Source organism: Mirounga leonina, unplaced genomic scaffold, assembly GCF_011800145.1.
Source record: "Mirounga leonina isolate KUSES-001 unplaced genomic scaffold, KU_Mleo_1.0 Mir_101609, whole genome shotgun sequence".
In the NCBI taxonomy this organism is placed as follows: Eukaryota; Metazoa; Chordata; class Mammalia; order Carnivora; family Phocidae; genus Mirounga; species Mirounga leonina.
In genome coordinates this window covers 11,324,711-11,394,326 of record NW_023270164.1, presented here as the reverse complement: position 1 = coordinate 11,394,326, position 69,616 = coordinate 11,324,711, and the positions used below count along the sequence as shown (strand labels likewise).

The 69,616-nt window shown below is 49.4% G+C and overlaps 4 protein-coding genes across 13 annotated transcripts in view; 1 reads left to right on the top strand and 3 right to left on the bottom strand.

The window, feature by feature from the left end:
- UBA1 (ubiquitin like modifier activating enzyme 1) overlaps positions 1 to 5,403 on the bottom strand; it is a 22,658-nt gene extending 17,255 nt beyond the window's left edge. The window contains exon 1 of one of the 3 annotated variants that reach the window (XM_035003797.1): positions 5,313 to 5,403. The gene's annotated coding sequence lies outside the window, so the exon portion shown is untranslated. Of the gene's footprint in view, positions 1 to 1,976; positions 2,177 to 5,312 lie in introns of those variants that run through there. The other 2 variants (XM_035003796.1, XM_035003794.1) reach the window with 2 other exon arrangements.
- A 6,111-nt stretch (positions 5,404 to 11,514) lies between these two features.
- Positions 11,515 to 40,672, bottom strand: RBM10 (RNA binding motif protein 10). Of its 7 annotated transcripts, none has more exons than XM_035003749.1 (24): positions 40,356 to 40,672; positions 38,250 to 38,391; positions 26,654 to 26,837; positions 24,988 to 25,218; positions 23,053 to 23,122; positions 21,112 to 21,185; positions 19,652 to 19,738; positions 17,223 to 17,283; positions 16,911 to 17,087; positions 16,371 to 16,531; positions 16,085 to 16,182; positions 15,911 to 15,998; positions 15,107 to 15,293; positions 14,855 to 14,997; positions 14,645 to 14,762; positions 14,464 to 14,555; positions 14,210 to 14,374; positions 13,121 to 13,270; positions 12,944 to 13,009; positions 12,665 to 12,853; positions 12,493 to 12,567; positions 12,156 to 12,262; positions 11,951 to 12,080; positions 11,515 to 11,853 (listed from the first exon to the last, which is right to left on the bottom strand). In XM_035003749.1, exons 1-24 carry the CDS (start codon positions 40,648 to 40,650, stop codon positions 11,728 to 11,730), a joined length of 3,216 nt encoding a protein of 1,071 aa, XP_034859640.1. In that variant the 5' UTR covers positions 40,651 to 40,672; the 3' UTR covers positions 11,515 to 11,727. The 7 variants fall into 7 exon arrangements, with proteins under 7 accessions (XP_034859640.1, XP_034859659.1, XP_034859650.1 ...); XM_035003768.1 differs by having other exon boundaries at positions 11,517 to 11,853; positions 15,107 to 15,221; XM_035003759.1 differs by having other exon boundaries at positions 11,517 to 11,853; positions 16,374 to 16,531.
- A 329-nt stretch (positions 40,673 to 41,001) lies between these two features.
- NDUFB11 (NADH:ubiquinone oxidoreductase subunit B11) lies at positions 41,002 to 43,441 on the top strand. The gene is made up of 3 exons (XM_035003791.1): positions 41,002 to 41,411; positions 42,924 to 43,054; positions 43,217 to 43,441. The coding sequence occupies exons 1-3, from the start codon at positions 41,208 to 41,210 to the stop codon at positions 43,341 to 43,343; spliced, it is 462 nt and encodes a 153-aa protein (XP_034859682.1). The 5' UTR covers positions 41,002 to 41,207; the 3' UTR covers positions 43,344 to 43,441.
- Positions 43,442 to 69,556: 26,115 nt separating this feature from the next.
- The window catches only part of RGN (regucalcin), a 17,280-nt gene continuing 17,220 nt past the window's right edge, over positions 69,557 to 69,616 (bottom strand). For both annotated transcript variants that reach the window (XM_035003726.1, XM_035003736.1), the window contains exon 7: positions 69,557 to 69,616. This exon is cut by the window's right edge and continues 535 nt beyond it. The gene's annotated coding sequence lies outside the window, so the exon portion shown is untranslated.

Below are 69,616 nucleotides of genomic sequence, written 5' to 3'. Positions count from 1 at the left end.
CCTGGGAGGGATTAACTGAGAAGTCCCTGGGAACATAAAAGAGAGGAGTCAGGAGGTAGTTGTTTGAGCCCATGGAGGCTCAGGAGGAGATGGAAAAGGGGGTTAGAAGTCATGGAAGGCGGGCAGGGGAGGGCCAGGCCAGATTGATCCTTTGTAAAGGAACTTTTAGGGAAAGACCAGGAAATTGCACTAGAGGGACCCTGAGGCTGCAAGGAGGTAGGAGGGCAGTAGCTGGGCCCCATGGAAGCTACACAGGGAATGGGTGGGGGAGTCTGGGGACCAAGGAGGCTGCAGGAAGATGCTGGGGTCTGGGGGGAGGTGTGTTCTCCATCAGGAGGATGTTGGGGCCCTAGGGGTCTCTGCAGATGGATGCTGTTGGCACAGAAAAACCTTTGACCAAAAATAACAGGGACTTGTAGGGACAGAGGTGTCTCTGACATTGACGTCAATAGTCCCAGGAGACTATCTATGAAGGTGAATGCTAGGTCCTAGGGTGGGGTTGGGGAGGGATTTCTAATGGAGTACAAGGGCCTTGTGTTGATCTCTGATTGGTACATGCTAGGTACGGCAGCTGCTCTAACAGAGTGGAAAGAGGAGGCTGAGCCCAGACAGTTCTGGCCCTAAAAAGTTCAGTAAGCAGATACTGGCTAGGTCTCCAAGTAGGATTGGGTTTCTCTGACCAATTATGTGGAATCCCATGGAGGCTCTGAGAGTAGATGCTGAGGAGGACGTTTTCTACTCTGACTGAAGACAACTAGGCCTGTTGGGGGAAGTGACATCTGACAATGATGTTGGGGTCCTACGAACCTGAAGGCCTCTAACTGATGCTGGGGACCTTGAAAGACTGAGGACAGATTCTGAGGCCTGATGTGAGGTTAAGGGATCTGTGAGAGAAGCTGCAACCCTGGTTGGCTTTTGAAGGCAGAGGTTGAGTGAAGGGTGGGGTTTGAGGTGAGTCTGACGGAGGGGGCTGGAAGGCAACAGGGTCTGCAAAGGCAGGTGCTGGCCGGGGGATCCGTGATGGAGAATTATGTATCCAAACAGTTCCGCCCTGGTATTTGGTCTTTCGGGAGGCTCTGAGGGAACATCCTGGGAGTTAGGAGTGTATGATCAGGGAGCTGCTGAGGCCCACAAGAGGCAGTCTCCAAAGAGAATACTGAGACCATGAAAAAGAGCATTCCCTTAAAGTAGAGAAAGTCTCTAAAAGCAGATGCTAGAAAGGAAAGGAATCTCTAAAGGTAAATGTTGAGGAGACCCTCTGATTAGAAATGCTGGGCCCAGAGGGCTTTCTGATGGAAGATGCTAGGGCCAGGTTGGGGTTGGAGATGTGGAGAACCGGTCTCTGACATGGAGGCCAGGCCCAAATAGTCTTTCACAGGGTCTAGTTTCCTTGGAGGCTCTACGGGCAGATAATGCCTGTGTGAGTTGGGGGAGGCGGCAGAGCGATCTGAAGGAAGCTGCTAAAGAAGACTTACAGAAATGAAGGCCTTCCCCGGGATCTAGCCCCTCTTGGAAGCTGTGAGAGCAAATACTGAAAGACTAGGAGGGTCTGAAAGTAGACTCTGGGGGTAGAGCTTTAATGGCATACATTGGTGGGGGGCTTCGATCGACCAGGAATGTCAATTCCATAAGTCTCTGTTGGCGACTGAGGGGCGTTCTGACTTGCGATACAAGGTTCAGGACAGGGTCCCGGTCCCTGACTAGGGATACTGGGCCTGAGTCTCTAAAACCAGATCCTGGGGGGGGGGGGGGGATCTGACCCCAAGGTCAGACTTCGGAGCCCGAGGGCTGGTCCAGGATGGGAAATGTCGACCCCGCCCCAAGATCTGTCCCCCTCCCTCCTCCCCACGGATCCCAAGCATCCGAGTCACCACCGCCCATCACGACATCAGCCTGGCCCAGCGCCGACCCAGGTTCATCCAATGCTTCCCGAAACCCCTGCCCCGGCCAAGGCGCTGAGAAAGGCCGTTTGTTACCAATGCCGGTTCCCCGGGTCGCGCCGCCGCCAACTCCTCTAGGAGCCGAAGCCAAGCCCGGCCGCCACCCTCCTCCTTCTCCTCCTCCTCCTCCCTGCCGCCTGGGCCGCCTAGAATCGCCGCCGCCTGGGCCGCCTTCTCCTCCCCCGGCCGTAGCGGTAGTGCTCGTTCCAGCCACCTCCTTCACCTCCGCCGCCGACACAAGATGGCGGCTGCAGAGCCCGAGGCCGGAACAAAACCTTGAGCCCCACCCCCCAGGAACCCGGATGCAGGCAGGCCGCGCCCATTCATGAATCATGTATAATGGTCCCTGCCTGCTGTAACTCATTCGAAGAGGAAGAGCGCCACCTTGTGCCGAAGGTGGCAGCAACTAGGAAAACAAGTTAAAAAAACACAAAAAAACCAAAAAACCATAGAAGCCACGACCCATGGAACGTGAATAATGAATACATTGTTGCAGCCAGGCTGCCAAGGAAACTAAGAAAGGACCTCAAGGCCACATTTCCTGATCATGAATTATGCATGAGGCCGGGTGGTTGGTGGACTAACTCCCTGCAACCAAAAAGCCAATGTTAAAACATGGCAGCCACGCCCCGTTGCTCATGAATAATTAATAATCTTATAGCAGCCCGGAAGCCAAGGAGACCAAGGCCACATCTTATCATGAATAATGCACGAGGCCCGGTGGGCTGGAACAAAAGGTACAGGTCCGCCTATTGCTGCATCTAATACCCTGTAAGCAGGGAAAAAGGGCTACCACAGGGAAAACACACTCCCCCGGCTCATAAATAATGCATGATGATGCTGCAGCAGCTCAACCTGGAAACTCAGAGAGGTCAAGAAAGGTCCCACCTAGTTACTTATGAATTATGTATGAGGCTGGATGGACAGAAACACTCAAGACAGCCCTGCCCAGCTAGTAGGGATTATAGTACTCCAGCCGAGGCAACACAGCCACGCCTTCCTGTTCATGAATAATGAAAGCCGATGCTGCAGAGAGCCACAGGGGAAACCCGGGGGAAGAGTAGCTGCCTTCTCCCCACCCCTGACTAACATCAGGGCTGCCTTGGTCCAACCGAATCCAGACCAATATGCCTTTGGCAGGTGCTTCAGTTTCCACAACCGTAAAATGGGGATAGTAATAGAACCCATTTACCTCATAAAGGCAAAATGTGCTATTATGAAAATCAGAGAATACGGATCAAGGTGTGAGCTAGAAGTGCTGACACCGGGCGATGTTAAATTTAAGTATTATACATTAACATAAAAGAACTATGTAAATATATATTTATATTAATATAAAATTAGTTATGGGTGAGGGTATACTCAACCACTACAGAAACCCCCAACTTGGGGCATTATTTAAAAAACAATGTCTTGACCAGGCAATGAAATCTTATTCAGGACTAAAAAGAAAAACAAACAAACAAACAAAATGCGTTGAGACAACCAACCGCCTAGAAGGACAATGGAAAACAGAATGCTAAGGCCACCGATGTCCACTGAATAGGCAGGATAGAGGACCAGGTCACCAGAGATACAACTGTATACCAAAGCCTCAGGCGCACAATAAGCACCCAATACATTTCTCTCAAATAACAACAGATCATGTTAACAGATCGCATATTATGGTGATGTGTCCTTTCCATGCATTGTGCCACTGATCTCAGGAATGCAGAGCAGGAAATCGGTTCCTTCCTGGCCTTCAGGTCTTAGCTCAAAGGTGACCTCCTTAGAGAGTTCTTGAACCCTCACAAAAATCATTTCCACCCACCGATGACTAGCTGTGTGAACTGGGGCCAGACACTTCACTTCTCTGGGCCACTGTTTCCCCACCCATAAAATGAGAACAATACTAACCTACCTTGTAATGGGGTTTAAATGAGTAAATGGGCAGAAAGGGCTTAGAACAGTACCCCGCACAAGTGCTATATGACTAAAACTAGTAGTAATACAGGCCATTGAAGTGGTGGTGGCGGGCGGGGGGCGGGGGGAGGAGGGGAGACATTATGGCGTTTGATTAAGACTACAGACTCCGGAACTAGATTGACTGGGTTTGAATCCTGGCTCAGCCACTCACTGACCGTGAGTAACTAACTTTAGGCAAATTACTTAGCCTCCCGGTGTCCCAGTTTCCTCATCTATAAAATGGGATAATAACAACCTACCTCCTAGGATTGTTGTGGGGATTAAATGGGCTAATAAAGTGTGAAATGAGTGTAAACTCATCTGATTATCATTATGCCCATACCCATTTTCAGGCTCACGGAAAGATTTGCCAAAGATCACACAGCTGGCAAGGATCGATGGGATTTGAATCTAGAGCCTGTGTTGATAATCTGGAGTTACTGGCCCATAAGGAATGAACAATGTAGGAGGCCTCCTCCCTTCGCTAGATTTAAGGCTTAAATCCTGGAACCTGTAAGGGAAAGCTAACAACGGGTCATGCAGATGAAACCGTAAAAGCTACGCCCCTCATGAATTATGCACAATTACGCCCCTAGAAAAGCCACAGAAAACTCGGGGCGCTACTCACCTTTCCGATTAATCAATGAGTTCTAGTTTGCCCGGCGGACTGCAGGACTCCCCTTCAGCATACCCCTCCAGCACGCTGATCCGCCCCCTCGTGAATAATTCACAAGCCGATACTTCCAGCGGACCAGGTGCGAAAGAGGCAAAAATGGGCGGCCCCACCTCCTCATGAATAATGAAAAAGCCGCGGCCAACGAAGGCCCGGTAGCACGCTGTCCCCTCGGGAAGAGCCTAGCACACTGGGTTCCAGCGTCCCTTCCACAGCCTGGCCTGGGGGTCCCTCGCCCTAAAAACGTGTGGGCTCCGACCTGTCCAGTCGCCTCGCCCCGAGTACCCAAGCGCGGGGGGACCTCATCATAGAACCAGAGGTCACAAAGGCCATAGATACATCCACAATGCCACGTCGGTCCCGAACGTTCCCACTGTCACAGGACCTTTCGTGAAACAAGCTGTCCCAAAATGCCGCCTTGACTTCAGGAACCTCAAACTTCGCCTCTCCCTTTGGGGAGTACCCCCAAATCCTGCCTCATGGACAGAGAACTCATACACGGACCTTAAGGGTCTCCTCAAACATCCCCCTAAACCCTGCCTCCGAGGGGTATATAAATCCTGCCTCCCAGTGATACTCCCTAAAACAGACTCAAAATCCCATCCCGGTGTCCCCAAATGCCACTTCCTAAGGGACTCCTCAAAAACAGCCACCCCGGGCCCAGAGCTCCAAATGCGCCCATTAGGGGATCCCCCAAATTGAGCCCCCTCCCCCAAATGCTGCCTAGGGTTTGGGGGCACCGTGCTCCAGCTCACCCCCTGCGCCGGGCGGAAGCCTCGCCTTCCTGCTGGAGATGAGCCGAAGCCACGGGGCAACGGAAGAGCAAACCAGCTCCGTCGTACAAGACCAGAGTTTGCGCGGAGCTCGGAAGCGCGGGGCCTTGAAGGGCCCCCGGTTTGGGACGTACCACAGATGCTTAGCTAGAGGGGTGCCCGCCCCTGCTCCCGCGCCGTCGGCGGCCGTGTCAGACCCAGACAACCCTACGGGTTGTGGTACTTCCCGAGCGCGCGAGGCATGCTGGGGGTGGTAGTCCTGTCTGGCCAGTGCCCGGTGCACGTGGTGGGCTACAGCGCCCAGAGTATGGGAAAATGTAAACCTGGGCTGTGAAATTCCGGGGGCTGTGCTGGAGGTGGGGGAGGGAATGGGAAAAGGGAGTGGAACGTGGGGTACCTCCAGATGTAAAGGCACACCCATCCTACAGATGGGAAGGCTGAGGCTCAGACGGCCAAAGGAGTTCATTCATTTGACATTTATGGAGTTCAAGCTGTGGGCCAGGCGCTAGGGATTCTTTCCTTGCCCTCACGGAGCAGACATTCTAGCGAGAGGGATAGACCATAAATACAGCAAATGAGTAAAAATTATAGTTTCTCATATAAATATTTATTATGATAGATATATGACTGTATAATATAAATTATATGTAATAAAATATACATATAAATACATAGTTGACATAACGTGATAGCTAGTGTCAATATGTAAATAATTTACATCGGTGTATAATGTCTTAAATATTGTGTGTATTCTATATTCATATGTGAATATATAAAGATATATGTAAATACGTGTTGTATAGATGTATGTGACAACTGCCAAGTGCTGTGGAGAGAAATAGAACAAGATAAGGGGAAATCTGTGGGGTCAGGTTGCATTTTTCGTGTGATCAAAGGCGGCCTTGCTGAGAAGGTGATGTTTGAGCAAAGGTGTTTAACAGAAAATATTTTTATCACCTTATCCCAAATTCTGTATCCTGTATCATGTCAACAACCTCCAAATTTATTCATTTGAAAAGGATTTTTTTTAAAGATTTCATTTATTTATTTGAGACAGAGAGAATGAGAGAGAGAGAGCACATGAGAGGGGGGAGGGTCAGAGGAGAAGCGGGCTCCCTGCCAAGCAGGGAGCCCGATGCGGGACTCGATCCCGGGACTCCAGGATCATGACCTGAGCCGAAAGCAGTCGCTTAACCAACTGAGCCACCCAGGTGCCCTGAAAAGGATTTCTTGAGTGCCTACTAAGTGCAGAGCACTGGGAACACAGCAAAGAACATATAAAGGAGACTGCCCTTGCAATAGTCAAGAACACTCTTACATCAGATCTTTTCCTTCTTATTTATTTGTTGCCTCACCTCGGAGAGACCTCCCCAGATACTCCCTGTAAAGTAGTCAGGGACCGCCTCTCTGAGGAAGTGGCATGTGGAAAGTGAGGAAGCAGGCCATGTGTCACATGGGGGAAAGCATTCCAGACAGAGGGATCATTGGGTGCAAAGCCTTGAGGTTGTAAGTTCCTGTCTGAGGAAGAGTGCAGAGGTCTGTGTAGTCAGAGAGGAGTGTGGAAGGGAGAACACTGGTGATGAGCTCTGAGGTCGTATCAAGGAGGATATTATAAGCCAGGCTGAGATGTTTGGGTTTTGTTCTAAGATCTGTGGGGAGCCGTGAAAGGATTTTAAGTGGAGGAGTCACATTATATAAATTATGTTTCAGTGTAAACAAGCTGGCTGCTCTGGGTGGAGAGAGAACAAACTGTAAGGGGAAAGATGGGAGCAGAGACACCAGCGGAAAGGCCACTGCAAGAGTCCAGAAGCGATGAGAGAGGATCAGACTAAGATGGTAAAAGTGGAAGGGGTGAGGAGAGATTCGGTTTTGGACTGACTTTGAAGGTAAAGATGCCAGGATTTGCCAAGAGATCAGATAGAGGACATGAAAAGTAGAGAGGAGTCCTGGCTGATGCCCCAGGTTATTAGCCTGAGCAGCTGAAGGATGGAGTTGTCATCAACTGACATGGGAAATACTCCATTAGGAACCAGGTGTGGGGCAAGATCCGGTGTTTGTCTTCAGATGTGTTACATTTGAGATGCATGTTGGACGTCCAAGTTCTGGTATGTGTTGGTTGAGTGAACAGTTGGGGACCAGGTGTGAAATTCAGGGGGATCGAGGGAGGTCTGGGGCTGGAGATATGGATTTGGGGACCATCAGGGGAGACAGCTGAAGCCATGGGTGTGGCCGAGTTCTTCTCTGAAGAATTGATTGCCCTCAAATGGATCAGTGGGAGTCACTGAGGCAGGATATGGACTTTCCCAAGTGAGAGGAAAGAGCATTCCAGTTGGAGGGAACAGCTTGAGCAGAAGCCCATGGAGGTAAGAAAGCAGGAAAAAGAGAGGGAGGGGGAGGTGGGGGTGAGAGAGAGAAATGTACCATTTCGCTTTGCCTCCAGCCACGAATGAGTGTGTCTTGTGAACTCTGTGGGAGTGAGCTTGGGCATCTTTTCATAGATTTAAAGATATTTATGGTTCTTGCTTTTGGGGAATTTTCTGTTGGTGTCCTTTGTTCATTTCTATTGGGTTGCTGTACTTCTCATGGATTTTTAGGAACTCTATATATTAGCCTTTTTTTTTTTGTTTTTGTGTCTTTTTTTTTCCTAGCCTTTTTTTTTTAAGTGAGAGTGATTTGAACAGTTGTGGTATGTGTATTTATTCATACTTCCAAGACCTGGTATATGGCAAACCCTGTTTTAGGCATTAGGGACACAGTGGTGAGCAAGGCGAGACGTGGAGCTTTTGTTCTGGTGAAGGAGACAATATAGAAAAGGAAAAAATATATAGAGGATGTTAGAAGTTGAGAAGTGTTATGGAGAAAAGTAATACAAGGAGCGGGGCACAGGAGGATGGTGGGGAAGGGTTTGTAATTTTAAATAGGGTAGACAGGGCAGGCCTCATTAAGGAGGTGACATTTGAACTTTCAAATGGCATGTCTCCTTCAGTCTGGAACAGTTCTTCAGTCTTCCCTTGACCTTCATGACCTTGACACTTTTGAAGATGACAAGCCAGGAATTTTGTAGCATGTCCCTCAGTTTGGTTCTGTCTGATGCTTCCTCATGGTTAGATTCAGGTTCCGCGTTTGGGATGGGAAGATCACAGAAGTGTCATTGACTCCTCATTTCATTCTATCAGATGGTTCATGATTTTAATACTGATAATGTTCGCTGTGTTCCCTTTATTAAGCTGGTATCTACCAGGTTTCTCTACTGTAAAGATACTCTTTTTCCCTTTGGAATTAACTAACATGTATTTCATAGGGAGAGACTTTGAATCTATGTGAATATCCTGTTCATCATCAAAGTGTGACTGACTGCTAGTGTAACCACTAGTTTTAGCATTCATAAAATTTCTAACTCCAACATTGTTGACAATTATTAGTATTATTAGTTGATGTTCTACTGTAAAGAAAATTATTTCCCTTCTTCTCCAATTATTTACTCTTTTACCCATTCATTTATATAGGTATGGATTCATGGTGTCTTGAACTTTATCAAGCGCTTTTTCTGTGTTTCAGATGATTATGTTTTGTTTACTTTGGGTCTATTAAGGTAGAGAACTACATTTATAGCCTTTTGTGATGTTGACCCAATTTTGCGTTCCTGGGATAAATCCTATTTAATCAAAACATGTTTGCTAAATATACTACTGGATTCATTTAGCTAAGATTTTGTTAAGGATTTTTACATCTACAGATAGAAGTGAAATGGGCTTGAAATTTTCTTGTATTATCTTACCTGTTTCAGGGATAGAGATTACACTAGCTTCATAAAATAGACATCTTTTATTCTTTTTCTAGTACCTGGAACCACTTCAGTAAGATAACAATTAACTATTCCTTGGGAGTTGGGTAAATCACACTTATAAAAACCATTTGCTGCCCCCCCCCTTTTTTTTGGTGGGGAGAGGAAATCTTTTGACTACTGTTTCAATTTATTACTTTTTGCTCTATTCAACTAATCTGTTTCTCCATGGAATGGTTTTGGCATTTTATATTATTCTAGGAATGTATTCATTTCATCTAGATTTTCAGACATATGTTCATTATTTTTAAAAGTTCTGTTTCATCTGTAGTAAGTTCCCCTTTTTAATTTTGTATTTGGTGTGTTCGCATTTTCAGTCTTCTTTAATTGATCAGTCTTGCCAGGTCTGTCTTTCCTTTTACTTTTTGTTTTAAAGATTCTGCCTTTGATTTTACTCATCTGTTGTGTTTCCCTTATTTCATCTATTTCTGTTCTCTTATATCCTTGCTTCTTATTGAGGTTTTCTCTGGTGGTCTTTTTCCAGTTTTGTGTTTAACTTACATATGATAAAATGCTCAGATTTTAATTGTACAGCTTGAATTTTTACCTACATATACACCCATGTGGCCAGTACACCCAATCAAGATCTAGAACTTTTTCATTATTCCAGAAAGCTACCTTGCAACCCTTTCTAGTGAAAGACACCCTCCCTACCTCCACTCTGTGCTCTATCACCAAAATGTTGTGTTTTTTTCTTTTTAAAAAGACTTTAATCTCTACAGCCAACTCGGGGCTCAAACTTAGACAACTTTGAGCTCAAGAGTCGCATGCTCTACTGAGCTGCATGCCAGCCAGGTGCCCCACCATGTTTTGATTGAGAACTTCACATAAATGGAACTATATAGTGTGTACTCTTTTGTGTCTTTTTTCACTCATGTTTGTGAGATTCATTCATGTTGATGTTTATATCAGTATTTTGTTCTTTTTTATTGCTGAGTTGTAGTCCATTGTATGAATAGACCGTAATTTATCTATTCTCCTCTTGTTGGATGTTTGGGTTCCTAGTTTTTGGCTACTGTAAGCATAGCTGCTGCTTTCCATGTACATAAAACAGGTCTTTTTGTTGGCGTGTTTGCATTTATTTGGGGGTAAATATCTAAGAATGAAATTGCTGGGTCATGGACTAAGTGTATGTTTCCTTTTATATGAAACAACCAGTTTTCCACAGTGGCTGCACCATTTACTACTTCCAACCATGTATAAGGGTTCCTTGCTGTGGGATTCTGAGAGCCCTGGGGGGTGGGAAGCAGGAAGGGAACATGTGGGCGCCTCCAGGCTAAAACCCACCCATCCTGAGACAGGTTCTTACAGGTGGCCTCCTTCTATTCCTATTTCCTGTCCCTCTCCCCTCTCCCACACCCCTTCCTCTGTCCCTGGGCAACACCCCCACCCCAAATCACCACCATATCACCTCTGGGGGCCCCTTCTTTCTCACCTTGCCTCCTACAGCTGGTGCAGGGAGATGTCATAATGCAGGCCAATAAGTGGGGGAGGGGCTTTGTGCCCATTGCTTTTCCCTTAGCACCTCCCCTTTCACTTTCTCACCTCACAAGCCTCTGTTTGGGGGCGGGGCGGTTCCTGGCCCCATTTCCCGCCCAAACCTTCAGGGCCAGCCGGGAGAGGGCAGCCTCAGCTTCACGTTCCACTGCACCAGACCTGTGCTGAGAGCACACACATACTTGGGAATCACAGGGTGCAGACTGGTCGGCAGTGACCATAAGGGTGGGTCCTGTGCTAACAGTCGTGGAGAGAATGGGAGTAAGTGTGGGCCCAACTGGTCCTGATGGAGCATCTCTGACCTGGGATTGGCAGTCTGAGCTTCTCTAGCTCCACCCCTCTGGGGTCATCTGCCCATTGAGGGCACAGGGGTGACTGGGGCCAGAGTGCCCACTGTTGTCCAATTAGAGATGCCCTTGGGCAGTCCCCAGGCCCAGGGAGGGCCAAGTGTGGTTTAGGTTTAGCCCTGCGATTGTACAACGGGTGCAGCTGCTGGGTGGCAAGGCCAGGGGGTGGGAGGTTCCCAGTGCTGGCTCTGACTCAAGGGGACTTCAAGCCCGATGGTGCCCTGCTGGTGTGGGATTTCCTGGTATATGGAGACCTGCTGGACTTGACAATGGCGAGGGGGCCGTGACCGGGATCTTGTGGGTCGGGGCACAAGCCAGAACTTCCTGTTACAACCCCCACCTTCATCCCAAGCCGGTAGCCCCCATGCACCAGACACCGTGAATGCTACCACTGCCACCTACCTTGGCCTGATGAGGCCCCTCGTCCACCTGTGTTTATGTCCCTGCGTGGGGGCCACAAACCACGCTGGTGCATGAGAAAGAGACATGCAAGCTATGGACTTTTCAGCTTTTATTACAAAAAGAAGAGCATGATCCCAGCCCAGTTTTCCAACAAAAGTCACCAACTCAAAGTCTGACTCGGTCAGGGCCTCTCTGGATGGGGAGTGGGCTGGTAGACAGGTGCAGGGCCCCACTCAGACCACCCACACTTCTCCCTCCCCTACCCCAGGCTGGACCCGACATATGTAGAAGAAGCTCTTGCAGCTGCTCACTGGGCCTCGTTGAAGCGGGTCACCATTGTCTTGTGCAGTGTCTCCTTGTAGGACTCAGTTGAAGTGACCCCATAGGAGCTGCCTCGGGCACCCAAGCCGGAACCCCGCACCCGTGTCTGGGCCTACGTGAGAGAGGCAGGCTGTCAGGTCGGCTGCGGGATGGGGGTGCAGCAGAGAAGAGAATGCTGGAGGATGGGGATGGGATCACAGGAGACTCACCTCAATGGGCGTCACAATGCCTTGCTTCTTGCGGCCCAGGCCACTACCCTCTTTCCAGCCCATGGCCTGGAGCATGCGGCTGCCAATGTTGTCACTGCCCAGCCCATCCCGCGTGGGTTGCTCAAAGTCCCTGCAGGGGCCAGTGGGACAGTGTGAGTGACTGGCCCGCCGGCCCGGGCCCCTCCCCTTGGCCCCAGGCACCTACACAGAAGCTGCGGACATGCCCCCGTACTTCCTCCTCTTGGGCTCTGGTGGCTCAGGGATGCCGTACTTCTCTCTGCGTTCGGCCGCACGGTCCCGGTACTTCATTTGCTGAAAACACGTGTGTGTGTGTGTGTGTGTGTTGTGTATTGTGTGTGTGTGAGAGAGAATGGGGGAGCTGGATTTGGCTAACAGGTCTGACTGAGGTCTCTGTGGGCAGGATATCGGGGGTGTGAGCAGCAGGCTACACCCGCCGAGGGACTTGAGCACCAGCTGCCCGAGGGAATAGGCACTTGGCAAGGGGCAGAGGGGATGGAGTCCAGGAATGGGTCACACCTCACCTCCATGTCGTTCTTCTCCAGTGCTTCGAGCTCGTTTTCTGACAGGTGGGCTCGCCGGTGAATCTCAAGGTTTTGCTGCAAGGGGACAGACAAGAGGAGGCGTGAAGCGGCTGGGCCAGGCCGGGCTGGGCCGAGCCGGGCTGAGGCTCCCTGCCAATCCTCCCTCGGTCACCTTGTGTAGTCCAGAGAGCTGCTGGTGGCGGATGAGCGCCTCCTTGCTGGGGAACTGGCGCCGACAGAGCAGACAGGCCAGCTTCTGCCAGTCTGTGAGCTTCTCCTCCCGTTCAGGACCCCCTCGTTCCTGCTCCTCCTCACTGTCACTCTCCCCGCTGTAGGCTGCCACCAGGCCCCGAGGGGGACTCTAGAGAACAGGAGGGTGTGGAAGGGAGGTCAGGCCTGGCTGGATTGGAGCCCCCACCCCTCCGCGGCTCCTCCTGCCCGGGCCACTCACTGGGCGGTCGTCACTGGCCAGTTTTGGGAGGTCCATGCTGGTGTGCTGTCTCTCGGCTAGTGCTCCCTGGGATGGGGGTGGGGGGGGGGGACACACACACATTCAGGGACTGCACAGACGGACGGCGGAGATGGCGAGGCGGGGGCAGGGGGGGATGGAGGGGTGGCCGCCACACACTTTCTTCTCGAGGATGGCATAGCCAGCGTCTGCGGTGGCTGACTCCCGCCTCTCATCGTCGCGCAGAGCGCTGATGGGCTGGAAGCTGTTTTTGAAGTTTTCTTTTTGCTTGTTGAGGCTGCGGGCCCAGCGTTCCATGTCCTTGGCAATCTAGGGGTAAGGGTGGGGGTGAGGCTCTCAGGGACCCTCCAGGGGCTGGGACCACCAGCTCCGTCCACTGCCCCTTCCTGCCCTGCAGCTTCCAGCAGGGGGTGAGGAGGTGGCGATGGAAGTCCCCATTTCTCGTCATTCTGTCGTCAGTGCCCCTTGCCAAGCCCTCCTGGGCTGTGCCTGTCCTCCTCACAGGCACGCCCACAACTCTGCTCTCTGGGTGCTTCCATCTTATCAGTTTACGGTGCAGATAACGGCTTTCTCAAACCTCTACATGGGATACTATGCTACATTCCATATTCTGTCCCCCCACACCTCCAGGCACAACACCACTTTTAGAATTTACCAGGTTGCCAAGGGAACACTTAGTTCTTGCTTCTAAGTGCTGCACCCAGACTGTCATACCCTTCCTCCACAGAAAGACACCAGAGTTCCCTCCAACTGCCCACTCCCACCAGACGTGGCAATGGCCATTTTCCACACCCTGATGGGCCCATAGTAAGTTCTCTGGGATGGACAGACCTGGACACAAACCCACAAGTGGGGTTCTGGGCCCAAAGGACCCAAACGTGCCCCCTCGTTTCCACAGGCAGGGCTAGCCTGGCTTCGGGCACACAAGCAGCAACAGGAGGGTTCCCGCCGGTGGCGGGGGGGGGGGGGGGGGGGGGGGGGACAGGAAAAGCTGACTGGGCTCACTTGGATGGATGGCACTGGCCACTCAGGGAGGTGGGCACCCTACCACGTACTGCTGCGGAGACTGGCCCTGGCTCAATGTCCTGCATCAAGGAGCAGAGCCGGGCCGGAGCCCGGTCTCTCTGGAGCAGTCACTGCCCTGCGCACATCTGCCCCCCTCCCTCAGCAGCAGAAGCTTAGAGAGTAATGCATTCATCGGAAGCCACCAAACAGCCAGCCAGCGACTGCTGGACCCCCAGTGTTCACCTGTTGGGCTGTCTTGGTCTTGTGCTTCTCCTTCTTCTCTTTACCCTCCTTCGAGGGGGCCCCTGTCTCCTTATGCCCGTCGGCCGACTGCTCCAGGGCTGGAACGTAGGTCCGCCTTTCCCCGTCCCAGTAGAGGTACTGCTGGCTCTGAGCGTTGTAGTAATACTGGGAGAGGAGCAAGGGAGGGGGGCATGAGGGGAGACCTCAAGAAGGGGAACCGCAGACCCCACCCGTTCCCTGCGCCACCCTATCACCTGGGAGTTGGGGTCATAGTAGAGGCCAGTCTGGGGGTCATAGTAGTAGCCAGATGTCTCATCATACTGGTAGGTAGAGACGTCGGGAACAGCTGGGGGGGCGAGAAAGGAGGGGGGTCACACTCCTCTCTGCTTTGTTAAGGAGCTCCCCGCCCCCCACCCGCAGGCCACGGCTACTCACGGTACTGGCTGTAGGACTCCTGGGCGGTGGGGCTGGTGGCTGGTGGCAGGGCAGAGCTGGGATGGGTAGGGCTCTGGAGCTCGGATTTGAGCACAGCGGGTGACATGATGGTGTACGGCTGGTCACAGGGCCAGACAGGGGAAGGGGGCTCAGCGTCTGCCGATGCCCCCTGCGTGCCCCCCCCGCCCAGGATCCCCCAAGCTCCCTCACCTGGCTGTTGGCAGCGGCACCCTGGCTGCCGCTTGCTTCAGCCGCTGACTGCTGATAGATGCCAGGGGCGGCACCAGGCTGGGCGCGGGAGAAAGCCTGCAGTGATACAGGGTCTGCCCCAGGATCCAGGGAGGCCTCTGCACCTGCCGTAAGGGACAGGGAGGGAAGGAGAATGCCTGTGAATGACGGGGCCCAGGACCCCATGCCTACCGCCCCCCCGCTGCAGGCTCAGGGACAGATGCCGGGACTCACCTGCTCCAGATGGGTCCCCTTTGGTTCCAGTGATGCCGGAGCCCTTGGTGCCCTTGAGGTAGCCATGGGCATAGAGGGAGGACTCTGTGCCCTGGCTGCCGCCATAGCCCTCATCCTGTTGGTAGTAGCTGTAGTCGACCGGTGGCTCCTCGGGGGTGGCCCAGGCACCCTCCCCACCCTGGGAGGCCTGAGGGGCAGTGGGAGGGGCTTATTAGCAGAGGAAGGGGCGCAGGGGGAGGGGAACCTGCTAAGAAGCATCTGCCCACAGGTGAGGCTAGTGTCTGTCTGCTGACAGAAAGCATGCAGGCCTCTCAGACAGGTGAAGTGTGAGGGCCGCCCGGCCACAGCAGGGCAGGGCAGCGGCAAAAACAAGGATCGACCGAAGACTTGTGCCAAAAGGCTCCCAGGGCTGACACTGGTACGTGTGTGGAGTAGTTCAAGTGCTGGGTGTCAGGTCAAGGAAGACACTGTCCTCCCCTTCTTTATTTTCATCTCCTAATTTTCTTTCAGCCACTTATAAATTCCGTTTTATTAAAGAAGTTGTAACAATTCAGGACGATAAAATAACCACCAAATAGAAGCGAAAAGCAGCCACGATGGTGTTGAAGTTGAAAGCCTGGGAGGAGGTGACTGGGAAGGGAGCTGCGGCGAGGCCCCCAAAGCCCGCAGCAGCCACTGTGAGGGTTTGGGGTCCACGGAAAGCCAGACAGCAAGCCAGCCCTCCTGGTTGCAGAGAGGGCGCGGGAGGGTCGAGACTGTGGCCCCGGTGTGGGGACGCTGGGGCAGAGGGGAGTCTTTGAGTACCTGTGAGATGGCCCACTGGGCCGCGGCAATAGCAGTGCTGGCCACAGAGGCAGCATTGATGCGACTGCCTTCGTTGGAGGCCATGTCCCTGGGGAGGATGTCAGAGACGCGGAGTGAGATGAGAAGCCCCAGGCTGGGGGGCCAGCTAGGAAGGGACAGAGGTGGGGTCCTGACCTCTTAGAACCCTTGGCAAACTCAACGTTGATGGTCTTGCCGTCGATGGTGAGCGGCGGGTGCAGGGCCTGCAGGATCTGCAGTAGCTGGGCTGCCTCCTGGATGGGCAGGAGGGGAGGCAGGGGCAGAAGGGTCAGGCCCGGGGAGGTCCCCGGCTCCATTGCCCCGTTGCCAGGCTTGGAGCCGCGGATGGGGGGCGGGGGGAGGCGGCTGGGGTCAGGGTCCCTCCTCCCCGCCCCGGGGGCCGGGACCCTGGCTGCCCGGCCCCCCCCTGTGCCGCCCTCACCACGATGGTGGAGAGCTGGATAAAGGCGAAGCCACGGTTCAGTTGGGTCTGCTTGTCCTTGATGACGCGAACATTGGAGGAAGACAGCACCGCGTAGGGTGCCAGGGCCCCCAGGATGGAGTCCATGGTGCTGTGTGGGTTCAGGTTGCGCAAAATGATGGCTGCAGGAAGGGGCCCAGCATTAGGGGGCACCCCTGATACTCTGCTCCAGCCCTACCCTCTGGTGTCTCCCCACTACCCCTCTCCTCTGGCCTCCACGTCTTTTACACCTGCTGCTTCCTCTCACCTCTTCCTCCTGGATAAACTTTGCTTGTCAGTCCAAGTCCCAGCTCAGTCGCTCACCTGCCGAGAACCTTCCCAACACACCCCCAAAGTCGAGTCGGGCAATGTTCCTCCCCTGCTCTCCCTACTTCATGTCTGTCCCCCAACCAGGCAGAGACCCTGGGAGGACTCAGTCCTGGTCACCGCCACCTCTCTGGCCTCGGAGAGCCCAGCCCAGACACCCTAGGGCAGGGAGAAAGGAAGGAACAACGGACTCACTGTCATTGGCGTTCTCCGAGCTTGGCTCCGAGCCCTGTGACAGAGCTTGGGAGGCCAGCACACCCTGGGCCTGGTAGGGCTGCGGCAGGGGGAGCAGGCCTTGGCTTAGCTCCCGCCCGCCCAGCGGCAGCGTCTGCTGGTCCAGCCTCGCGCCCAGGGGCAACTTCTGCTCTGCCTCTGTCCGGGGCAGCGGAAGACAGGCTGGCGTCAAGGGGGTAGGCAGCTCCAAGGCCGGGCACCGTCCTCCCCGTCCCACCAAGGTCCCGGGGGCGGGGGGGGGGAGGGGGGGGGGGGGGGGGGGGAGGGCCTCACCTGACTTGGGCACACCACATTTGAAGCACTTCTCACGGCGTTTGAAGTTCTGGACACCGCACTGCGAGGCACAGGCCAGGCCGTCAGGGTGGGGTGGGGCTTTCTGCGGCACCCTCCAAAGCGGGATCCAGAGATCCCCCCAGGGAACCGCACCATGCCCCAGGAAGGAAGGTCCCAGGGTCAGGGGTGGCAGGGGGCCTCTGGCTGTCATTCCCAGTCTGTGACTCTTCCCTTCATGCGGTCTCAAGTTGGTTCTCAGTGCCACCTCCTCAACTCAGGAATCAACAACTCCCCCACCCTTGTTACAAGTGCCACCTCCTCTGAGGTACCCACTGCCAGGACTGCCCCCTTCTTGTCCCTTTAGCGGGTTCCTCTTCCTAAAATGTGCTTCCCTCTTCAGAAACCTTCAATGTTTCCACCCCTGAAAGCCAGCAGTCCCTCTCTGGCCAGACTCCCATCCCTCCTTTATCTCGAGGACTGGGTTGGTGTTCTTGAGAAACCAGCCTTGGTCATGGCAGCCTCCAGGAACCCCTAGCTTTTCTATCTGTGGAGGTTCTACGTTTCTGTGTCTGTTCCATGGTCGGGGACCGCGCCATCGCTCCTGTGCCAGGCTCTGCCCCGTAGGCCCAGGATGTGGCCTGGGCCGCCCTCACAGCCTAGCAGCAGGGAGCGGATGTAGCACGGGGGAGGGGCAGCAGGTTCATCTGCGGGGACTCTGGGAGGGGAACGGTCCAAGCGGGGCATGGCTCACTCAGCTGGGGACAGTTGGTGGGATGTTTGGTCTGGGAGGCCTAGAAGTTTGCTTTGGTTTGGTCTGGTTTTGCTGGGAAGCTACCGTTAGCAAAGAGCACAAGAGATTTTCTGTAGCTGGTGTAGGAGGGTGAGGAGAGGCAGAAGTGGGAGCTGGAGAGGGCAGGTGACACCAGATTACGGAGGGTGGTCACGCTCAAGCTCAGTGGCGAGGGGCGGGTTTCTAAGCAGAGACGGAAGAACGCGGTTAGAGGCAGTTTCGAGGAATGTTACAAGTGAGAGGGCGAGAGAAAGAGGCAAGGGGCCAGCACAGCAGAAGAGAGGTCTGCGGCAGCTGAGGGAGAGGGTGACGGCTGGTCTGGGCAGTGGGAATCGCGAGGGAGAGCATTTTTGTGATGGAAGCGACAGGGCCTGGTGACCAACAGAATGCGGGGAGTTAAAGGAGGATAAAGGAGAGAATTCCCTGGTTCTGAGGAGTACCTGAAAATACAGGAGGGACAGAATGCCACTGTCCCTTGGTCCCTACCCCTGCAGAGACACTGGATACCCGCCTCCTGATAACACTTTTCTCTTTTGGGGCGCCTGGGTGGCTCAGTTGGTTAAGCAACTGCCTTCGGCTCAGGTCATGATCCTGGAGTCCCAGGATCGAGTCCCGCATCGGGCTCCCTGCTCGGCAGGGAGTCTGCTTCTCCCTCTGACCCTCCTCCCTCTCATGCTCTCTGTCTCTCATTCTCTCTGTCTCAAATAAATAAATAAAATCTTTAAAAAAAAAAAAAAACACACTTTCTCTTTTAAAACAAACAGGTGCCACTCTCCTTAGTAGGCAGGATTCTTCCTGCGGGGAGGGTCGCGGGCTCTCAGTGCCCCCCTTCGGTCTCCGGACTGCCAGCTGGCTGAGGAAGGTGGGGCTGTGGAGTCGCAAGGCTGCCTCCGGGCCGCTTGGGAGGCTGGCCCCAGAGAAGACCTGAACCCAGTGTACCATCCATGGCCCCTGTGATCGGGAGCAAGTCATGGCGCAAGGCTAACCCACGGGGGCACCCCCTTTGAGCCTCAGCTTCCTCATAGGGAATACGACTGCAAGATCCTACAGCTTGTGGCCTCAGCCTCAGGTGGACGTGGCTTTGCCAGAGCGGCCGTCAAGGTTGGGCCCCCCGACACAGGCTCCCAGAGCAGCCTGTGCTTTCCTTTGGGGGAACAGGCGGACATCAAAGGGAGCTAACTGTGGGCCAGACATTGTTCCAACGGTTAACCTCTCAGCGCCACTCGGGAATCCTCCCGACCACCTTGGGGGAAAGGGGTCATCGCTATTCACGTTTTGGAGCTGAGGAAAGTGAGGCAGAGACCAAGGAGGATGTGGGAGGCTCTAATCCCGGCCAGCCCGGCTCGGAAGTCCACATCTGACATGGACACCCCACGGCGGGCCTCCACTGTCACTAGTCGGTCGCTTACGTAAGTACTCGTGGAAAGCCTACTGGGACTTTGGGCAGGACTGCGCCTCCTGAGGGCAGAGCCTGGCGCCAAGTAAGAGCCCAGTACATGTGGGTGGGTGGGCAGGCGGCAAGGGACGGTGGCCCCTTGAGCTGAGCCAGTCCTCGACACCCATGCCACGCAGAGGCCCCAGGGCGACAGACGCCGCTGCTGCCTCTATCCACGGCAACCACTGCCCACCGCCCCTGTACCTTGTTACACAGCCAGTCCTCATTGATCTTGGGCTTGGGGTCGCTGTAGTGCATGGACACCTTCTGGCCCAGGATGTTGAGGGAGTGCTGCGGGAAAAAGCAGAGCGCAGTGAGGCCCAGGCAGCAGTGCCCCACGCACCGTTTCAGCACAGGAGAAGAGAGTGAGCGAGCCCTTCAGCTGGATGGATGAGGGACAGGGAACGGAGGGAGGTCGGAGAACGGACGAGGGAAGAAGGAAGGGAAGGAGGGAGGGAAAGCGCCACAGCCCTTGGGCGCAGCTGTTTGCTGCCTTTCCGGGCACGCGCACGCACACGTGAACACACGCCACCAGGCACACAGTGCTCGGCTGACCGACGCTTGCCGGACAGTGGGGAAAACCCCCCACTCGGCCCTGACACTGCCAGGCCACACCCAGGGCCAGCACTACACAGGCTACACTCGGGATGAGGGGGACAGGGAGGGGAGGGAGAGGAGGGGAGAGAAAGAGAGAGAGAGCGCACGCGCGCTAGTGCTGGAGAAGGGGAAAAAGAAAGAGCCATATTTAAAAGATGGAAGTTCCTGCTGTGAGGCTGTCTTCCCGGGGCTGGCTGGGTCCTGGGCCCCCCGGCATTAGGGCAGAGATGGCCCCAGGGCCGCCCTGCTGAGCCCCTGCTTCCACCACATCTGACCCTTCCTCCTGTGTCCCACACCAGTGAGCCAGGCTCTGGGCAGGTGAGCAGAGCAGGTCCTTGGGTCTCTGAAGGTCCCAAAGCTGCTTGGTGGGGAGACCGTGCCAGGCGGGGGAGCAGGCTCCTTTCCCTTCCTGACAGCATGACTCCTGGCTGAGAAGGCAGGCCTGCCCTCAGCGGAGTGCGCAAGCGGCGGCTCTTGTCGGGGGGTAGGTGCAGGGGGAGGGCTGGGGCATCTGAAGCGAGTTCTGTCGCATGTGACTGGTACTTCAGATCAACAGAGCGGTGCTGGCCTCTCGCACGGGGAAGTCAAAAGGCCGAACTCACATGCAGGGAGAGAGATGGCAAAACGGGACTTGCTAGTTAGTGTGCCAACAGCTAAGGTCCCCAGTGGCTAGACTTCCAGTGATGCCTGAGAGTGGAACGAAATCCTGGCTCTGCCTAACCCCGGAGCAGGGTGGCCCCCGAGGAGTGGGAGCCTCTGTGGAAGAAAACCTCCCCCCTGGCAGCCCTTTCTCCAAAAGCTCAGCTGGGAGGTGGAGGGGCAGAGCTAGTGCCTGGTGGTGGGAAGGGACCAGTGGTGAGTGTGGGTTCTTGATGGGAAGCCCAGTGGGTAGCAAGAGATGGGAAGAGGAGATAGTGAGGGTCAGGAAGGGGGAGAGAGAGGGGGCGGGGGGGATGGGACACAGGGCCACAGGGCAGGGAACTGTGTCCATAAGAATCAGGCGATGGGGAGCGCTCGATTACAAAGTAGTATTTGTTTGGGGGGGGGTTCAAGTGCGGCAAAGCAACCTGATTGGCTTCCATCCATCGTGTAGCGTCCTGCAAGTGACTAAACTCGACGAAGGCGAAGCCCCGGCTCTGACCTGGAGACAGCATTCAGATACAGACGCAGTGGGTTAGTCAACAGCTTTGGACACACGGCGTTCCCGGGGGTGGGACCCGAGGGGAGAGGACCGGGGGTGGGGGCAGAGGGAAAGGGGGAGAGGAGAAAAGAAGAAAGGGAGAGAGAGAAGTAATCAGAGAGAGAAAGACCAGGGGGTGGGAGGCAAGGTAGATGGTTGGGAGGAGTAGGAAAGAGGGACGGGGGACGGAGGTGGGAGGGGGAGGAGGAGATACACACACGCCAGCTGGGAAGAAAGAGAGAGGGGCTCAGGCAGACCTGCCTAGGGTGACAGAGACGGAGAGGAGGAGGTGGGAGGGAAAGGGTACAAGTAGAGATCTGTCTCAGAGAAGGAAGGAGGGCAGATGGGCAGGCTGTTGACTCCACATGGGCCAGAACAGATAATGGAAGGGTGGGGCCCAGCACGAGGCCGGTGCCCAGGAGGGGTCCTGTGACAGGTGTTTCATCAAAGAAGCAAAAAAGAACCTGGGCCAGGCTGCTTGGTGAGGCTGGGAAGGCTCCAGGCCCATCAGGAACCAGGGGGAGTCAGGGACACAATGTCACCTCAGCCTCAGCACAGTGCAGGGGAGGTGGGCCTTACCAGGGAGCCGCTCAGGGCCAAGCTAGGAAGATTACAGCCACCCACAGTGCAAGTCCTCCTAGACAGCAGGAGAATGGGGGCCAGGGTTGGCCAGGCAGACCTTAAAGAATCAGTGGGTGCCTGAGAGAAGTGCCAGAAGGGGCCACACCTAGGATACCACCTTATGGAGACAGAGAACGACCAGAATCCTGTCAGTGTGTGGTTTGGCTGGGCTGAAGCAGAGCAAGACCTACATGCTACCAAGAGAGACTCGAGGCCTGGTCAGGGCTGGAAAAGGGACCCAGGGCTTGAGGCTGCAGGAGAGCAGCTCCTCTTCTGGAGGTACACACAGGGAGGGCTTAGACATGGCAGGACTTGGGGGGGGGGGCATGCTTGATCTCCGTAAGAGTAACTGTTAGGATGCACAGGAAGATGAAATGATATGATCTGGGGGGGGGGGGGGAGGGAGAGAGGGAAGAAGAGAGAGACAGAGAGGAAAAGAGGGGCAGGGAGAAGGAAAGGGAGGGGGGAGGAGGGAGGGAGGGAGGGAGGGAGGGAGAGAGAGAGAGAGAGAGAGAGAGAGAGAGAGAGAGAGAGAGAGATGGAGGTGTGGGGAGGAGAGAGACTGAGAGATGGAGAGAGAAGCCCAGGCAGTGAAGCCCCACTGTGCCTGCCTTGGGGAGCCTGGGCCAGAGGTCCTGCAGAGACAACTCCCACCCCCCTACCCTGCTAACCTCAGGCCAGCTCTAAGCAGCCTGCAAGAGGGAGGGAGGGAACAAGTGAAGCCAGAAATCCTGGCTGCTCATTGGGATGCACCCTTGGGTAAGAGCCATCCCCTGCCTCCCCTCTTGGGACATGTGGGTGGGACCGTGTCAGACCTACTTTCTGGTCACAGGCTGTCACCAGAAAAACATGGGGGAGATTGAGGGGCAGGGGAAGGAGAAGAAGGGAGAGGGAAGGGAGTATATGGGGAGGGGATTACCACCTCAGATACTTAAGAGTCCCAAAGAGGAGGTGCCCTGGAGCCTGGCCCTGGCCCTGCCCCCGGGGAGCACTCAGCTCAGTATTGCCCCCCCCTCCCCGACAGCCCCAGAGCTGTGAGGAGGACGGGTTGAGGGGAAGAGAAGAAGAGAGGGCACCCCAAGCTGCCCATTCCCAGCTGTGGCAGGAAGGCAGGACAGGGAGGGTGAGGGAGAAGGCAGAAGCAGGAGGGAGACTGGAGGCTGCGGCTGGCCAGTGGAAGGGGGGGGCACTGGGAACAAAAGCTCACCTGAGGATTTGTTCCGCATCAGCCGGACCTCTCGTGCTTGCACTCCGTGGGACTGCAGCTGGCCCCGGATCTGTACGGGGAGATACGGATGGGGGCAGGCTCAGCACGCGGGGGGCCACCGGAGGCCTCCAGGACCCTGAGGGGCTGCCGGTGATGTGCACGCACCGCCTCCTCTTGCTCTCTTGGGGTTTCTCCCCAAGTGGCTATGGCCCTGGGCCCGCACCAGCACCAGGTCTCAGCACTCGGCCCCAGACTTGCAGAGAGTGAGTGAAATGAAAGGGGCATGGTGCAAGTGGCGGGGGGGGCCTGGCAGTGTGGTGACCCTCAGAGGCGGAGAGCAATGAGAGAGCAGCGAGCCAAGCCAGCAGCTCAAGAATGGCCTGCGGGGGTGGGGGGGGACGGTGTCTGTCAACAGGCTTGGTGCAGTGGCAGTGAGGAGAGCTGGAGCTTGCCCCAAGAGACCCGTGACGCGAATACCAAAACAGGAAGGACTGGGATCTGAGCAGAGCCCCGCCGTGTGCCCCAGGCCACGCATGGAGCAGTATCCTGGGGTGGAGACCAAAAGGTGTGGTCCCAGGATTTGGAAAGCTTCCTGGGTGAAGCCAGAGGGAAGCTGCAGAGGCAATTTGGGGTTCGGACCAGGTGAGGCAGGGTCTCTAGGCCAGTGGTGCTTCTTGCAGAAGCCTGGGAGCATGTGCTGGGCATTCTCAGGCAGCAATCTTACTGCCTCTGGGCCTTAGTTTCCTCATCAGGTGAAAAAGCTTGCTCGCTCGCTCGCTCTCTCACACACACACACACACACACACACGTGCTAGAGGATGAAAAGAAACACAGGGGAGCTCGTTAGGACTGCAAACACTCAGGGAGGGCTCAGGAAACAGCAAGAATGTGGGCTCTGGAATCCAGCTGCCCAGGGCCAAACCCCAGCTCCACTCTTCCACTCACTGGCCTGCCACTCACTGGCTGTGGGACCTGGGGCAAGCTGCTTCACTGCTGGGGGCCTGGTTTCCTCATCCGTAGGACGGAAACACGCAGAGTACCTTGCCCGCAGGGTGGCTGTGAGGAGGATTAAGTGAGACCTGGCCTGTGGCCCACCCTGTGCTCAATCCTTAGCACATGTCAGCATGGAGCTACCGTCTGACCCTGAACACAGCAGCTGGGCCAGCCGTGAGAAACTCCCAAATACACAGGTGGGACATTCTCTGTGACAAAAGGGGCAGCCGGTAGATTTCAGAGAAGAGTTGGGCAGAGAATTCAGGGGAGGGGGCAGAGAGGAGACTCGGGGAGGCTAGGGAGGAGGCTATTCTAGTGGCCCTCTGAGGTTTTACTGGGGCTCATTAGGGGAAGCCTCTATGAGAAGGGAAGAGAAGAAAAGGGAGGAATATGGAAGGGAATGTCACGGAGCATGGGGTGGGAAGGCTGTCAGTAGCAGCGAAGGAAGTCAAAGAACCCAGAACTCTGTGGCCAGGCCACTGATATTTGACGCTGCTGACAAAGGAGGGCAGGGGGTGAGGGTATGGGGAAAGAATGCGAATAAAACCTCAGAAAATCCCATGGGGACCCTCCCCATCCCCAGGGCTGTAGGGCCCTGCATCATCTCTGCCAGCAGGAAGAGCCGGCTCTGGGCCCGGTGAGCATCTGGCCCTCAATCAACGTATGCAGAATGGATGGATGACCAGCGGAATGTTCTGGAGGAATGCTCTGTTCCCTCCCACACCCACCACCACAGCCCCTTGGCCAAGGCAGCCTATCCGACAATCCTCCCTTCCAGACCAGGAGAGTACAAGGGCCTGCCCAGAGGACGGATCAGTGCTGGGGGAGAAAAGGGATGAAAGATGCTGAGGTCGGGGTGAGGGAGAAGCTGAGGGCCCTGGAGGAGACCCAGCCTGGCCTCCTGCTCTGCCGCCTGCCCGGGGCCATGGGGGGGGCACGTACGTCATCCTCAGTGGCTGCCTGTGGCAGCATCCTCAGCATGACGATGTTACTGGCCTTCTCCTCCTCCTCCTCCTCCTCCTCCTCCTCCTCCTCCTCCCCTTGCTCGGTCCGATAGTCCTGGTCCCGATAGTCGCCGTCTCGGGGGAAGCCTGGCGGGCCGGTGGGGCTGTGCCTGTGCCGCCGCCGCCGCCTACGCTGAGTCTCGGAGCCCGGGGAGGCCTCGTAGGAATCCTGGCCGACAGAATGAGACGGGAGACACCAGACGGGCAGTCAGTCTGGGGGGGGCCTAGGGGCTGGCCGCTGGCTCTCTGAGGCAGGCAGGCTCTGAAAGCCAGGGCTGGGCGGGCTCCGGCTAAAGGCTCAGGGCAGGCAAAAGGGGTCGGCCCTGGACTGCAAGGCTTCTGGGGGGGGGGGGGGGGGGGGGAACTGTCCCCGGAGGTCTTTTGGGGGCTGCCTTGGTGGGAGCGGGGAGAGGCCGGCGGCAGTATTACAGACGGGTGACCAGACACTGCCTAAACCTCCTCGGGTCTGGGGTCAGTGTGCTGAATCCTGCCCTCTGTTGCCCCCTCCTCCTCCCTTACCAGCTCAGCTAGTATGTGCACAACTCTTCCTCATGCCTTATGATTTCCAGCTTGGGCCAGGGTTCTAGAAGTAGCTTAGTATCTCATCCAGAGCCAGTCAGCAGGGGCCTGCAAAGGTGTGAGGGCCTCAGCACTGCCCCCAGGCCCTGATCCTCCTCCGCCTGGCCAGTCCTCTGTCACCACTAGGCTCCCCCCTAACAGGGTGCGGTGGCTGAGTTCTTGCGTGTTGCCCAAGCCATGCTGCCAGGCCTAAGCAGGCCAGGCCAGGGTTCACAGCCCTTCTGCCCTCAGGGGGACCAGATAACTCAGTGCTCCACTTGCACTCTTCCCAACGGGTCCACCCAGGGCCCCCTGGTGCCCTGGAGTCATCCAGGTACAGATCACAGCTGCCAGTGGGGAAGCTTAAACGCCCACACTCTGTCCCCGGGGGCTGGGTTGCAAAAGTACCCTTCCCACCCTTCTGGATAAGAGACCTGCCTGCTTACTTGGACCTGGGCCCTGACTATCCTCTCAAACTGGGGTTCCCTTAAGGCAAGTCTGCTTCTCCTCCTCAGATGGTGAACAACATGCCTCCCTTCCTCAGGTCAGGGCTAACAATGCACTGTGGAACTGGCTACCCCGAGCTCAAAGGAGAGGCCCTAGAGGGTCTTTCCCTTCTGTAGAGGGGCTCTGCCGCCCCTGCGAATGCCCACGGTTGGCCTCCCAGGGCTACTCTGCTGGGTGATATCCAGTCCCCCCACTGCCCTCCCAACCACACATGCCGGGTCCCATGCAAGAGGCTCCTCAAGGGCCCCAAACTGGCTGGGAGCAGGCAGTGAAGGGCTTGCAGCAAACCATGGACCCCAATTAAAAAAGGGAAGAAGGGAGAGAGGTGATGGCCAGGGGCCCTCAGAAGTACAGAGCCAAGCATGTGGAAGTCAGGGAGACCCAACTCGGGAGAGGAGCCCTCACAGAGGGGAGCAGGAACAGACTCTCCAGGTGAGGCAAAGCCACCGAGCGTAGTCTGAAGGCATGGGAGCTGAGAGCACCTGCACATGGTGCTACAAGCTGAAGCCCCGCAGGACTCTGTCCTCCCCGGCCCTCACCTCTGCACTCTGCTCCTCGGACGAGTCGTCGTAGTCATGCTTGCCCTCCTGGCTACCATACTCGCGGGGATATGAGCGGTAGTCCATGTCCCGGTAGTCGTGGTCTCGGCTGCGGTTCTCCCCACCATCATCTTGCGAACGGTCAGTGGCTCCATAGCGGCCAGTCCTGTCCCCACGACCACCTCTGAGGGAAGAATGGGGAGGGATCAGAGGGCAGTCCTTTCTGCAAGGTGCAAGAGGCGAGGGCGGGCTCCCACCCACTCACTCCCTCTAGACCCTAGATCCCACTCCCAATGGGGCTCCCTAAATCCTGACTCCAGGAGGTGAGCTGGTCCCCACCCCTCAAAAATCCAATCCACTTCTCCTTCCCTCTGCCACCTCCCCGGCCCACGCCTGTCTTCCTTCATGAGGCCCCCAGATGTGGCATCAGGGCTAGTCTCACCCCCGCCCCACGCGTCTCCCAGCTCATTTGCTACGCCCTGAATGTGAGCGAGTATTCTATAAGGCAAAGCCAACCAAGCCCAACCGTTGCACTCCCTTCAACGGCTCCCCCTCATTCTCAAGATAAAACACCAAAATGCGCACAAAGGTCCTGCCAGGTCTGCGGGGTCTGCGGGGAGAGGTCCCTACCGCCCTCTCTCCCTCTGCCTCTCTGCGCGCTGTGCTACCCTGCCCCCCTGCTTTGCCGTCACCCTGCTGGCCCTGGCGGCTGTTTTGTTAAAATTTCTCCTACCGCGATTACCGTAAAATAATTATCCCAAAGTTGATTTCATGTACATTTCTTTTTTTTTTTTTAAAGATTTTATTTTTAAGTAACCTCTACACCCAACGTGGGGCTTGAAATTATAGGCCCGAGATCAAGAGTTGCATGCTCCACTGACTGAGCCGGCCAGGCGCCCCTCACATGCACTTCTTTGATGATTTAAAAAAGGACTAAACTATGAGTTCTGGCAAAGAGGGGACCACATCCAAAGGGTCCACTGCCCTACTCCCCAAAACTAAGCTCAGTACCTGGTACTCAGTGGGTGCCCAATAATTTTTGTTTGACGAAATAATGACTTAAAAAGTATTCTAAAAGCAACCAATACATGTTTACTTAAAATAAGAAAAAACAGACACCGCAGTAGACTACTGCTAGCAGGGTCCCAATCCTGGTCGGGAATGACACTGTTAGAATGTCTAGTATCAACACCACTACGAACACTGTTCTAAGGCGCTAGCTGAACCAAGAGAATGAAGAAAAGAGGTTAAAAGCTGGACACAAGAAGGTAAAATTACCATTGTTTGTAAACGGTATGACGATATACCTGCAAAGCCTAAGAGAATCAAATGAAAAATGATTACAACCAATAAATCAGTAAGGATGCTGGGGACAAAAGTAACATGCAGAAACAGATATGTTGCCTCTATTCAGAGAGGCGTTGTTTAGAAATGGGAAGATCCCAAGTATAACTGAACCAAAAAGGTTAAATACCTAGACAAGCGCCAAGATCTTATGACTATACTTCACACATATAAACCAGGATACGTTTAAAATGGGTCAAAGATTTGAGACAACATGGATGGAGCTAGAGAGTATGATGCTAAGCGAAATAAATCAGAGAAAGACAAATACCGCATGATTTCACTCCTATGTGGAATTTAAGAAACAGAACAAATGAACAAAGGGGAAAAAAAAAAAGAGGGAGGCAAACCAAGAAACACCTTTTTAAAATTATTTTTTTTAAAGATTTTATTTGACAGAGAAAGAGCGAGAGAGGGAACATAAGTAGGGGGAGTGGGAGAGGGAGAAGCAGGCTCCCCGCTGAGCAGGGAGCCCAATGCGGGGCTCGATCCCAGAACCCTGGGATCATGACCTGAGCCAAAGGCAGATGCTTAATGACTGAGCCCCCCAGGCACCCCAAGAACAGACTCTTAACTATAGAGAACTGATGGTTACCAGAAAGACGTGGGTGGAGGGGACGGGAGAAATAGGGGGTGGGGTTTGAAGAGTACACTTCTCATGAGGAAAAAAAAATTTCAAAAATAAAACAATCGGGGCACCTGGGTGGCTCAGTTGGTTAAGTGGCCGACTCTGGATTTTAGCTTGTCATGACCTCAGGGTCCTGGGATTGAGCCCCACGATGGGCTCCACACTCAGCAGGGAGTCTGCTTGAGATTCTCTCCCTCTGCCCCTCCCCCTACCTGCATGTGCGTGTGCTCTCTGTAAAATAAATAAATAAATCTCTTAAAAAAAATCTCTTAAAAAATAAAAATAAAACAATCAGGAAAATATGAAAAAAAAATAAAATGCACGGTCCGAGAGTAAAAAATAATAATAAAAATAAAACTTGTCAGGGTGCCTGGGTGGCTCAGTTGTTGGGCATCTGCCTTCAGCTCAGGTCATGATCCCAGGGTCCTGGGATCGAGCCCCGCATCGGGCTCCCTGCTCGGCGGGGAGCCTGCTTCTCCCTCTCCCACTCCCCCTGCTTGTGTTCCCTCTCTCGCTGTGTCTCTGTCAAATAAATAAATAAAATCTTTAAAAAAATAAATAAAATGGGTCAAAGATTTAATAGAACTGAAACCATAAAAGTAGAAGAAAACACGAGATGATTTCTTGATAATCTTGAAATGGGGGAAAACTATGACCCAAATCCAGAAGCCACAGAAGAGATTATTAAAGTTAACTATATAAAAATAAAACACTTCTGCTTGGAAAAGAAAAAAAACATCATGAGCCCAGTCAGGACAAATTAACTGGGAAAAAGCATGGGAAGAGGAAGAGGAACAGAATTCACAGGAAAGAAATACAAACAATTTAAATTTAAAAAGATGCTCTGTCTTATAATGAAGGATGAAAATTAAAACTACCCTGGACAGGCCATTTTATTTTTATTTTTTATTTTTTGAAGATTTTATTTATTTATTCGTAAGAGACAGAGAGAGAGAGAGAGGCACAGGGAGAAGCAGGCTCCCTGCTGAGCAGGGAGCCCGATGCAGGACTCGATCCCAGGATCCTGGGATCATGACCTGAGCCAAAGGCAGATGCTTAACCATCTGAGCCACCCAGGCGCCCCCTGGACAGGCCATTTTAAAATAAACATCTACAATTTATTTTTTGTGTATTTTTAGTCATTTTTATTGTGGTAAAATAAAGATCTCATAAAATTTACCACAAAATATACTCACAATGTTGAGCAACCCTACCCGGCTGTTTCCGGAAACTTTTTTTCATCATCCCAAACAGAAACTCCCTACTCACTGAACATTAATCCCCCCCTCCCCTGGTTTTACTATCAGTCTCTATGGATCTGCCTGTTCTCGGTATCGGTACCTCGTGTAAGTGGAATCATACAATATTTGTTACTTTGTGTCTGGCTTCTTTCACTTAGCATCATGTTTTCAAGGTCCATCTCTGTTGTAGCATAAGTCAGAACTTCCTTTGCTATGGCCGCACATGTACGTAGGTACCGCATACAGCACTTTGTTTGGCCATGCATCTGCTGAAGGACACCTGCGCTGTTTCCACCTGCTGATCACTTCTCGGCCTTTTGGCTAAGATCAAGTGTGTTTCCACCTACTGGCTGTTTTGGGTGTCGTGACTAATGCTGCTACGAACACTGGTGTACAAATATCTGTTTGGCTCCCTGCTTTCGAGTCCTTTGGGTAAATACCCAGGAATGTAACTGCTGGACCACATGGTAGTTGCAGATTTATTTTTTTGAGGAGCCCCTGGACAGTGTCCCACAGCAGCTGCACCATTTACATTCCCATCGGCAATGCACCATGGTTCCCATCTCTCCACATCCTCACCAACACTTGTCATTCTGCATCTCTTCCTGTGCTTATCGGCCACTTGTGTGTCTTTTCTGGAGAAATGTCTATTCGAGTCTTCTGCCCATTTCTGAATTGGGTTTTCCTGTGCTGCTGAAGGAGTTCTTTTTCTATTCTGGGTGTTAATCCCTTATTAGATATATGATTTGCAAATACCTTTTCCCATTCCGTGGGTTGTCTTTTCACTTTCTTGAACCATGTCCTTTTATGTTAAGATTCTAATCTTGATGAAGTCAAACTTGTTTTGAAATAATTTTAGATTTATAGAGAAGTTCAAAGATAACATAATTCTCGTATACCCTTCACCCGGCTTCCCCTAATGTTAACAGGGGACAAATGTAACCACAGCACATTTGTCAAAACTAAGAAGTTAATTAAACTCCACACTATTAGGATTTCACCTGTTTTCCCACTACTTTTTTTTTTTAAGATTTTATTTATTTATTAGAGAGAGCAAGAGACAGCGAGAGAGGGAACACAAGGGGGGGGGGTGGGAGAGGGAGAAGCAGGCTTCCCACTGAGCAGGGAGCCCGATGTGGGGCTCAATCCCAGGACTCTGGGATCATGACCTGAGCGGAAGGCAGACGCTTAATGACTGAGCCACCCAGGTGCCCCATTTTCCCACTACCATCCACTTTCTGTTCCAGGATTGAATCCAGGATGCCACATTGCTTTTAGTCATCATGCACCCTTAGTGTCCTCTGGCCTGTGAAGGTTTCTTAGTCTTGCCTTTTTTTTTTTAAATGACTTTGACAGTTTTCAAGAGCACTGGTCAGCTATTTCGCAGAATGTACCTCAACTTGGGTTTGTCTGTTGTGTTTTTGTGATTAGAAGTTATGGTATTTTGGGGGAGAATACAAGAAAGGTGACTTGCCCTGCTGATCGCACTGTATAAGGGGGCCCATGATATGAACGTGACTTATCACTGCCGATGCTGACCTTGACCATGTGGTTGTGGTGGGGTATGCCAGGTTCCTCCACTATAGTTTCTCTTTTTCCCTTTCTACACTCTGTTCTTTAGAAGTGAGTCACTAAGATTAGCCCACACTCAGGAGGAGGAGAATTAAGCTCTACCTCCTGGTATGTGGAGTATCTACATATATTATTTGGAATTCTTCTGTAAGGAAGCTTTGTGATAGAACATTTCTAACACGACAGATCTGTAAAAGTCCAAATGTTTGGCAAGACGCTGTTGGTAAGGAAATAGGCACTTTTGTACTGCTGGTAGGAGTGAAAACGGGAACAGTCCCTTGTGGAGGGGAATTTGGCAATAGCTGGTAAAACTAAAAATCTACCCTGACCTCCAGTTTTCCTGGAAATTTAATATACTAATATACTTGCACACATACAAAAGCATCATTCAACAGCACTGTTTGTAACAGCAAAGGACAAGAAACAATTTAGAAGAGTCAGGAAAATTCTGTTTAAAAAAAAAAAGACTAATGAGGGGGAAAAGAACCTCACCAAATACTAAAACATATTATATATAAAGGTGGAACCATTGAAACACAAATGGGCAGATCAGTGAAACTGAACAGAGTCCACACTACACAGTAACACACATGGAAATTTAGAGTAACCCAAAGGTTGCAACTCAAATGAACAGGGCGAAAATGGATTAGTCAATAAACACCAGTTGCAATAACGGTCTGGCCCAGAGATCAGCAAACCACAGCCAGTGGACCCAATCCAGTCACCTAAATAAAGTTTTCTTGAACACGGCTATACCCATTCATTTACATATTGTCTGGGGCTGCTTTTAGCTGAGTAGTTGTGACAGAGATGGCGGGGTCTGCAGTGTCAAAAATACTTTCTGGTCCTTCACAGAAAAAGTTTAAGAAAATAAAAGTTGTTTATCTACCTCACTTCTTATACCAAGTAAATTCTAGATGAATCAAAAATTGAAATCCCTGAATAGAAACTGTAAAGACATTAGAAGGAAAACATAAGAAAAATGAATCACCCCAAGAACGGGGAAGGCCTTTCTAAGCAAGACGAAACCCTGAAGTCATTAAAAAAAAAAAAAAAAAAAAAAGCCTGATAAATCTGGCTTTGTAAAAACTTAAAAATGGGTTAAAAAATACCATAAACAAATAAACATGTCATAAAGCAAGCATGGTAAAATGTTAATGGTAGAATCCAGTGGATGGGTATAGAGGTTATTCACTGTAAAATTCTTCCAACTTTGCAGTATGTTTGAAATTTCATAATAAAATACTGGAAAAACACCATAAAGCTCAAAGATAATTAACAAATGGAGAAAATAAAATGTTTCCAGACATCTGGTTGGTTTCCAATTTTTCATAATTGTTCATTCATTTATTCGTTCAACAAATATTAATGTAACATTTGCTATGTGTCAAGTACTGTTCTAGGTGCTGGGGATAACTGCTGTGAATAAAATGAAGTCCTTGTCCTTGTGAGCTTGGCTTGGAACCCAAATTATTTCTTTATGATAAATGCCTGGACAAGAAGTGGTTGGTATGAGTGACGTATTTTTAAGGGTTTTGTTTTGTTTGTTTGTTAGAGAAGGGGAGGGGGAGAGGGGGAGAAGGAGAGAGAGAATCTTAAGCAGGCTCCATGCGTGGCACAGAGCCCGACACAGACCTCGATCTCATGACCCTGAGCCGAAATAGAGTCAGATGCTTAACCGACTGAGCCACCCAGGCGCCCCTTAAGGTTTCTGATATGAGCAATGTGTTTGCTTACCACAGTTATCCCTCAATAGGTGAACTCTAGTCCTCAGAATTTAAGAACCGAACAGTTGATAAATGTTCAGATGAAACCCTGAACTCTGACACTCAGCATCTAAACCAAATAAATTTTTTAAAGATTTACTTTAGAGGGAGAGCGAGCGAGCACACAAGCACATATGAGCAGGGGGGAGGGGGAGAGGGAGAGAGAATCCTCAAGCAGACTCCCTGCTGAGCATGGAGTCTGAGGAGGAGCTTGATTCCAGGACCCCAAGATCATGACCTGAGCTGAAACCAAGAGTTGGCCACTTACCCGAGTCACCCAGGTGCCCCTAAACTAAATAAATTTGCATACTGAACTCTAGCTATTTAAACCTGGGAAGAGAACAGATTTGGACATTTGTAAAGGACACTTTTCATTGGCCACAGAGCACTTTGACGAAATACCTTCCAAAGACAGACCCTGTTCATAATACATTTCCACAAATCTGGACTGAATCCTAATATGTGAGGACCTCTGCAAAATGAATATATTTCTGGAAAACATAAACTGCCAAAACTGGCAGAAGAACTAGACAAAACGATCATTACAAACCCAGGCCCTTTCGAAGCTCAGTTTTAACAAGCTTTCAAGGGACAGATAATTTTTATACAAGTTTCTCCAATAAAGAGAGAAATGGCAAAAGCTGCCCAAATCATGCCATGAGGCTATGGTGACTCAGTGTCAGATGGGTACTAGAAAAGGCAATCGTTAAGACCACTTTACTGAGGGACACAGATGCAAATATCCTAAATAATACAGTACCTAATCAAATGTAAGTGTTTTAAAAATGTACATATTAAATAATTTTTCTGCCAACAATCCATGAATAAGCATTAGGAAAACTCAAGTTCAGAAGCATCTACAAAGCCAAGGACCTGTGCTCTTAAAACATACTGAGGCCACGGATGAAAAAGAAAGGCTTAGTAACTGTTCCTAAGTAAAGGGAACCAAAAATACAAAGTTGCTCCATACAGTGTAGTGTGTGATCCTGGATAGGATCCTAGATTAGGGAACCAATGCCATAAAGGACAAGGGATGACATAAAAATACAGACTTTTTAGAAGATAAAAGTATTATAATAATGTTCAATTTCCTGATATTCAGAAGTGTACTATAGTTACGAAAGAGAGAGTCCTTGTTCTTAGGACATACATTCTGTCATGCTTAAGGGTCACGTCAGTCACTAACTGAAATGATACAGGAAAAAAAAGTTGCCTATATATAGATACCTAGATATGTATCTGCATCTCTATATATAGAGAGAGATGGGGGGAAGAAGGGGATGGTGAGGCATATGGGTAGGTAAAATAAATGTGGCAAAATGTTTACAGTTAGTGGTTCTGGGGAGAAGATATACAGGAGTTTACTGTACTTGCAACTTTTCTGAAAATTGGAAATTTTTTTCAAAATAAGAAGTTATAAACATACACACCATGATCAAGGAAGGTATAATTCAACAATGGCAAGGATATAATTTAATGTGATTTGTGAAACTGATGGACAAAAGGAGGAAAAAAAAAGCACGTAATTATGAAGTTCGATTCTCATTTTTTTTTTTAATGTTCATCAAACCCAACACTGATTTTTTTTTTTTAAAGATTTTATTTATTTATTTATTTGACAGAGATAGAGAGAGCACAAGCAGGGGGAACGGCAGGCAGAGGGAGAAGCAGGCCCTCTGCCGAGCGGGGAGCCGGATGCGAGGCTCAATCCCAGGACCCTGGGATCATGACCTGAACCGAAGGCAGACATTTAACCGACTGAGCCACCCAGGCACACCTGATTTTTTTTTTTTTTTAAGATTTATTTGTTTGAGAGAGCGAGCGAGCACGGGGGGAGAGGGAGAGAGAGAATCTCAAGCCGACTCCGTGCTGAGTGCAGACCCAATGCGGGACTCGATCCCAGGACCCTGAGATCATGACCTGAGCCGAAATCAAGAGTCGGATGCTTAACTGACTGAGCCACCCAGGTGCCCCCGATTCTCATTTCTGATCAATCTTGACAAACTAAGATTATTTTCTTGGTTTATGAAAGGCTACGTTCTAACAGCCTACAGCACACATCCAATTTGATGGCTAAGCAGACGGGGCTGCCTATCAGGCCGGGACTGACTGCTAATGTCTTGCAGATGTCCTTTATGAGACAGAAATGTCTCATCTATCTGCAGATGTCCTTTATGAGAAAGAAAATAAACTACATTGTTTAAGCCATTATTCTTCAGATTTTCTGTTACAACCTGCCAAAATGAATCTTATTTTGTGCACCCAGCATCACTGACACGATTTAATATGGTACTAAAGTCCTAGACAACGTTATAAGTGAGGAAAAAGAAGTGACAGAATTTATTTGCATACAGCATGATCAATTACTTAGAAAGACTATCAGAATCAACAATGAATAATCAGAAATAACAAGACAGTACAGCAGGGGTAAGATAACTTAGAAAAAAATCAACAGCTTTCCTCTACCCCAGCAAACACAAGCTTGGAAAATATAAAAGAAAATAAGATGTCAATGAAAACTATTGAAGCACCTAGGAATTACACAAGACTTGTATTTTCATTTATTCAGATTTGAATGTCATTCATTCATTCATTCATTCATTTTAAAGTAGGGCTTGAACTCACGACCCTGAGATCAAGACTTGAGCTGAGATCAAGAGTCAGACGCTTAACTGACTGAGCCACAAAGACACCCCATAGATTTTATTTATTTTTTAAGATTTTTATTTATTTATTTGAGAGAGTGAGAGGAAGCGTGAGCCAGGGCAAGGGGAGGCAGAGAGAGAGGGAGAAGCAGACTCCCCGATGAGCAGGGAGCCTGACGTGGGGCTCGATCCCAGGACCCTGAGATCATGACCCGAGCCGAAGGCAGACGCTAACCAACTGAGCCACCCAGGAGCCCCTTGTATGTCCTTTAAACGAACTTTAAAATATTCTCCATACAGGTCTTGGATGAGATCACCAATTAACAAAGATGACAGTTCTCCCCAAATTAATATATAAATTTGATGCAATCTTAATCAAAATTCTTGAATGTTTTTGAGGGACTTGATACATTTTTTATAGAAGTCCTGCAAATGGCTAAAATCAACTTTGATAAATAAGAGAGCAAAGTTGGAGCTAAGAGATTCTAATAAAGCCATAATAACAAAAGCAGTAAGGTTCTGGCATGAGAATTAAGCAAACAGACCAATGAAACAAATCAGATTACTCAAGACAGATCCACGTACATGAGGGAACTTGAAATGAGATGACGTACTACAAATCAATAAAGAAAGAATGGACTATTTAAAAGGTACTGGGAAAACTGCCTACTATGTGGAGGAACACAAAACCAGAACCTACCTTATACCATATTCAAAAGTGTACTCTTAAATGTTATTAAAGATCTGAACGTGAAAGGGAAAACTATAGAGTGAAAACAATCTTTGCGATCCAGAGGCAGGAACAGAGGTTTCTGAATGCACAGATTACAAGACAAAAAAGTGATGAATCTTACAGGTACCCATCCTGAGGGAATCATTAAGTAAAAGGCAACAGGCATACACCATGGCGTCCTTGGGACCAATTAGGAGCAAAGCACTAATATACACATGGCAATGGAGACAGATCTTAAAAATGCAGTGCTAATACAAAATTCAGGAACAGAATGAAAACTCTAGCACTCTGTCATTTGTATAAACTGAAAACAGGGACACTCAAAACAATGCTACATATTTTAGAAGGATACCTTTCAAACAGGACAGAGCAGCTGCCTACAGCTATCGGAATTGGAAATAAAAAGGAAAAAAAAATATGGCAAGAGAAGGCCCTGCAGTGACCTATGACAGAAACCCACCTTGAATTGAGAAGGTATGATTTAACTCAAACCTCTGCACTTGAGGTCTTTTGAAAGCCGAAAGAAAGACAGTGGCTTTATTTGGTTATAAAGTCTGAAGGAAGTATGTCACCTACTCAAACTCAGAAACTGCCACAGAGCATTTCCAGAGAATACCACCCAAAACTTGAATGCTTTCAAAAGACATTTTTTTAAGAAGACTGAATAACACTAGATGATGACCCCATCTCAAATTTGGGCTCGCTCTTCAGAAAACATTTTTAGAGGGGGTGGTGGAAGAAGAAACCCTTTGTAAGACATTTTAAAAAATTATTTCCCCCCTGACTTTTTATAAATCTACTGACTCTTAACAGAGGCTTTCTGGGAGCATTAGGTCTACTTTCCTAGGCACTCTTAATATGTCAGGAATAGATCATCTGCATGAGAATCAACTGGAGTGATCCACCAGGATGGTGAGGGTTGGCCCAGGATCTCTGTATTTTACCAAGTGTCCCGACTGTTTCCTGTTCATACCAGTTTAAAAATAACCACACGGAAAAATAAACAAATAAATAAAAATAACCATTCGAGAGTGTCCCATTCTAGACAAGTATCCTGCCAGCTTCAGCCCACCTTGTCCTGAAGTCTCCCACTATCTGACCTGGCTTGCCCCATACTTATCCTGCACAAATGCCTGACTCTGAAAGGACCACTCCCATCCATCCCTCCAACCCAAAGCTATAGCCCACACCTCTCCCCTGAGAATCCACAGGCACTTACAACCCACCACCCACCTGCCACCCACCTCTGCCCCTCCTCCTGCAGTGGCTGTCCACACCTTGGTGGTGGTGAACATCTGAGTCACCCAAACTGGAAACCTGGGCCTCTGCCTCCATTCCTCCCTTTCTCTTGATCCTTTCCCAACTCCACAACCAACCATGGCACCTATCAAGCTGTTTCTTAGTCACCTGTAAACTGTGTGGTCTCCCTTGTGAGACACTGAGGCAGAAGGCTGCAGTCTTATCTGTCTCACTCAGCACTGCACTGCTAGAGCCTAGCACAGGTCCTAGCTCACAACAGGTGCCAAGTAAATATCTGCTGAAAAGAAACCAATCATCTGCTGCACTGTTTCCTCTGCCCGGAAGTCCCCTCCTAGCACCTTCCTGGACCAATCCTTACACGGGGATAAGTCTAGGATGCTTGGTAGGGGTGGGAGTGGGTAACTCACCGTCTTTCATACTCCATGTCCTGATAGGGCCTGCGGGGGCTGCTGGGGCCCCTCCTCAGCCGCTGGCTCCGTTTCACTTCCCAGCCACCCCCGCTGCTGCCACCATGATCTGCCAGCCTGGGTGATGCCTCCTGCAGGGACTCTGGGGAGAGGAGAAGGAAGAAAGGGGTCAAGGCAGTTGGGGCCTCCTTGAGAAACCCTTGTTGTCAAGGCTCTCTGCTATCCCTTAGCCCAAGGACATTACTTCCCAACTTCCTGGTGCTCCTGTGGACCAGAGTGGGAAGGCAGCCCCTACCTGGCCTGCTCCTTCCTTTCCCCACAAACATGAAGCTACAGCCCACAGCCCTAAAATAGCAAGGCCAGGGGCACCTGGCTGGCTCAGTCAGTAGAACATGCAACTCTGGATCTCGGGGTCATGAGTTCAAGCCCCACACTGGGCGTAGAGCTTACTTAAATAAAACAGAAACAGCAGGGCCTTCAGCAGAGAGGGAGCATCCTGCAGAGAGATCTGGTGGTACCACCTATTCTGTGATCAGGGCTCTGCCATCTGAGACTGGTAGACAAGTCTGAGCCTGGAGCTACCTGCCCAGGGGGTTCTCGGTGCTGGATGACTTGTCTAAGATCAGGCACATTAGGCACGGAAGCAAGACTTCACAGCGGGAGTTGTAGGCGCCCACCAGGCTCCTTCCATGGGGCCCCAGGTGCCATTTCATCCTCCCAACAAGAGGTTGGCTGCCCCCTACAAGACAGCAGAAGACCATGAAAGGCCTAGAGGGTAAAGGGGCTAACTTGGCAGTGAGACAGCTGACGTCTCCCTGGGCTCCGGGCCAACAGAGCTTTGGCCCTCACTCTGCAACTGGCTCAGCCTCGAGCCCTGTCTCTTATGCGCCCTGTCTCTTATGCGGAGCCAGGTCCCAAGGTGGTTCTCTCCCCAGGGCTCTGGGTCCAACTTATTCAGAGGCAAAAGGAGCCCTTTTGAGGCTGTTCCCAACCCCTGTGCTGTTCTGCTGGGATGGAAGGGCAGTCACTTCACCCAACCCTCAGGGCTGCCATGAGAACTAAGTAAGTCCCCAGAGCCATGTGACCTGGCCAGGGGTCACCAAGAAGTATCCCAGAATCTTCAGGCCCCACCCTCTGAGCAGGAATCAGGCAAAGCTAGGCAGTAACAACACCTGCCCAACACTAGATTACCACCACACCTTTCCTCCATGTATACACACAACCAATTTTCTCTTCCTCCTTAAGCCACAGGGAACCAGAGCTGCCTGCTCCCAGATGGATAAGAGTTAGAATCACAACCAGGGGCCCCAGTGGATGAGAGCCAGATACAAAACCCTCAGTAGACTCTGGCAAAGAGCTCAGAGTCACACACCGGTATCCACAACAGATAGGGACCAAAGTCACAGACATGCACCCCGAATAACTGTGGGCCAAAATCGCAAGACAGGAACAATGAATACAGGCCATAATCACACACTGAGGCCCTTTCAAAGGATGAGCGTCAGAGTCACAGATACGAACCCCTTCCCAAAGAAGGGGCAGTAAGTCATACACACATTCCTTGCGCTCCCTCCCCGCCTAGCAACTGGGTTGGTTAGGGCCAGTCCCAGGAAGACTCCCTATGGATAAGGACCCGTCCCCATGGATAAGGACCTGAGTTACAGCACAGACTGCAAGGATAAAGACCAGAGTCATAGAGACGTTCCCGTTGTTCCTCCTCCTCCTCCTCCCCCACCCAAGAATAAGGACCAGAGCCACAGAATGCTTCCCCATGGTTAGGTAAGTACCCAAGTCACACAGAGCAGATAGCACACCCCCTCCCCTATGGATAAAGACCTTGGCCCCTCCACGGATAAAGTTCGGTGTCGCAGACACAGTAAGCCACGGAAGCCCACTCCCATCGGTCTTTCCCTTCCCCCAACCCGCGTGCACCCATTCTGTGCCCCAATCGCGCACGCGCCTCCGCTCTCAAAAGGGGGGGGGAGACACCCCCTCCCGGGCTCAGGCCATGCACGCCATCCCTCGGTTCCGCGCGTAGCCCAGGCCCACGTCCCGTAGTCCGCCCTCGAGCCTCCTCTCCGCACCCGCCCGCCCCCGGCCCCTTACCTCCGCCCCCACGACCAGCGACGACGCTCACCTTCTCGGCCCGGGCTGTCAAGGGAGGGCTCCCGGACATCACCTCGGCGCGCCGCCACCTCCTCCAACTCTCCCAGCTCAGCGGAGCCGGCCCGCACCACCCCCAAGTCCGAGGCTGGAGGCAGAAGGGCGGAGGAGCGGGGAGGGGGGAAGCGCCAAGCGCGCTACCCTCCCCAGGAAACCCACTGCCGCCTACTCCCAGCCGGCCGCAATCACCAGCACAAAATGGCGACGACGAGAAGGGAGCCGGCGCTTCGACCACCATCCACCTACTAAGGGAGCGCGCTCTGGCCGGCCTCGTCTATTGGTCGCCGGCCGCCGACGGCCAGCCCTGGCCGGCTCTGATTGGCAAGCGTATGCCACCTCCCCACTCTCCTTCCGAACGCTCGCAAGTCGCGAAAAGGAGTAGCTATTGGCCAATCCGCCGAGGCCCGCTTTTTAGAAGCTTGGCTTCCTTCGAAGATGAAAGACAAACGGAAGCTCCGCCCCCTTTCCCAGAGGGCGAGGGAAATCTCCGTGCCATTGGCTGGGACCTGCATCCACCCAAATGTCAACGCTTTCTTATCAAGGAAATGAGCAGACCTATCAGCCAGAAATTCCTTAGCCTGACCGAGGTTAGGAAAGTGGTCGCCCCCGTGAGGCCATGACAGAGGGAAGGAAAGAGGGCTGCTCAGCGCTTCACTTCATTTGAAAACCAAATCCAGACTCGGGACCTATTTAGTGCAGCGGGGGCGGAGCGACAATTGTCGCGCTCGGGCCAACTGCAGCTGCGCGTAGTCGCATTTCCGTCCCCGCCCCTGAGAGCTAGCAGCACAATCTGTCATGGCGGGCGGGCTGTTAGGTTTGTGCGCTCGCCGCCTTTTGGCAGTAGCGGCGACGCGTTTCCCGGCAGCCCGTGTTCGCTGGGAATCCAGCTCGTCCAGGGCCGTGATCACCCCGTCGGCTGTGGCTGGAAAGCGGACGCCGGAACCGACCGTACGCTGGCAGGAGGACCCAGATCCGGAGGACGAAAACCTCTATGAGAAGGTGAGAGGGAGTGGAAACGGGACGCCAGAAGGGTCAATCGGGGGCCGGCGGACCGGGCGCTGTAGAGGACGTTCTTAGGCGGCTGAGGATTGCGCTGCTGGTGAAATCCTCGAAGACTTGGGAACTTGGCCTAGCTTGATTTCCTTGTTTGTCCCCTAGTAATCTTCAGTTCAGGGCCAGGGGCGAGATTGGCTTTATTTTGCAGACAGGTATCAAAACCTGAAGTGGGCAATGCTCAGAACACGTTAGAAGCAATATAGTATAACGACAATAATACTAAACACCCATGTATAATAGTAATAATCTAAACACTCTACGTACGTTATCTTATCTAATCCTCGAAACAACCCTATTTTGAAGTAGGTACTGTTAGCATGCCTGTTCTACAGATGAGGAAACTGAAGCATAAAGATGTTAAGTGACTTGCCGAAACTCGCATAACTGAACGTGTGGCGGAATCAGGTCCTCTGTGCTGTGGTGATAGCAGAGACTCTGAAATCAGAATGCCATGGTTGGAATACAAGCACCCACAGTTATTCATCTTTGTGACCTTGGTCAAGTAGCTTAACTCCGTGGTTGCCTCTTTGTAAAATGCGGAAAGTATGAGGACACCTTCTAGAAAATAAAATGCTACATCTGCCTCATGTAATTCAATGAGTCAAAATGCTCAGAACGGCTGCCGGCACCTGGTATTCAGCATTAGAAGGTGTTAATCATTATTGCTACTTTCCGCCTCCCTGGGATATGCTGAAGTTTGTGTATGGCACACAGTAGGTTCTTCATCAGTACTGTCCTCTGGCTTGGATATATAGGATGCTTATTCATTTATCCGTTCATTTTGTAAATAAGGAGCCAGGGCCTGCTGTATGCCAGGTGCAGTTCAGGGCCCTAGGGGTTCAGCAGTGTGGAAATCAGAAAAAGCCCTTGCTCTCGTAGAGCTTATATGATAGTGGAGAACACAGAAGGTAAACATGTAAAATATTTGGAAACGGTAATATTGAGTATGTAATAAGATAATGTGATAGGACCTGGGGAGATGCTACCTTGGTAAACTAATAACTGCTAGAAAGAAAGTTAAGCAAGATAAGTGGATGGGGAGTGACTTTGGGGTAGGGGGTAATTTTGTTAGGTGAAACCATAGGAAATTGGCAATATTCAGCTATCTTTAACCTATAAAAGTGGCAATTTCCTGTAGTTTAAGACAAGTAATGGATAAGGTGACTAGGGAATGCCTCCTAAGGGAAGTGATTATGAAGCCAACACTTTGAGTGAGGAGACAGATCTAGCCATGACAAGATCTGGGGGAAAGGCTTTCCAGGCAGAGGGAACAGTAAGTGCAAAGGCCCTGTGGTAGCAAGGAGGTTGACAACTCCTAAGACTAGAAAGAAGAATTAAAGGAGAGAGGAGAGATTGGTCTGAGGTGAAATTGGAGACCAACTTATGCAGTGCCAGCATAAGGCTTTTGTGGAGCCACAGGAAGCCCTCACTGACCTCTTCTTCTTCTTGCCACAGAACCCAGACTCCCACGGTTATGACAAGGACCCTGTTGTGGACGTCTGGAACATGCGGGTCGTCTTTTTCTTTGGCTTCTCCATTGTCTTGGTCCTTGGCAGCACCTTTGTAGCTTATCTGCCTGATTACAGGTGCATGGGGGGTGTCCAAGAGAGTGGAATGGGTGGGGGTGGAGGTTGAAGGGGACTGTGCCAGGCATCCTGTTCTTTGTGCCAGTGGGGATTGGGGAGATAAGATGGGGATTGGTGTCCAGTGAGGCTCCCTCATGTCTACTCCCGTGCTGCTGCCTCCAGAATGCAGGAGTGGGCCCGCCGAGAGGCTGAGAGGCTTGTTAAATTCCGAGAGGCCAATGGCCTCCCCATCATGGAATCCAACTACTTTGACCCCAGCAAGATCCAGCTGCCGGAGGATGAGGACTGACCCGTTGCCAAGCAGGGCTCAAGAAACATCACCTTCTCCACTGCCTGCCTGTCATTCTGCCCTTTCTTCAGAGCACCTAATTAAAGGGACTAAAAGTCTGACTGGCTGGTGTTGGTTTTGTTGTGGCGGGGGGATGTGGGAATGGGGGTGTCAGGTCTTAAAAGGCCACTGCAGCCTTTTCTCGGTGTTCTGGTTATCTGTTGCTGGGTAACAAACACCCTAAGACTTAGTGGCTGAAGATGACAATTTAGTATTACCTTTCATGGTCCTGTGGTCGACTGGGCTTAGCTAGGTGGCTCTTCTCGGGGCCTCAGGTGGTTGCAGTCAGATGGTGGCAGGGGGGCTGGAGGCATCTTTAACTGGGATGGACATCCAAGGTGGCTTCTTCATTCGCGTGTCTGGCACTTCAGTCTTCTTCCATGTGGCATCTCCCTCCAGCAGAATAGTCCGGGCTTCTTACAGGGTGGCTCAGGGCTCCTCTGGATGGGGGTTTGGCATATAGGAAGAAATCAATGGCAACCATCTTAGAAGGGCCGGGACGACTGGGGATTGAGGGTGGTGTGTCAGAGCAGGGCTTTTCTATTGCCAAGGATGAGCATTTGTCTCCGTCGCCACCTTCTCTGTTTCTCTCTGTGCTTTGGAGTTTCTGCCCGTCTTGTGTCTTGGTGAGTCTGGATGCCTCTCTCTTCCCTTCTGTCCCAGTCTGGGTGGTCTCGCACACAAGATGCACATCTCTGTATATGCATGCGTGTCTTTGCCTGCCTGCTCCCCTTCTCTCTCTCTCTCTCTCTCTCTCTGTCTCTCTCTGTCTCTCTCTCAGGAATTCTCCCCTTGCACATTCTTTCTCTGGGAATAGGCTGTCTCCTTGCATCAGGGGCTCATTCTTTCAGGCTCTGTCTTTGTCCCCCTCTGTCTCTCTGTCTTCTGGAAGATGGAGCTCAGGAGACTTGCTCTAGCTGTCTGTTTCTTTCCAGGGAGTCTCTCCTAAATCCCTGTTAAGTCTGGACATCTGGGCTGCCCTTCATGCCCTTGGCATCTCTGCCCTGTTCCACAGCCCATACTTCAAAACTCCACATCACATGCTCATTGCAACCATCTCTGTGCTTGTTCCTGCTTGGGACTTCAGAGGTGATGTCTCTACCCCTAGCTACTGAGTCTCAGGAGGAGCCCTAGTCCACTGGCCTGTGGCTAAGGTGGGAGCAACATCCACGTAGAGCCTTCCCGGAAGTGAGCAATTTCACTTCCTGAGTGCTTCCTTGTGGGGCCTGTCTCCCAACCTGAGGATAGGCCCCAAAGCAGAGAATCCCAACATGTAAAGGGAGCACTCTCCACCTTCCAGCCTGCCGTTACTGGGACTGAAAGTGAAAGGGACATGTTATCCCAGCCACCAAGTACCTGAGTATATTGGGCGATTACTCCCTATAATAAACCTCAGCCTGTTGCTGCCATACCCTACCATCGGCCCAGAGAACCTATCCCCCCACTGACCCCATCCAGGAGGTAAGCTGCATGAGGGCAGGTATTCGGGCATGTCCGTTCGCTTAGAGCACAGATTGGTACAGTATGTGCTTGAGAAATGTGATATTGCTACCTCTGATATAGGGACTGTGCCCTACCATCGATGCCCTTCAGGCTTACGGCTACTGAGGCTGCATACTTCCAGTTCCCCCCAGTTCTCCTCCTCATCCAGCTCCCAGGACCTCAAGAAACCTCCATTCTGGCCAAACAGGAGCCTGCACTTGGACTAAATCCTAAAATCCATATTTTTGCTCCCTTCCTGATGGCAACAATACCACCTTCCCTCCCCTCCCAGCCACAACCGGCCACCTCAAAACTTCTTTGTTCTGACCATTGAATTAAAATGTACATACAGGGGCTCCTGGGTGGCTCAGTCAGTTAAGCGTCTGCTTTCAGCTCAGGTCATGATCTCAGGGTCCTGGGATCGAGTCCCAAGTCAGGCTTCCTGCTCAGTGGGGCGTCTGCTTCTCCCTCTCCCTCTGCCTCTCCCCCTGCCCCCACCGCCCATGCTCTCTCTCTCTGTCTCTCTCAAATAGATAAATAAAATCTTAAAAATATATATACATACAGTCTTCAAAGTTCATTTACTTTTTACAAACTGGATGCTCCTACGTAACCAGCATCCAGGTTGAGAAAGAGAACATGAACAAACACTAGAAGCTCCCTTCAGGTCCAACCCTCCCCCCTCCCCGCCCACCCCCACTCCAAGGGTAACCACTCTCCTGACCTCGAACAATGTAAGTTAGCTTTGTCTGGCTTGGGACTTCATGTAAATGCAATCACACGTTTTTCTCTCCAGCTTCTTTAGTTCACCATGATGTTTGTGAGATGGAACCACATTGTTATATAATCGGTAGTTTGTTCTCGCTGCTGTAATCTCTTCCATTGTGTGACTAGATCTCACTTCATCCGTTCCAGTGTTGATGGGCATTTGGGTAGTTTTCTGCATGGGGCTATTAAGAATGATTCTGTGAACATTCTTTTTTTTTTTATTTTATTTATTTATTTGACACAGAGAGAGAGAGAGCACAAGCAGGGGGAGTGGTGGACAGAGGGAGAGGAAGAAACAGGCTCTCCACTGAGCAGGGAGCCCGATGTGGGGCTCGATCCCAGGACCCCGGGATCATGACCTGAGCTGAAGGCAGACACTTAACCGACTGAGCCACCCAGGCACCCCAATTCTGTGAACATTCTTATACACATCTTTTTGTTGTTATATACATTTTTAATTTTTTTAATTTTTTAAAAAGATTTTATTTATTTATTTGGCAGAGAGAGAGACAGCAAGAGAGGGAGCACAAGCAGGAGGACTGGGAGAGGGAGAAGCAGGCTTCCCGCTGAGCAGGGAGCCCGATGCGGGGCTCGATCCCAGGACCCTGGAATCATGACCTGAGCAGAAGGCAGATGCTTAACCGACTGAGCCACCCAGGCATCCCTTGCTGTATACATCTTTTGATGGATAGATGCACTCATTTCTCTTGGGCATATACCTAGGACCTAAGTCATGGGGCAAAATGGGATCAGCTTTAGTAAATGACTCCAATTTTCCAATCTCCACATCCCTCGGTGGTGAACGCCACATCCCCGCCATCGCTCAGCGCCCTCCATCATCCTCACTGTAGCCGTTCCGGTGAGCCACTGCCCTTTTAAGGACCACGCTGAGCTGAAGAGGTGGACGTTTGTTGCCTACCATGTGCTAAGTCCTGACAGTGTACCAGACACTGATACATACCAGCATCCTTGTCCTCTGGAATTTCCCAGGGTGGGGGTGACGGCGGGGGCCGGTGTGAGTGGTCAGAGGGCCTAAACAGAGAGACTTTCACCCTACCGTTTGACCCCAGGGATGTTTGAACCTTGATCTGTTGGACCCAGCTCTGCTCCGGCAACATAACGGATACCAACCTCCTTCATCCTTCAATCTCACAGGGCATTTATTATGTGCGAGGCCCAGCAAACAAGACAGTCGCAGGCCCTGTAACAGACAGTCAGTTTCCTGCCTGGATCCGCATGTCCTTACAGCTCCGGGGTGTGCTGGCCAACTGCCAACCGCCAGTGTCCGTATGTCTTCGCTGGAGGGCTTCCACTCAAGCTGCAGCAGGCCGCTCCGTTCTGTCTGTGGGCCTGGCAGGCTGGAAGGGCCAGGAAATGAACACCCCTTAGCAGCAGCCCTTAACCAATGACTGATGGGAGCTGGTAGATAAGCACCCTTGCCCCTGGGCCCTCAGATGGGACATCTCTAAGGTATGTGTTCTCTGCCAGCCCCCAGAACTCCGCAGTGGGAACACGCTCAGGTTAACTCCCAACGCTAAGTTGCTTACTAACAGTCTTCATCGGCTGCCTTCTCTCTTCTCTGTCTTGCTGCCCTACTTCCCCACTGCCTTACAGGGGCTTCCTGGAATTCTGTCCTGAAGAAATGACTTGACTTTGATTCTTGTGTCAGGGTCGGCTTCTGGAGAAACGGCCACTAGAACAGTCTGGGTCCTCAAGGAGTTTCCCTCAAGGTGGTGGGTAAGACCGGAGTTAGCAAACACAGAAACCCACAGAGGAGATAAGTTTCACCAGATGGCCAGTGTGGCTGGAATATTGCGCTCACTGGAAGCCCTGGGCTCTTCCAGGAAAAGAGTGGCTAAAGATGAGATTGTAGAGGCGGTCAGGGGCCAGATCCATAGGGCCCCAGGGGCCACGGTTAGAAATTTAGATTTTATGCACTACACAAAGTTGACCCGAAGCTTTAGCGAAGCTCGTCTTAGGTAATTCTGGACTGCATAAGGGGCATTGCTTACACTTTTTGTCCTGGATTACCTAGGAAATAAAACCAAAATATCTTACCAGATTCACGACTGCTACTGCTAGACGTAAGCACCACAGAGTAAACTGATGGCAGGCACAACTCTGAGCTTTAGAATGTGTTGAGGGAAAACTGGTAGAAGGATCCAATGTTCTCCATAAAACATGAATTTGCACTTCTTGATCCTGAAATAGTAGACTCGGTGAAAACTGGCCACACACACACACACACACACACAAAAGCTCAGCATGACAGGAGCTATTCATTCAACGAGTATTTATTGAGTGCCTGCCTACTGGATGCCAGGCAGTGTTATAAGCAGTGGGGAGACAGCAGGAAACAAAAAATTCAAAACTTCCTGCCCTTCTAGAGCTTATGTTCCAGCAGAGGGAGACAGACAATAAACAAGGCAACCAATGACGTTATTTGTATGTTGGGAGATGGTAAGTATGCATTAAATTTCAGGGGGACCAGGAGGTGCCAGGCTGGCTCAGTCCAGGGGGTATCTGACTCTTGAGCTCCAAGTGGTGAGTTCGAGCTGCACATTGAGTGTGGAGATTACTTAAAAATAAATAAACAAACAAATAAATTCAAGGGGGATTGGGAGTGTAAGGTGACAGAACCTTGTATTCAAATAGGGTAGTCACATGATTTCGGTTCAGGTCATGATCTCAGGGTAGTGAGGTCAAGCCCCATGTCGGGCTCCGTGCTCAGTGAGGAGTCTGCTTGAGATTCTCTCTCTCCCTCTCCCTCTGCCGCTTTCCCGGCTCGTGTGCTCTCTCTCTCTCTCAAATAAATAAATAAATCTTTAAAAATAAAAAAATAGGGTGGTCAGCTTAGGCCTTGTTGAAAAATGATTTTTTTAAAAAGAAAGATGATCCGAAGGGGCACTTGCACCCCAATGTTTATAGCAGCAATGTCCACAATAGCCAAACTATGGAAAGAGCCCAGTTGTCCATCAACAGATGAATGGATAAAGAAGAGGTGGTACATATATACAATGGAATATTATGCAGCCATCAAAAAAATGAAATCTTGCCATTTGCAATGACGTGGATGGAACTAGAGGGTATTATGCTGAGTGAAATAAGTCAATCAGAGAAAGACAAGTATATGATCTCACTGATATGAGGAATTTGAGAAACAAGACAGAGGATCATAGGTGAAGGGAGGGAAAAACGAAACAAGACGAAACCAGAGAGGGAGACAAACCATAAGAGACTCTTAATCTCAGGAAACAAACTGAGGTTTGCTGGAGTGGAGGGGTGTGGGAGGGATGGTGTGGCTGGGTGATGATGGGGTGGCTGGGTGATGGGGTGGCTGGTGACATTGGGGAGGGTATGTGCTATGGTGAGCGCTGTGAATTGTGTAAGACTGATGAATCACAGACCTGTACCCCTGAAACAAATAATACATTATATGTTAATAAAAAAATTTAAAACAAATAAAAAAGAAAGGTGATTTTTTTTTCCAGGAAAGAAACGTGAGGGGGGCACCTGGGTGGCTCAGTCATTAAGCGTCTGCCTTCAGCTCAGGTCATGATTCCAGGGTCCCGGGATCGAGCCCTGCATCGGGCTCCCTGCTCAGCGGGAGGCCCGCTTCTCCCTCTCCCACGTCCCCTGCTTGTGTTCCCTCTCTCTTGCTGTCTCTCTCTTGCTGTCTCTCTCTGTGTCAAATAAATAAATAAATAAAATCTTAAAAAAAAAAAGGAAGGAAATGTGAGGAAAACAAGAGATGAGCTAGAGATATAAGAGTATTTCTTGGGGCTCCTGGGTGGCTCAGATGGTTAAGCGTCTGCCTTCGGCTCAGGTCATGATCCTGGGGTCCTGGGATTGAGCCCCACATTGGGCTCCTGGCTCAGCAGGGAGCCTGCTTCTCCCTCTGCCTCTGCCTCTCTCCCTGCTTGCTCATGCTCTCTCTCTATCTCTTTGTCTCAAATGAATAAATAAAATCTTAAAAAAAAAAAAAAGAGTATTTCTGGTGGAGGGAACAACCAGTAGGGTCCTTGAAGCAAGAATGTGCCTGAGCTGTTCAAGGAGCAGCCTGACTCCGAGGAGATATCTGGGGCAAAGCCATTATTGCTGAAACAAGATGCAGACAAGAAAATTGATGCAGGAATCAAATCATCACTGTAAAAATTAACCCAAAAGTGATTCATCCCACTGTAAACAGTTTCAGAAAAGTGAAAATGGCCCAAACTGGCTTTGGGTTAAGGGCACCACTGTAGGGCATTGAACAAGAAATTAAATTGGCTCATAATTCATGCCAGGGCAAACTCTCTCTCTCTCTTTTTAAGATTTTACTTATTTATTTGAGAGAAAGAGAGAGAGAGAGAGAGCGTGAACAGGAGCAGGGGGAGAGGGAGAGGGAGAAGCAGGCTCCCCGCTGAGTGCAGAGCCAGACATGGGGCTCGATCCCAGGACCCCGAAATCATGACCCGAGCGGAAGGCAGACGCTCAACTGAGTGAGCCCCCTAGGTGTCCCCAGGGCAAACTGTCTTAATAGAAATTCATCAGAGTGGTATGATTCCGATTTTAAATGTTAATATTTGTAAGCAGAGTCAATATATCAGAGGTCAGAGGACTCTGCATGAGTCAGAAGAGCGAATCCAGGGCCAACCAGGATCCAGACAAGGCACCTTGGAATCAGCCGTCATTGGAAGGGTTCATTCCCTCATTCCCTCATTTATTCATTCATTCATCCCACAAATATTTACCAAGTGCCTACTGTGTGACAGGGGTTACAGCAGTGAATAAAACAGGCAAAATTCTTTGCCCTCTTGGAGCTGACTTCTATAAAAGACAGATAACATATGTAAAGAACAAATAACAATTTTGAGTAATGCTAATCGCTAGATCACTAAGTAAAATGTATAATAAATGTGAAGGAGAAAAATGACACAGGAAAGGGTAAAGTGTGTGTGTGTGTGTGTGTGTGTGTGTGTGTCAATGTGTGAATTTTAGCTAGAGTGGCCAGGAAAAAATCTCATCTCACCTCACTGAGATGACATTTGAAAAAGACCTAAAGGAAATGTCTAACTGAAGAGAGAACTTTGAAACAAGAGCCATGATCACAACAGTCTTAGTGATTAAGGGCACAGATTCTTGAGCCAGACTGCCTGGGTTCAAATCACAGCCCCCTCCCCAAATGTGTGACCTTCTGTTCCCATTTTACTCTCCTTTTAAAAAAAGATTTTATTTATTTATTTGAGAGAGAGCAAAATAGAGCACGACCTGGGGGCGGGGCAGAGGGAGAGAGAGAAGCAGACTCCCCGCTGAGCAGGGAGCCCAACGTGGGGCTCGATCCCAGGACCCTGGGATCATGATCCGAGCCAAAGGCAGACACTTAACAGACTGAGCCACCCAGGCGCCCCCCACCCCCCTTTTTACTCTTCTATCAACATGGGCTAATGACATTAACTCCCTCCTAAGGATATTGAGAGGGTTAATTTGAGAGTGCTTTTATAACATTGCCTGATACAGTTTAGATGTTTGTAAATATTGGTTGAATGAATGAATCTTTATTCACAGTATTGTGGTGACCATGGACGTTTTTAAATAAGTGCCCTAAAAAAATGAAATCGTGGTAATTATGGTTTGGGGGAATGTTTAGATTGTGGACTCGAAATAGACGTGGTTTCGGAATCTCTAGCAGTCACTTCTGGGAGGTTTGGGGTCTGGCATGGAAGGTGGCATTTTCTGAAGACGAGGTTTGAAAAATGACTTAGGCCAGGGCGCCTGGGTGGCTCAGTCGTTAAGCGGCTGCCTTCGGCTCAGGTCATGATCTCAGAGTCCTGGGATCGAGTCCCACATCGGGCTCCCTGCTCCGCGGGAAGCCTGCTTCTCCCTCTCCCTCTCCCCCTGCTTGTGTTCCTGCTCTCGCTGTCTCTGTCTCTGTCAAATAAATAAATAAAATCTTAAAAAAGAAAAATGATTTAGGCCAGTCAGGGCCTTTAGCAGTAGTTGTCGGAAAAGTGGCAGGATTCTTGGAGTCAGTGATCTCAAAGGTAGAGAGGGTCTGGGGAACTCTGCCTGGGTCAGAATGAGGATCCAGGGTCTCAGCTGAAGTTTGGGAAAAGAGGAGCCATTGATGGAGGCTACGAGGTGTCAAGGACAGGTACACCTCTGGGGGCCTCGAAATGCTGTAGTCTTGTCTTTTTATTCTCTTTCCAACTCCCTCCCCTCCTTCACGTCTTTGCTAAAGATCAGCTTCTCAGAGATGACTCCCCTTATTTAAAATCTTAATCCCCGGGGAGCCTGGATGGCTCAGTCAGTTAAGCAGCTGCTTTCGGCTCAGGTCATGATCCCAGGGTCCTGGGATCAAGCCCCACATCGGGCTCCCTGCTCAGCAGGAAGCCTGCCTCTCCCCCTCCCACTCCCCCTGCTTGTGTTCCCTCTCTCCCTGTGTCTCTCTCTGTCAAATAAATAATAAAATCTTAATCCCCCTTGCTGTTCATTCTCTACCTTTATTATTGAGCCCCCCCAACCCACAGCACACACAAAGTGAATTGGGTGTGTTGTCCTTTTAACTGTGGTCATGCTACCAAAAAATAAACAAAAATAAACTAGGCTGTTAATGAGAGAGAAGAAGGAGGAGAAGGAAGGGAGGAGGTAGAAAGAGGAGAGAGGGAGGAAGGTTGGGAGGGGAGGAGGAAGGCAATCTTCAAAAACCCTAAACCCATCAGGATGAGACAGAACAGGTTGTTTGGGTCTGGATCACGGGGCTCTGAATGTCATACCGAAGTGTGGCGCATACGCGCGTGTGGATTTGAACAGATTCCATCTAAATGAAAAAAACTCTCCAAGCACACTTTTCAGCCTCTGCTTCTGCCAAGATTCTAAGTCATATTGACCTTTGGGCCATCATTCTTCTCACCTGGAATCTGCTTTCTCCCTTTTCCAGAAAAATTCCACTTGCCCTACAGACGTGGCCTCTCTGGGGGGAAACTTTTTTTTTGGAAAAGAAAAAAAAACAACAACACAAAACAAGCTCAGAGGGGTCAGTTTGGGATCTGAAAAAGACTTTTGATTAATAAAACGTACCATTTTTAGCTTAAAGTCTATTTTGTCTGATATAAATACAGCTACACCTGCTTTTTATGGCTTACCATTTGCTTGGAATACCTTTTACCATGCCTTCACCCTCAGTCTATGTGTGTCCTTAAGGCTAAAGTGAGTTTCTTGTAGACAGTGCGTTGTTAGGTCTTGTTTGTTCGTTTGTTTGTTTTTAATCAATTCAGCCATTTAATGTCTTTTGATTGGAAAATTTAATTTATTTACATTTAAGGTAATATTGATAGGTAATGATTTACTATTGCCATTTTGTTCATCGTTTTCTGGCTCTTTTGTAGATCTGTTGTTCCTTGTTTCTTATCCTACAGTCTTTTTTTGGTGCTTTGCTGTCTTGGTATCAGTATGCTTTGACTTCTTAACATGTTCTTTCTTGTAATTACTATAGGTTTTTCCCTTGTGGTTACCATGAGGCTTACATAAAGTATCTTCAAATTATAACAACACCGTATTAGAAGGTGGTAGAAACCTAACTTCAGTAGCAGTCCTAAACTTTACACTTTTACTTCTCCCCCTCCCAATTTAGGTTATCGATGTTACAGTTTACATATTTTATATATTGTATGACCAATAACAGATTATAACAGTTACGACTTTTTACGTTTGTTTTTTTAACTTAAAAAAAAAGATTTTATTTATTCATTTGTCAGAGAGAGAGCACAAGCAGGGGGAGCGGCAGGCAGAGGGAGAAGCAGGCTCCCCCTGAGCAGGGAGCCTGATGCAGGACCGGATCCCAGGAATGCCAGGACCTCAGGATCATGACCTGAGCCTAAAGCAGACGCTTAACCAACTGAGCCACCCAGGCATCCCTGTTTTTTAACTTTTAAACTAGAGTTGGAAGCTAATTACAGTACCACCATTACCATATTACAAAATCATACAGGAAACACAATTACAGAAAGTGTAAATATATACATATATATTTAAAAATCACACACACGCACACACGCGGGTGAAATTTCCTGTACTGGGATGGAACTCCCGCGGTCTGAATCCAAGTCAATCCCCCTGCGCTAGATGAGAAACCAAGTAGCAGCCCTCTTGAGTTACTCTTCACAAGTGTCTCGGACCTGCCCCCAGGCTTTCGCGTTCCTTAGCGTGGGGGCTGCGCAGACTCCTCGCCCCACTGCGCACTTACGACACTGTCTCACTGTCTCCCTTCCCGGGGACCGAACCCGACACCTTAGGGGACCAGCCGAGAAGCTGGGCTGGGCTCAAGGCCTCTTTGCAGGCCCGCCTGTCTGTGTGCCATTAGGTGTTCAGGAAGAGGCGGAGCCAGCTGTGACCGCTCGGTGGGCCGGTGGCGGCCCTCGGGTTAATCAGCTGTTCATCAGAGCAGCTAGGACACCTTTAGAGGGTGGGCTCTCCGGCTGAAAGGGCAGCGGGCAGCCAATCAAGAGTTCTGGTTCCCGAGTCGCTGAGTGTGCTGAGCGGGACGGCAGAAAGCTGATCGACCCGCCGGCCTGTCCCGGAGCGCGGGATCCCGATCCGCGGCTCTTCCGCGGCCAGGGGGCGGGAGTGGGAACTTGATTGATAGCCTTTTCAACCAGTGAGAACGTCTGAGCCCGGCTGCCCTTAAGTAGCACGGGTCTTTTGGCCGTCCAGGGGAACGTCTTGCTTTGACTGACACTCGTATCACCCAATAAGTATGTCTGCTTGAGCTGGGGGCGGGTCGACTGGTTCGCAGAAAAGGCGGGGTCTTGGACTTGACCGACCTAGGTTGGCTTAACGAGGAAACCTCAATTCCACGAGGAGTGTCCTCTCCTTATCTGTTTTTGAGAAGACTTATGATACTTTTAAAAAGCTTGAAAATCACAGCTTTAGAGCAATTTAGCTTTCCCATGCTGCTCAGAAACGGCAGTCTCACTACTAGACCTGTGAAAAAGAGCACCCCTTGGGGAAGGTGGGCTTAGAGGTGGGGACAGGAAATAGAAGTGGTTCTCAGAAGCAGCTTCACGGCAGTTGGCATAAAATTGGAACTCGATTTGAGGTTTTAGGGCCTGAGAGACTGTGTGGGCAGGTCTTGTCTGATAGAGGGTGTCTGGTGTGATTGATGGGGGCTTGGGGGCAATGATGGGGGCCTGTGGGGATCAGTAATGGATGGTTAGTGGTTGAGGTCAGTCTGGGTCACCCGTGTGGACGCCCACAGTAAGGGCCTGTTCTCTGATGAGACCGACTGGAATCAAGTGGTTGACGGCGCCGGGGCTGCCCCAAACGCTGGACATGACAGTGCATCCATCATCAGAGACAGGACACAAAGTTAAAGACTATGTTTCTGATGCAGACCATTTGCAGTCTTGACAGTGGTGTACCTTTTGTTACAAAGGCCATGCCACAATGGGTCAAGAGTCGAAGTATTTGATAGACATCCCAAGCTCCCTACCATTGGCAGATAGCTGATGACCATTGAACAGCCTCCTCAAAAATGGACTCAGAAGAATCTCAGACTACCCCTCTCACCTCCTCTTGGTCCACACACCTTAGTAAGGCAGATTGATCACTGAAGGTGGCTATCACCAAAAAGGGATCATCTCCTATTGGATACCTCCTAGATGATGATCAGAACAAAAGCGGGAGGGGGGGGGTCTTAGAGACCTAGTTTGAAAATCAGAGACTCTGCTCTGCCAGTCTTGGACACCATCTTTCTTCCTCCTCATGGCAAACCCAGGCTAACCTGGTTGGTAACCATCTGGGTGGCAGCTCAGCCCAAAAGAGGCCTAGGAGATTCAAACTTCTTTCTGGTTCAGTCACCTGGATTCTCTTGTTGGATGGACACGGTGCTAGATCATAAGGATGAGGATCACATGATTGAGTACACGCTCCCTGAGTTCCCCTACAGTGACCCCCAGTGGCCAAGATAGAAGACATAAAAAAACAAAACAAAACAAAACAAAACCCCACAACAAAACCCTGTAAATTTCGTAAAAATGCCTTTGGTCTTTTTGCACCTGACCCTTCTGGATAAAAGATCTGGGTCCAAGTAGGAGATGATTGGATAAAAGTGAAGTTACAGGCACTGGGATAGGACACACTGATTTCCTGGCAGTGCAAGGAGAGGACTTGGGGAGCACGTGGGTTAGCCTCTGAGAGGTGTGAGGTGAGGAGACGATTAATCCTCTCTTGGTCCCCCTTGATCAAGCCCTGAAGCCTGGAGAAACAGTCACACGGTCTCCCGGAGTCAAGCAGCAGACGCAGCTGGCAATCTGACCTCCTGCTCGGTCTGTCATCACTTCCTCGGGATGACAAAAACAGAAAAACTCATGTGAACAAGGCCAGGCCTAAACTATTCTGCTGTGCCTGATGTATCAATGTCAGCTCCTGAATCTCCCTCATCCCTACACACACACACACACACACGGGCCAACATGGCCTTGTTTAGATCTGACTGATACAAATTCATTCTCTTCTCCTGCTACCCGAATGGCCTCAGATGATGCCAGAGCTCAGCATATTGGCTCCAGGCCTTTGATGCCACCACCCACGGGACTTAACCAAACCAATGGAATGGTGTTTTCCAATCAAGGCTAACAACAAGTCCTAAACCGGAATAAACCGTGCCCTTTGGGTTATAGATTTGTATTTGAGCGGGGAAGAATGGGGAACAGACTATCTGTCCATTGGGGATGGAGTTGGCTTTTGGACCCATGTAGTCCCTCTAATCATTGACAATGACACCAAACACCAGCAAATCAGCCTAAACTCCTCCGTGTGGGTTGCAGGATAATAGCCTGGCCATAGACCACTTCCTGGATGTCTAAGAATACAAGGCCCTGACCGCTCATTACCTTGGCCATTTCTCAGGATTGTGTTGACAGCGAACAACCTGGCGGGATGAGGTAATGTCTCCCTCCGGGACAAAGAGCAGGCTGGATTCTGCAAGCTCAGCGTTTCTTGGCTGTACTGGAAACCCACTGCATGGGTAGCATCCACCATGGCCCCTCCGCATCACCCCTTCGAGACTTGGAGGACATGGAGTGCCGGCATCCTGCTGTGCCCTGAGGAGAAAGTCCTCCGTCAAGTCCCCACGAGTCTCGTGCCTTCTGTCAGCAGCTATAAAACTTGTTAGCTTCCCAGAGGGTCAAGTCTCAGACCCTGACAGTCAAGACTTGAGGGATTTCTTTTGTTTTTCTGTGTGTTCTGACGTGCCCTATGGTTTGGCCATTGGCAGTTGTGGAAGGTCAGCTACCGGTGGTGTCAGGGACGTGGCCCTAAGGATTTGAGTTCCTGAGGGAATCAGTGGTTGGAGGCCTGTGAGGCGGCTGCTGAGGATCTGTGGCCGTCAGGTCCCTGGGAGAGGGGCCGTGGTGCTGGTGCTTATGTGGGCCCGATTTGGGGTTTGTTTCCTGAATTCGGTTTTTTCCTTTGCTTCTACACAGAACACTTCACTTCTGACACAGCTGGTCACCAGAGGTGTGGAGGTTTCTCTCCACATCCAGCAATTCTCTGTGACACCAGGTGGGCGTCCTACAATCGAACTCAATTCCGACACCATCTACCTGGAGATGGCGTCAGATCCCCCAGGTTAACGGCTCAGTCCCACAAGACCGCCCCCTTGCCCACCTTAGATGCCACCTGCAAGTCGTAGGTCCCCAGGTTACCCCCAGAAGTTGTGGCTACAAATCAGAAGTTTCCACGACCCCTTCCTCAGGTTCGATTAATTTGCCAGAGCGACTCACAGAACTCAGGGAGGCACTTACTTATATTTATCTGTTTATGAAAGAACATGATGAAGGATACAGATGAACAGCCAGATGAAGAGATATATAGGGCAAGGTCTGGGAGGGTCTCGAGCACAGGAGTTTCCCTGTGGAGTTAGGGTGCGTCACCCTTCCAGTGTGTGGATGTACTCACCCCACTGCAAGCTCCCTGAACCCCATGCTACTGGGATTTTGATGGAGGCTTCCTCATGTAGGCATGATTGGTCTTTAAGTCTGTTTCCAGTCCTCTCCCTTCTCTGGAGAAGTGGGGGAAGGCGGGGCTGAAAATCCCAGGCTCCTAATCATGGCTTGGTCTTTCTGGTAACCAGCCTCACCCAGGAGCTCAACTAGAGTCACTTCATTAGAACAAAAGATGCTCCTAGTGTTCTATTTTTTTAAGTTTTATTTATTTAAGTTATTTATTTAAGTCATCTCTACACCCAAAGTAGACCTCAAATTCATGACCCCAAGATCAAGAGTCACATGCTTTTCTGACTGAGCCAGCCAGGTGCCCCGCTCTTAATGTTCTTATCACTTAGGAATTTACAAGGGTTTCAGGAGCCCTGTGTCAGGAACAAGGGTCAGAGGCAAATATTAGAACAAGAGATGCTCTTGTGCTTTTATCACTTAGGAGATTCAAGGGTTTTAGGAGCTCCATGTGAGGAACCAGGGGGCAGAGACCAATATATATATTTTCTATTATCTCATGCCAGCATGGTTTGACTTTGGTTACATTTCTTACTCCTTCTGAGCCTCAGTTTCCTTATCTATAAAATGGAGATAATATAGCATATAATATATATAGTATATAATATGTATAATATCTTAATATTACTGTGGAAAATCCTCAGCATCGCCAGGGTGTAAGGCCATGCACAATTTGGGGGGGAAAGGATGGTAATACACTGGGGTACACCACTCTGAATTCAGGACTTGGACGATGGGGTTGGGGGGGCACTGTGGAGAGGGCATGGCTTTTGGTGAAGCAGGTCTGTAGCATATTGCAGGGTGCAAAAAAAAAAAAAAATCTTATCTCTATGTGTCTTATCAGCTTCAGCGGTTTGGCTCAGAGAAAGGCCAGCATGGTCATCGTCCAGATACAGATCTCTTGGTTGTTAGCCCAGGTAGGTATCCGGGAAGTTTTAAATTTTGTTAGCTTAGAAAGGAGGCCGTGTAGTTTCCTGAGGGTGTACATTGAAATATCCAGGAGCTCTGTTTTAAGTATCCTTAACATTGTCACCCTGCAGCCTGAGCTCTTGACCTGAGCCTCATAAACCTACTTCTCTACGATCGCTGACCCTACAGACCACTGATCCCTTATACCCTTTTTTTCCTGCTCTTACTGAATTGGCTAGAATTTTCAGTACAATGGCGGAGAGAAACATTGATAGTAGAACACTTGCAGTGTTTTTAAAATTTCATTTAAAGGGAAATCTTTCAACATTTCCCACTGAGAATAATGTTTTGTTTTTTTTAAAGACTTTATTTTTTGACAGAGAGACAGTGAGAGAGGGAACACAAGCAGGGGGAGTGGGAGAGGGAGAAGCAGGCCTCCAGCTGAACAGGGAGCTCGACGCGGGGCTCGACGCGGGGCTCGACGCGGGGCTCGACGCGGGGCTCGACGCGGGGCTCAATCCCAGGACCCCGGGATCATGACCTGAGCCAAAGGCAGACACTTAATGACTGAGCTACCTGGGCGCCCCAAGAGAATAATGGTTTTTTTTTGTAGAGATCCTTACCAGGTTATAGAAGTTCCCATTTCTTCCTACTTTGTTAATTTTTTTTTTAAATTTTGTTTATTTGAGAGAGAGAGAGCATGAGTAGGGGGGAGGGACAGAGGGAAAGGGAGAAGCAGGCTCCCCACTGAGCAGGATGTGGGGCTCCATCCCAGGACCTTGGGATCATGACCCAAGCCGAAGGCAGACGCTTAACATCTGAGCCACCCAGATGCCCCTACTTTGCTAAGTTTTTAAAAAAATTATAGATGGCTGTTAAAATGTGTCAGATACTTTTTCTATGTCTTTCTTGGCAATCATGAGTTTTCTCTTTTAATCTGTAAATACAGTAAGTTACATTGTTCAATTTTCCAATAATAAACCAACATTGTATTCCAGGTAAACCCATCTTGTCATGATACTTTATCCTTTTTACATATTGCTAGTATTTCATTTAGGATTTTTGCATCTATATTCCTGAATGAGATAAACCTGAAATTTTTGTTGTTCATTATGCTGTTATGGGTTGAACTGTGCTCCTGCAGAAAAGATGTTGAAGTCCTAACCCCCAGTACCTCAGAATGTGACCTAATGTGGAAATAGTATCATTGCACATGGGATTAGTTAGGATGAGGTCATATTGCTGTAAGGCGGGCCCTTAGTCCTTATAAGAAGACGGCCAGGGGCTCCTGGCTGGCTCAGTCAGGGAAGTGCACAACTCTTGATCTTGGGGGCGTGAGTTCGAGCCCCACATTGGGCGAAGAGTTTACGTAATAAAAAAAAAATTAAGGGGCGCCTGGGTGACTCGGTTGGTTAATGGGCTGACTCTTGATTTCGGCTTAGGCCATGATCTCAGGGTCCTGGGATCAAGCTTCGCATCAGGCTCTGTGCTCACTGGGGAGTCTGCTTATGGATTCTCTCTCTCCTCTCTCCTCTCTCCCTCTGCCCCTCCCCCTGCTTGCTCGCTCTCTCTAAAATAAATAAATCCTTAAAAAAAAAAAAGAAGACATGTGAAGACAGGGGGACACAGGGAGAATGCTATGTGGTAACAAGGCAGAGGGTCGAGTTATGCATCTGGAATCAGGGAGTGCCAAAGATTGCTGGCAAACTGCCAGAAACTAGGAAGAGGCAAGGGAGGGGTCACCTTTAGGCTTCAGAGGGAGCGTGGCCCTGCCAACACACTTATTGCAGACTTCCAGGCTCCAGAAACGTGAAGCGATAAAGTTCTGTTGTTTTAAGCCCCCCAGTTTGTGGCGTTCTGTTAGGGCAGCCCTAGGAAACAAACATGCTATCTTCATAAACTGGACTGGGGATTTTACCCTTTTGTTTCTATTCTTTGAAAGAGTTTATGTAGCCTCAAATGAACTGCTTTTTGAATGCATTGCACAACTTGAACTTCAAGCCATGCGGGCTTACTGTTTTCCTCGTGGGAAGATATTTCTTGAATATGAAATAAACTTCTAGTCACCTGCTGTATATCCTCAGCACTGAAGGCAGGCAGGGCCCTTGCCCTTCCAGCATTCCTAGAGATAGAAAAAAGTATTCTGGAGAAACATATATGCATTTTTCATATTCCATTGGTAATAGCCACTAGGCAAGTAGATATACATAGTGAAATGATTACTGCAGTCAAGCCAATTAACAGATCTATTTTCTCACATAGTTACCTTTGTGTGTGTGTGTATTAAGAACCCCTGAAATCTACTCTCTTAGTAAATTTCCAGTATACAATACAGTATTATTAACTATAATCACCATGCTGTATGTTAGATCGCTAGAACTTGTTCATCGTACATAGCTGCAAATTTATAAACTTTGACCGACATCTTCTCATTTCCCCTACCCTCCTTACCTCCCCAGGGTCACCCCTGGTAACCACTGTTCTCCTCTCTGTTTCTATGGATTCAACTTTTTGAGATTCCTCACTTAAGCAAGATCACTAATCATTTTTCTTTCTGTCTTTGGCGTATTTCACTTAGCATAATGTCCTCTAGGTTTATTCCTACTGTCGCAAATGGCAGGATCTTCTTTTTTAAGGCGGAATAATATTCCATTGTATATATACCACATCTTTATCCATTCATCTATTGATGGACACTTGGGTTGCTTCCATAACTTGGCTATTGTAAATAATGCTGCAATAAACATAGGGGTGCGGATATCTGTTTGAATTCATGCTTTTGTTTTCTTTGGGTAAATACTCAGTAGTGGAATTACTGGATCATATGGTAATTTTATTTTTAATTTTCTGAAGAACCTTCATACTGTTTTCCACAGTGGCTGCGCCAATTTGCATTCCCACCAACAGTGCATGAAGGTTCCTTTTTCTCCACATCCTCACCAATACTTGCTATTTCTTATGCTTTTCATTTTAGCCATTCTGACAGGTGTAAAGTTGCTATCTCACTGTGGTTTTAATTTGCATTTCCCTGATGATGAGTGATGTTGAGCATCTTTTCATGTCCTACAAATAGGATCTTGTCATCCAAAAACAGATAATTTTATTTTTTTAAAGATTTTATTTATTTATTTGACAGAGAGAGACACAGCAAGAGAGGGAACACAAGCAGGGGGAGTGGGAGAGGGAGAAGCAGGCTTCCCGCTGAGCAGGGAGCTTGATGTGGGGTTCGATCCCAGGACTCTGGGACCATGACCTGAGCTGAAGGCAGACACTTAATGACTGAGCCACCCAGGTGCCCCACAACAGAGATAATTTTAGTTCTTCCTTTCTGATTTGGGTGCCTTTTATTTTCTTTTATTGTCTCATTTCTCTCGTTAGGACTTCCAGTGCTATGTTGAATAGAAGTGGTGAGAGTGGGCAGGCTTGCCTTGTACTGGATCTTAGAGGAAAAGCTCTCAGATTTTCACCATTAGTTATAATGTTAGCTGTGGGATTTTCATAAATGTGCTTTATTGTGTTGAGGTAAGTTTCTGGTATACCTATTTTGTTAAGGTGTTTTGTTTTTTTTAAATCATGAATGGATGTTGATCTTTGTCAAATGCTTTTTCTGCATCTATTGAGATGATCATTGGTTTTTATCTTTCACTCTGTTAATGTGGTGCATGAAATTGATTGATTGGCATAGGTTAATCATAAGCTAGCATCCCAGGGATAAATCCTACATGGTTGTGTTGTATTATTTTTTAAGATTATTTATTTATTTATTTATTTATTTATTTATTTATTTATTTATTTATTTTTGAGAGAGAGCAAGAATGTGCAGGCGGGAGGGGCAAAGGGAGAAGCAGACTCCCTGCTGAGCAGGGAGCCCGATGTGGGACTCGATCCCAGGACCCCAGGATCGTGATCTGAGCTGAAGGCAGACGCCCAACTGACTCAGCCACCCAGGCGCCTGGTCGTGTTGTATTATCTTCTTGAACTTCGTTTGGGGATGCATGGGATGCAGTTAGGTTTCTTGGAAATCTTTTTATTCTTTCAGGTCTTGTCTTTATGATTTGTTAGATGGGGTCCTGAAGCAGTCCCAGTCTAGGGCTAATTATTCTGCACAACTACGGGACAAGACCTTCTTAAGGACTCTACTCAATGCCTCATGAATTATGTGTGTTTTTCCAGTCTGGTTGGTGGGAGCAGGTACTATTCTTTTGCCTGTATGAGTGCCAACCACTGCTCCTTCTAATCCTTTCAGATGGTTCTCCCCTTGGCCTCAGGCATTTTCTTCACATGCATGCACTAATCTGTACTCTTCTGAATAATGCACCCTGTGTGGAGGCCCCTGAGGGCTAAGCCAATCTGGTTTCTGGAGTCAAGCTGAGCAAGTCAATTAACCTTCCAGACCGTGGCAACAGAGAACCAACCTTGCAAACCGTGGCAACAGAGAATGGCCAGGACAATGTTAGGTGGCTAAGTGGCTGAAAAGGGTGGAGCTTAGATGAGGTTTCAAATAGTCCCTGTTCCATAGAAGTTACCTCTGAAAGATTTCTTTACCCCTCACATTGGCCTCTGGGGTCATCCCATGGGATTTCACTGCTATTCAACCTCCCCCACGTGATAAACTGGGCCATAAATCCCTGGTAGTTACTGGAAGAGCAGCCGGATGTGGAGTGTGGGGGGCAGGGTGCTGCCTGGGGCTCCAGATCCCTCCAGTTCCTGTAGTGCCCCTCCTGAAAGACCACTGCACTCACCACGGAGAACCCCAGTGTTGACTTGTGCCACTCTCATCAACTATTTCCTCCCCTGCACAAGAGATGGGGCCATTAAAAACCCAGGTTCAGGTGCATGTCCAGCCAACTCTGGTGGGGGAGCATGTGCTGGTATTTAGGTTTACCTCTTTTCCCCAGTGGACCCTGCCTAAAAGGCCTCCACACCCCTGGTCTTGGCCCCTGAGGTTGTTCCATGCCGATCTCACTGCTCTCCAACCTTCTCTACCCAAGAAATGGGACTGCCAGGTGCCTGAGTCATTATCTAAAGACCAACCAGCCACAGAGGGTAGGAATGCCCTGCTCAGGGCCTCTTATTGTTCCTGGATTTCCTAGGATCAGTTCTAAAAGGACTCTGTACCCTCTGTGGAAGACTGCCAGTCCCTTCCACTCTTTTCTCCTCTGCATGAGTAATGGTGTCATGAAATGCTCTGTTTGATGTCAGGCCATTAGACAGCTTTGGTGACCACTCGTGAAAGTTGGGACTTCACCTCTGCAGTGAAAATTGGAGATTTCATCTCAGGACTAAGAAGTAGAGGCTTAGATTCTGAAGCTGAAATCAGGACAGCATTTGGAGGAGGAGTAGAGATTTGGTTTCTGGAGGGAGAACTGGGGAACCTAGCTCCTGGTGGCAGAGGTTGGGACTTATCCCCTGGAGGCAGAGTCTTGACTTGATTCCTGGCAGGAGAGGTCAGGACTCACTCTCTGGAGAGAGAGGATGGAACTCAGTATCTGAAGCAAAAAGTAGGAATTAGGCTCTGGAGCTGTTAGTGTGGAGTTACCCTCTGTGGGAGGAGTTGGGGAAGGAATAGTTGGCAGCATAGGTTGGGAGTTGGTATCTGGCAGGAGGAAGACAAGATTTAGTGCCTGGTATGAGGAGTCTGGTGTTGGTGCCTGGCCTGAGGCCCTTGGACTCAATGTCTCATGGGTGCAGGTCAATGTCCAGAGCTGTAAAGGGTCTGAGATTTTATTCTACTTGCAAGCTAACAGGCTATCCTGTTTCATGGATACAAGTAGAAGACATGAGACTCCTGGGTCAGAGATAAAGAACTTTACTATTCATAGCAAAAGCAGTAGCCAGAGTGTCAGATGTTTGAGCTGATTCTGCAATGGCTAATACAGGTGGGCCTAGATGCATGCCTGCATACATAGTGAGTTGTGTTATAGGAAGGGAACACTGAATGTGTAAGATTGATTGCTCCTATACTGAGCATTAACAAACCTGCTTTTCATCTGTCAGGACATCTTATTTCATTTATCAAGGGAGCTTGCTACAAACACAATTCTCAGAAATGGCTAGTGTAAAGAATGGTCATGGCCTTGCATTCTTGGCATGCCCAGCAAGAAATGTGCAGGAATCCTCAAGGATGATGGCAGATGGCCTTTGGTACGGCCAACAGGTTGGCCAGATATCTCGATTCACTATTAAGCAGATGTCCTTTTTAGAAGTTTGGTTAACTAGATGGCCATTTGAGCAACTGGCCAGAAAAGACTCAGATAGTGCAGGGGTTTAAGGTTTGTCATGGGGGAGGCTTCCACCAACAGGGACGGGGGCTAGCCTGGGTCCCACAAGGTTGAGTTTCCAGGTTCAGGGGTCCTGCACAGAGGAGAGCCACTCTGGGGGCTTAGGTTCACCTGCAATTCTAGGATATTCCTTCCTCAAAGTCATCAGAACACTCCTCCTTGGCCCCTGGAGCACCTCAGCAATTCCACCACTCTCTGACTTACCTTGAATTAGAAGTGGGCTGGAAGTAACTGAGTTAGGAGGCTAGCCCACTGTAACATGGGGGGTGGGGAATGAGGTCCCCAGTTTTGTGCTTCAGATCATCTTTGGTGTCCTGATGGCCTAAAAAAGGCCTGCTGCACACTCCTTGGAGTCCTGAGAGTAGGCCCATGGCAGCCTTATTGCTCTCTGAACTCCCTTGATTGAGAAATGAGGATAGTAAAGGACCAAGCTAAGATCAGACAACTAGTGGACTGCAGTGAGGTTTGGAGAGGAAGCTGTCCTGGGGCTTCAGATCCACCATGCTCCCTGGAGATCCTCAATGAAAAGGCCTTTGCAGGCTGGGTTTGAGCCCAGGTATTCATAAACAACTTTATGGAGTTGCGTTCCCAGCTCCTGACCTCCATGGACATGAATTGGATCCTGATTAACATATCAAAGACTCAGAGAACTGAGCTAGTGCTAGACCTCTTCCCAGGTCCCAGACTGACCACTGGGTGATACACACATGGGACAGACCCAAATAATACTGCAAAGCCTGTAAAAACAACTGACATTGGAAACACACCCGGAAACACACCCACAGTAGATAGGATGGAACTTTTGGACCAAACCTAACTATGTAGATTGTCTGCTAAAACAAAGGTATCAACATTCTTCATAGGACTTAAATAAGACCTAGAGTTTCATAATGTAATATTCAAAGCATCCAGGATACAATCTAAAATTATTCATCATACAAAGAACAATGAAATGCTCAATTCAAATGGAAAAAGACAATCAACAGGTGCCAAGAGTGAGATGATGCAGATGTTGGAATTATCTGACAAGCACTTTAAAACAGCTATTATATAAAAATGATTGAGCAATCATGAAAATTCTCCAAACAAATATTAAAGTGGAAAGTATTGGAATAGAAATGGAAATTTTAGAACTGGAAATGGAAATTTTAGAACTGAAAAATAAAATAACAACAAAAATAACCCGATGGACTCAATAGCAGAGAAAACAGAGAAAGGAGCCAGTGAACTTGAAGATCGATCAAAAGAGCGACAGAGAGAAAAAAATATTGAAAAAAAAATTTAACAGAAACTCAGGAACTTGCAGCACAACAGTGAAAAGTCTGATGTTCAAGTCTTCAGAGTCCCAGAAAGAGAAATGTGAGGCAGAAAAAATATTTGAAGAAATAATTGCCCAAACTTCCCAAGTTAGGTAAGAAAACATAAACCTACAGATTCGAGAAGCAGAGCAAACCCCAAAGAGGGTAAACCCAAAGAAATACATATCCAGACACATCATAATCAAATTGCTGAAAACTAAAGACAAATACAAAATCTTGAGATCAGCAAGAGAAAAATTACTCATTACCTGTAGGGAAATAATGATTTCAAAGACTGCAGATTTCTCATCAGAATCCATGAAGGCCAGAAGAAAATGGCACATTTTTGAAGTGCCAAGAGGCTGAAAGGAAAGAACTATCAACTGTGAATTCCATATCCAGTGAAAATAGCCTTCAGTGATGAAGGTGAAATAAAGACATTCTCATATGAAGTAAAACTGAGAGAATTCATAGCCAACAGACCTACTCTAAAAAAAAGGAAGTTCTTTAAACAATAAAAAGGAGACAGAAAGAAACTTGGAACATCATGAATGAAGGAAGAACAACAGAAATGGTAAATAGCTTGGTAAAGATAATAGACTATTCTTTTCCTTTTGAGTTCTTCAAAACATGCTTTATGGTTTCTCTAATTTCTCTTTCTACAGTTGCGTTGTTAGTGTATAAGAAAGCAACTGATTTCTGTGCATTGATTTTGTATCCTGCCACATTACTGAATTGCTGGATGAGTTCTAGTAATTTGGGGGTGGAGTCTTTTGGGTTTTCCACATAAAGTATCATGTTGTCTGCGAAAAGAGAGAGTTTGACTTCTTCTTTGTCAATTTGAATACATTTTATTTCTTTTTGTTGTCTGATTGCTGTCACTAGGACTTCTAGTACTATGCTGAACAATAGTGGCGAGAGTGGGCATCCTTGACATGTTCCTGATCTTAAGGGAAAGGCTTTCATCCTCCCCATTGAAGATGATATTCGCTGTGGGTTTTTCACAGATGGATTTTATGAACTTGAAGAATGCTCCCTCTATCCCTATACTCTGAAGAGTTTTAATCAGGAAAGGATGTTGTATTTTGTCAAATGCTTTTTCTGCATCAATTGAGAGGGCCATATGGTTCTTCTCCCTCCTCTTATTAATGTGTTCTATCACAGTGATTGATTTGCAAATGTTGAACCACCCTTGCATCTGGGGGATAAGTCCCACTTGGTTGTGGTGGATGATCCTTTGAATGTATTGTTGGATCCTATTAGCTAGGATTTTGTTGAGGATTTTGGAATCCATATTCATCAGGGATATCGGTCTGAAATTCTCCTTTTTGATGGGGTCTTTGCCTGGTTTGGGGATTAAGGTAATGCTGGCCTCATAGAATGAGTTTGGCAGTTTTCCTTCTGTTTCTATTTTTTGAAACAGCTTCAGTAGAATAGGTATTATTTCTTCTTTGAATGTTTGGTAGAATTCCCCAGGGAATCCATCAGGCCCTGGACTCTTGTTTTTTGGGAGGTTTTTGATCACTGCTTCAAGCTCGCTAGTGGTTATTGGCCTATTCAGGTTGTCAATTTCTTCCTGTTTCAGTCTTGGCAGCTTATAGGTTTCCAGGAAGGCCTCCATTTCATCCAGATTGCTCAGTTTATTGGCATATAGTTGTTGATAACAATTTCTAATAATTGTTTCTATTTCCTTGGTGTTAGTCGTGATCTCTCCCCTTTCATTCATAATTTTACTAATTTGGGTCCTTTCTCTTTTCTTTTGGATAAGTCTGGCCAGTGGTTTATCGATCTTATTAATTCTTTCAAAGAACCAACTTCTAGTTTCGTTGATCTGATCTACTGTGTTTCTGGTTTCTAATTCATTGATTTCTGCTCTAATTTTAATTATTTCTCTTCTAATGCGTGGCTTAGGCATCGTTTGTTGCTTTTTCTCTAGTTCTTTAAGGTGTAGCATTAGTTGGTGAATTCGGGATTTTTCTATTTTTTTGAGTGAGGCTTGGATGGCTATAACATGGGCAGTAACCTCTTTGACATCACCCACAGCAACTTCTTTCAAGATACATCTCCAAAAGCTAGTGAAACAAAAGCAAAAATGAACTTTTGGGACTTCATCAAGAAAAAGCTTCTGCACATCAAGATAAAAAACAGTCAACAAAACAAAGAGGCAACCCACAGAATGGGAGAAGATATTTGCAAATGACAATACAGATAAAGGGCTGGTATCCAAGATCTATAAAGAACTTCTCAAACTCAACACCCAAAAAACAATCAAGTCAAAAAGTGGGCAGAAGAGATGAACAGACACTTCTCTGAAGAAGACATGCAAATGGCTACCAGACACATGAAAAAATGTTCATCATCATTAGCCATCAGGGAAATCCAAATCAAAACCACATTGAGATACCACCTTACACCACTTAGAATGGCAAAAATGGACAGGGAAAGAAATAACAAATGTCGGAGAGTTTGTGGAGAAAGGGGAACCCTCTTACACTGTTGGTGGGAATGCAAGTTGGTACAGCCACTTTGGAAAACAGTGTGGAGGTTCCTCAAAAATTTAAAAATAGAGCTACCCTATGACCCAGCAATTGCGCTTCTGGGTATTTACCCCAAAGACACAGATGTAGTGAAAAGAAGGGCCATATGCACCCCAATGTTCATAGCAGCAATGTCCGCAATAGCCAAACTGTGGAAAGAGCCGAGATGCCCTTCAACAGATGAATGGATAAAGATGATGTGGTCCATATATACAATGGAATATGACTCAGCCATCAGAAAGGATGAATACCCAACTTTTACATCAACATGGATGGGACTGGAGGAGATTATGCTAAGTGAAATAAGTCAAGCGGATAAAGTCAATTATCATATGGTTTCACTTATTTGTGGAACATAAGGAATAGCATGGAGGACATTAGGAGAAGGAAGGGAAGAATGAAGGGGGGCGGAAATCGGAGGGAGAGATGAACCATGAGAGACTATGGACTCTGAGAGACAAACAGGGTTTTAGAGGGGAGGGGGGAGGGGGGATTGGTTAGCCCGGTGATGGGTATCAAGGAGGGCACATACTGCATGGAGCACTGGGTGTTATACGAAAGCAATGGATCAAGGATCACCACATCAAAAACTAATGATGTATTGTATGGTGACTAACATAACATAAAAAACAAAACAAAACAAAACAAAAAAAACCAAAAACATGCTTTATGGTTGAAAGCAAAAAATTTAAACTCGATGGGGCAGCTGGCTGGCTCAGTCAGTAGAGCATGGGACTTTTTACCTTGGGGTTGTAAGTTTGAGCACCATGTTGGGTATAGAGATTACTTAAAAAAATAAAATCTTAAAAAAAATGTAAACTTGATGAATTTTCCATGGATTTCAATGGATTTTCAAGGGATAAAGAGAGACATTACACACTGAAAAAAGTCAATTCACCGAAAAGACACACAATAATGATTTACATTTATTAGGTGGCAGTTGGAGCCATGGATTTTGCCAGTGTTTAA

Excerpts from the sequence above, each read along its gene's own strand:
- RBM10 (XM_035003749.1), bottom strand. The coding sequence starts at position 40,650 with ATGGTGGTCGAAGCGCCGGCTCCCTTCTCGTCGTCGCCATTTTGTGCT. Across the intron at positions 17,088-17,222 it reads ATGTGGTGTGCCCAAGTCAG|AGGCAGAGCAGAAGTTGCCC; the intron begins GTGAGGCCCTCC and ends TGCCCCGGACAG. Across the intron at positions 14,998-15,106 it reads AGGGGACCCATCTGGAGCAG|GTGCAGAGGCCTCCCTGGAT; the intron begins GTGAGTCCCGGC and ends CCCTTACGGCAG.
- NDUFB11 (XM_035003791.1), top strand. The coding sequence starts at position 41,208 with ATGGCGGGCGGGCTGTTAGGTTTGTGCGCTCGCCGCCTTTTGGCAGTA. Across the intron at positions 41,412-42,923 it reads ACGAAAACCTCTATGAGAAG|AACCCAGACTCCCACGGTTA; the intron begins GTGAGAGGGAGT and ends TTCTTGCCACAG. Across the intron at positions 43,055-43,216 it reads GCTTATCTGCCTGATTACAG|AATGCAGGAGTGGGCCCGCC; the intron begins GTGCATGGGGGG and ends TGCTGCCTCCAG.